The sequence below is a fragment of the Miscanthus floridulus genome, chromosome 10, assembly GCF_019320115.1.
Source record: "Miscanthus floridulus cultivar M001 chromosome 10, ASM1932011v1, whole genome shotgun sequence".
Taxonomy (NCBI): domain Eukaryota; kingdom Viridiplantae; phylum Streptophyta; class Magnoliopsida; order Poales; family Poaceae; genus Miscanthus; species Miscanthus floridulus.
The window spans coordinates 110,100,459-110,172,547 of NC_089589.1; the positions used below are offsets into that span (position 1 = coordinate 110,100,459).

Genomic DNA, 72,089 nt, shown 5'->3' on the forward strand with positions numbered 1-72,089 from the left:
CTGACTTTAGCTCAGTAATAGGACCCTTTTCTAGCTTGTTAGAGGTTACCTTTATGGCGCAAGAGGGGCTTGCCACGTTGGGTATAGGGCTGCCTCTGTTCCTATGTGTATAGCCACGATGGATATGTGCCATAGGAAAGGGGGGTTCCTACATCTGCCTGCCGAGGAAACCTAGCGGCCCTAACTTGTTAGAGAAACCTATGAAATGGCTTCATAGTGTACCCTGCCCGCTCACCTTGGCAGTGATATGTGAGTAATTAACCCGGGCATATGGGAATCACGACTCATGGTGAATGTGCACCACCTCAGCAAAGGGTTACAAACTGTTATAACAGCCGTGCTCACGATCACGAGCGGCCCGGAAAACTCACAGAATAATTGGTTACTCATTGTGGTTCATTTATGATGGTATACGATGATAATATGATGCAAATGATTATGATATCTGATTATGTGGATATAAATGGGATCTTAAGCATAACTTGATTAAACTTGATAATAAAATCTTGACTTACTAAAAGTGTTAACTGCAGTAGACCAGTGTCATCCTTTTTGAGCTACATAACCCCATGTTATCTTGTTAAGTACGGGAAGTACTTACGCTTGTTTACTTTCTATATTTGGATAAAAATCCCGGATGGGTAACAGATGACAACGGGTATGAGGAGTTTCCTGAGGATTATTAGGCTTGTGGTCAACTAGTTGACCTTCCCTATGATGGAGTTCCACGAGAGAGTTATCATTTTATCTTCCGCTGTGTTGTGTAAGACTATGTGTTGTTATTAATCGTGATGTAAGATACACTGTGATGATACCTTTTATGATTTGTCAACTTGTGTGTGTGACTGATCCCTGGGCACACATGAGCTTTATGCATTCAATTTTATCCTTAAAATTGGGTGTGACACAAGGGCACACAACGTGTAGAGCGAGTAGGCGATGCGGGCGAGGACGGGGTCCGTCCCACGTGCGGGGGCGCGCAGCATGCAAAGCAACTGGGTGACGCGGGTCCGTCCATCCAAACACCCTATATAAGCATTATCGACATTATGATGATATAGGGATAGAGTAGCTCCTCCATCCTTCGTCCCATAACCTATCCATACCTATACCTCTCTATATATACGCATAATATTGAAAGCCAAAATTTTAGCCTTTTTTTTGTCTATGTCCTATAACTAAGTCCGTGAATGTACAAACTATTTTGTATTTATCTATATACAGTCCTCTTGTTTTATCTATGTCTATATACCTAATTATAAATGAGCCAAAAATTCAGTCCTCTTTTTCGTCTAGCTCATTCATCCTAGCCCAAAAGTCAGCCCACTTGTTCGTGCTCGCTGGCCTTAGCCCAACTTAAGTCGCTAAGAGAGAATTTTTCTCCCCTATCCACACCGCCGCTAATCGATTCCTCTCTCGCTTGTCTTCCAGCGCCACCGCTGCATCGCCGAGTGGAGTGTTTCTTAAGGTAAATCTTTACAACTAAAATATTCATAAGAGCATCGTTGACAGGCGTGCGAAAACCGCGCGCTCCTTCACCTTCACCCAGCGTACGATCCCCCCCCGGCATGCAGAATTGCCTCCCATGCATGAATCTCGCCCACACTCCCTACGACCCTTTCTCCCTGCTCCCTCCAATCCCCTCAGATCCGCCGTTGCCTCCACCCCTGCTCTCGGAGGGTGTCCTCCGGCTCCGGCGCAGCGCGGAGACCGCCTCCACCCCCGCTCCCAGCCTCCCCCGGCAGACGTCCTCTGGCTCCGGCGTGGAGACCGCCTCGACATGCCCGCTCCCGGCCCTCCACCCACCGGTGGCGCTTGTGCCCTCCGCCGAACCCTAAAACCATGGTCAGGCTGCCGATCTGACAGGCTACCTAGCCGCCACCGCGACGCCGCCTCCACCCTCGCTCCCGGCCTCCCCCGGCGGGCGTCAGGTCATCGCCATCGACGCCAGCCTTAGCATCTACCAATTCCTCGTCGGTCCTAGCACCAGCCCGCCCTCTTTGTCTGTTCAGCCCGTTCGCTTCAGTGCGGCCGTTTACTCGTGAGTCGTCATTGCAATCTAGGTACAGTGCAGTCACTACCGGAAATAGTAAATATGCCGAGTGTTTACTTATTTGCCAAGTGCAATTAATCAGGCACTCGACAAAGAGCTAATTTGCCGAGTGTAGGACGTAAGACACTCGGCATACATATTACACTCGATAAAAAACAATATTTGCCAAGTGTAGACTATAAGACACTCGGTAACCTACAATACGACACTCGGCAAAATCGTATCACATGACCGGTATGTGCGACGGCCGTCTGACGGCGTGCCGGGCGTTAGCAAAAATGCAACTTTGCCGAGTGTTTTCATCCAGCACTCGGTAAAATTATAAGTTTGTCGAGTGTTTTTCCCCAACACTCGGCAAATACAAAACTTATTTTCCTCTCCTGCCCTCCAAACTTTTTCTACCATCCACATACAACATGTGTTACTACATGTTAAAATTTGGTATATTTCTGAATCCGTTTGATATATTTAATTAATTTATTACGTTTAGAGGAATTTTTTGGTATAAGTCAAATTTGAACTGCAAGTGATTCAAATAATGGAATAAAATGAGTGGAAAAATTATATTCATGTTATTGAGTCCATTTTGAGGCCTTGCCCAAGAAATGAAAAGAATGTTTGAACATCTTGTTCACGAAACCCGACCACGAACGTGTGGCTGAATGATTTTTAAATTCTAAAAAAAGCAAACGAAGTCTGAAAACATGAGATTTATCAAAGTCTCATGATATCATACGTGGAGGCTATGGTAAAAAATTGAGAAGGTTTCGGACAATCTGTCACATACGATGTTTACAATCCGAAGTATCTTAGAAGAAGAATCGTAGCGTAGAGAATGATCCGGTAAGATTTGGATTCAAAGTGACGGTCGAATTGGGGTTTGACTTCAGAACTTTTTGTATAGGCAATAGAGAACATAGATTGATCCATGTGTAATTTTGGTAAATTTTTGGATCCGTTCGATAATTTTAATTTGTTAAATGCAATTATAGAATTTTAATTGTTATGCATTGAATTTGAGCTACAACTGCATGAAGTAATAAGTTTTTTTTCATTCCTGACCTTGAAACTTTTTCTACTCTCCACATACAACATGTGGTACTCCATGTTAAGAATTGATATAATTCTGGATCCATTTGGCTCGTACTTAGTTTGACATTACAAGTTGCTTGTATGTGCGACTAATATAACGAACTACCCTGCTTGAACTTGTAGGGACAAACTGATGCGTCTATGAGTGCCGAGTTCAGACAGGTTGCCGATGGTTGTGCCTATAGGGTCAAGTCATTTACCAGAGTTTTTATGCAAGGCTTAGATGGGGTTGAGTATTATGGAAGAATTGAAGAAATATACGAACTCATGTTTCATGGTTGCAAACCTCTTAATCCCGTTATATTCAAATGCCATTGGTTTGATCCTGAAGTAGTGAGGCAGACCCCTAATCTTGGGCTAGTCAAAATTCGACAATCATCCGTCTTACTAGGAGACGATGTCTATATTGTGGCTCAATAGGCAACGCAAGTTTATTATCTCTCATACCTGTGCCAAACTGTAGATTGTCTTAAGGGTTGGGATGTTGTGTACAAGGTATCGCCACACGATAAACTACATGTCCCCAACAATCAAGATTACAACATGGACCCAACACATATGACGGAGAGTTCTTTCAAGAAGATGGGCTCGAAGGGAGTTTTGAGATAGACTTAACCGAAGCTCAGGGAATGGAAGTAGACAATGAAAGTGGTGCTAACGAGGACGCCGGTGACGAGGTTCAGAATGTGAAGGACTTAGAATTACTTCAGCGATTACATCTAAGCAACGACATTCCTCCTTCGGAGCACGGGGATGATTATATCGACATGTGTGATAGTGATGATGAGACCTATGATCTAGCTAATCCCGATGATGATGATTATTTCTAATACATATATGATCCGTGCTAATTGATTTATTATTTTCTAAGTATGTTTTGTTTATTTTGCATCTATTTTGATGTATTATCTATGCTAATTGGTTTACTCTTTTTAATTGCAGGTGATTGAACAATGGTGGGCGGTATGAGGAGGGTAACGTCGCTTTATTCAAAAGCGACAGCGGCGAGTAAAGGGTCCGATGCAGCTGAGGGGTCCGGGAAGAGACCTTGGGGTAGACCCAAGGGTCGAGCGAAGGGTGGAGGTAATATGAGGCCACCATCGCCTGCACCTTCGTCGCCGTTTGAGTTACCTTCCGCTCACTCATCCTCTGAGGAGGAGGTACAGGTGGAGGAGGAGGTAGGGGTGCAGGAGGAGGCAGGGATGGAGGAGGAGACAGGGGGTACCTCTTCCTCTAGTACAGGTGTGTGGTTGCGAGGTACCTCGACCCTCTCGAAGCGACCAATACCTCTTGACAGACGTCCGCTGATTCGACCTGATGGAGAGAAGTAAGTAACTTTATATGTTATCACTAATTTTTCATTTGATATGTTCAAAATTATAATAGAAACTAATAATTTATCTTAATCACTTGGACAGGGGTTGGAGAAAGGTCGGTGGGGGTGATCACGCACGCCATGTGAATGGCATCCTTGGTCTTTTGATCAAGGACAAGTTCCCTAGCCTGGTGCAGTTCGGCGGAACTATCGAGCCGGCCTACACTTGGGCCCACTATGCCGCCGTCTCTGACACCACTGATCAAGTGGGTAGGTGTTTCGCCAATAAGGCACAACGTGTCAAGGCCGAGCTTTGGGTAAGTCTTTCTCGCATTACATTGCTCAATACATCGTATTGATTGGACATTAATGACTAGATACATCGCATTACATATGTAGGATTTCTTTAGATGCGAGGAGGGATACGAGGCTAAGGCGGATGCTGTGGCTGACAAAGCCACCAAGAAACTCATCAAGGACATGCACTACGAGGCGCGCATCCAGGCCGTGATCCAATACCACGTGGAATTTCTTGCCGAGAGGATCACTAAAAGGGCGGCAAGAACCATGAGCCTGACCTCGGAACAATACATGAAGGTAAATATAGAACATTAATACTTATTTTTTCTGAGATTATTTGTGCTTAATTTCATCTTCTTATATGTCATATACTTGATGACGTAGGTGCCTCCGTGTTGGTGCGCCTACGATATGCAGTGCTGGGCCCGGATGGTGGAAAGGTGGTGTGACCCTGCGTGGCAGGAGAATCACAACGCTTGCCGGGAGCGGTGTTTGCTGACGCCAGGTCCAACACACCATCAAGGTGACCTCAACCTCTCAGAATACATGGCTAGATGGGTACACAAATTTATTTCTTTATTCTAAGGCTCAATTATGCATAATTTCTAATCATATTGCTTTTTTTTGCAGTCGGCGTCACATGGTGGTCAGTCCTCACCCGGTTCGTGGCATATGCTTTGGTCCACAAGGGGAAGGTGACGTCCGACATCGCCTACAACCTAGAGGACCCGCCCTCGGCGTATAGCAATGAGTCCGTCCACAGCCGTCTCGAAGGATACACATCGATGGCAAGGGAGGTCCGTGGCCTAGAGTATGATCCGAGCGCCCATGACCTTGATGGAGAAGTGGTCATGAGGACAGGAGGAGGCAAGAAGCATGGCCGGTTCTGGATTGGCGACGGCACCATCGACACGGCCAGTACTCCCACTCTCTCTCAGATTTGAGCACGGAGCACGGGTTCCAGTCCAGCGATACGCCCACGGCCAGACTCTACACGGTTCCAAATGAACGCACTCCAGGTTATTTCTGTTTTATTTATCGTTCATTGATTTTTACATACTTTTGCATTGCATTGTAACCATTGGGATGAAATATTGTAGGCTCAGCTAGAACAAGAAACGAGGCGCCAGGAGGATCTAGAGGCGAAGATGGAGTCAGAGCGCCAGAGGATGGAGGCAGAGCGGTAGAGGATGCAGCTACAGATGTTTGAATATATGAGGGGTGTTTATGCTACAATCGGTCAACCTCCACCACCGTTTCCAGCCCCTCCTCCTACTCCAAATACTGTTTCAGGCACTGTGAGTCGCTTTACAACCTTATAATCTAGTTTATGCAGAATCAATCTTACTTTGTATCCTTTGAAAGAGAGTAAAGTTATTTAAAATATGTGTTTACCTTGATATTAATCCTGCCGATGTTGACCTTCATGCCAATCCCTTCTCCTTTGTGCAGCATCAATCGGTGGAATCGAATGAGCCTCATGCCCTAGCCCCATCGCAGTGGAACTCGTGGCCCAAGTGAAGCCCTATCGCAGTGAACTAGTGGCCTACACTACGCCAGATTTGCACATCACTGCCGGCATCATCACTGCCGGCATCATCACTGCCAGATTTATGAGAACCGGCAGTGATGTACTTTCACTGCCGGTTATGAGCTTGAAAATGAAAAAATGATTGGGGCTGGGCTAAAACTGGTAGTGAAGGACCACATCACTGCCGGTTTGTGGTTTGAACCGGTAGTTTTTTGGCGGGCACTCATCACTGCCGGTTCAAGCACAAACCGACAGTGATTGTGCTCTATCACTGTCGGTTCTAGCCAAGAGCTGATGGTGATAAGCCTACTGCATAAAAAGGCTACAACCGTCCTCTTCTTCCTCCCCTCTTCCATCCCGAGAACAAGAGGCACGCTTTTGGGCCCTTCCCTCCATTGTTGCGACTGCTCTTCACCATGAAGCTAGTGCTTGGATTTTGAAGAATGGCTTGATCTTTTTGCTTTAAGGTTAGAAACAAACATCCACTCCTTTGATTTTGTTGCTTAATTAGCTTCGTTTTGATGGCTACATTGCTTGATTCTCATTCTAGTTCTTTCTCCATTCTAGAGAGCACTTTTCCAATTGGACATTTGTGCAAGGCTCAAATTGTGGTGAATCCATCATCCAAAAAGTTGGTGTCTATGAACACATTTAAATTCCTAGCTAATTATTCCATAGTGGTCAAGATCATCATTGTTAGTATGTGATACTATATTTAGTTCCTAGCAGCAACCATTTCGTCTTCATTTGTGTTAATCTTGCCAAAAATCTGGTCAAGGTGTGGGACACGAAGAAAAAACCATTTCATCATCTGGATGCACTGGTGTCGGTGCTAAATTAGTAAGCGATCCTAATAACATATTATTTTCTAATCACACATACCCGCTTTCTATTGTTTCTCCTTTTAATGTTGCTCAGTGTTCGAAGAAGTCATATCGGTGGGAAGCCGTTCCCATTCAAGGTTGTCGAAATGGAGGGGAAGTACCTATCACAGCCGACGGGAAACAATGAATGCGAGTTTTATGTAATGTGGGCAATGCTTCACTACATCGACGGGAAATCGGAAGAAGCCGATAAGTTGGTGTGTATAATCCCCATTTCATTTATGTCTGTTAATAATTCAACAAAATGATTTACTGTTCCTCTTTGGATATCATCTTTTTTTGAACGACAGCGCAAGAAATTTAAGCACGAAAGGCTACTAGAGATGGAGATCGTCGCACTACAATCGGAGCTGACAAAATTCATCTTAGCCGAGGTATTGGAAAAAGATGGAGTATTTTCCATTGCACAATCCGTGAAGTACAAGGACCAGTATGGCCCAGAGTGGCTCGCCAGATTATCGTAAGAAGTCCGAGAACATTTCTTTTTTATTTTGAGGGATCGAGATCTGGATAAGAACATTTGAATTGTAACCGTAATATTTGTAATGTTTAATATTGATGGACCTGTCGTCTATGTAGCGTATATAAAGCGAAACCCGATCCCACGAAAAAATATAAATTAAAATAAATTATAAAACAATAATATACGAACGGGCCATCACCGCCGGTTAGCAACAAACCGGCAGTGTTGTTGTAACCATCACTGCCGGTTAGAAACAAACCGACAGTGTTGGCTTGCCCAACACTACCGGATTGAACCATGAACCGACACTGATGATTAGGACAACACTGCCGGTTTGATCCATCAACCGACAGTGTAGGCTTCCTCAACACTGCTGGCTTGAGCCAAGAACCGACACTGATATTTACAACAACACTGCCGGTTTGATTCATGAACCGACACTGATATTTACAACGACACTGCCGGTTCGATCCACCAACCGACACTGATATTTACGACAACACTGCCAGTTTGATCCATGAACCGACAGTGTAGGCTTGCTCAACACTGCTGGCTTGAGCCAAGAACCGACACTCTTGAAGCAACCGTCACTGTCAGTTGGAACTACAAACCGGCAGTGTTGTTCAACTAGACAATGCCGGGTGGATCCAGCAACCGACACTGTTTCCTGTAGATCATTGTCGGTTTTTAAGGACCGACAGTGATGTCAACCCAACATCACTGCCGGTATGCCACTGTCGGTTCAAAATCCGGCAGTGAAGTGGGTTTTTGAACCGGCAGTGATGTCCAGATCTGGGGTAGTGCTAAGTACTTGTGATTTTATTTGTATTTGCATTTATGGATTACCTGTGACTACTTGTGGTTGTGAATGAGCTATGACTACTATTTGTGAATTCTGAAGTTTATTTGCATCTATGTGTTGTCGATATATCTATATGAATTGCCTGTGATGCCTATTGTGAACTATTGATGGATGTGATGTTTATTTGAATGTGGTACGTGGCTGTGACTGAACTAGTTAAAATGATTATTTGTGGCAGCTTTGCCGAGTGTTAGACTCGGCAAAGACCCCTTTTGCCGAGTGCCAGCGGTAAAACACTCAGCAAAGTGGACACGCGGCATCATTCTGTGCATTCTGGACTTAAAAATGGCATGTTTGCCGAGTGTTAGCCCTTTGACACTCGGCAAAGAAGTTAAATTCTGACGATTTTGGAATGGGCTTTGCCGAGTGCTCATACTGTGGCACACGGCAAAAGCAGTAAGTTTGCCGAGTGCCACTATTTGACACACGGCAAACTGGACAGCTTTGCCGAGGGCCCCAAGTTTGACACACGGCAAAAAGGAAATCTTTGCCGAGTGCCTCACCGTTGACACTCGGCAAACGTGCCGTGACCGTTTCCCCTCCGTCACGTACTTTTTTTCGCCGAGTGTCGTTTTCAGCTCTCGGCAAAGTCTTTGCCGAGTGCCCGACAGAAAACACTCGGCAAAGCTACTGTTTGCCGGTACTGTAGATGCCGTGTGCTCTTTGCCGAGTGTTACACTCGGCAAATGCTTTGCCGAGTGTTTTGTGGCCTTTGCCGAGTGCCTGTGGCACACGGCAAACCTACTGTTTCCGGTAGTGAGTGCTGAGGATTGTGTATTGCGGTTGGGTTGGATTTCTTCGATGATGTGGTCATGTGTCCTGGGGAGTTCCCCGTTTCAAATTTGGTGCTATAGCATGTGTGTGTGGGTAGCACAATCAGTTCAGTGCTGAACCTAGATACTCCTCTATAAGGATGTTTTTTTTTTCAGAAAAGTGAACCATGCTAAACATTGTTGGTTCTAGGCATCCGCGGCGCTGCTGTTGGCCTACATACCATCGGAGATATTGATGGAATGCTCCATCCGTTTGTGCAATCTAGGTATTGTGAGAGAAACTCTCCTAATAGATTTATTTGTTTATTTATCTATAATCCTAATGTCCTCGCAGCAGCTCCCAGAACGGTAGATGGTATCACTACCGCTTCCACCAAATAGTCTAATTTGGAGACTCTTCTTCCGTCAATTAAATCCCATCAATCGAGTGAACAGGTGACTAAATCTGATATTTATTCGGTTACGCATTGGATCATGACAGTATATGCGTATGACTATGCATCTGATCCGAATTAGTGTTCTTTATTTTTCCGATGAAATTAAAGGCACTCTAGATCCATCAGGTATATATATGCTGTAATCTCAAATTTTCATCCAAAGTGAGCGTGCATGCATGGATGTAACCATGGTATGATTTTTTCTACACTAATATCTCAAACTCTGATCTAATCATTCTCTAGGTAGACTGCAGCGTCCTATGCCCATTTGGTTCAAAACGTAGGGCGTCTTTCTCTTCTCGAATTGTTTAACCACGGTTTAATAATTTGTTTTCTTATAAATTTATGTTTCCCTTGTGCAAAGAGTTCCATCTTGCAATTTTTCCTTTTACTGCAAGCTGTCATAGTATAGTTCCATCTTTATTTAGATAAATGAAGATTGGCATCTATCTCATACAATTCGAACAATATGATCCAATCCTCCAAGAATAGTTGCGGCCTCTAAACAACTAGGGTACGGTGTCACTACTAGATAATCCAGTTTAGAAGGTACTGGAATTTATTTACAGATGCAGATGTATGAATCATGCTGGGCCAAACAACTTATGCCCGTCTAGGATACAGAAGATTTACGAGATAGCGTGGTTCTTGATACCTCCTAATCCCACTTCCCATCTCCATGCGCAAGTAGCCAGTTCAATTCACTTGCAGACTTCCCATCTGCATGTGCAGGTAGCCTGTTCAAGATAACATGGTTCTTAATCCCACCCACTGGCAGACTTCCCATCTGCATGTGCAGGTAGCCTGTTCAATTCACTGGCGACTCCATTCACTAGTGTTTTGCCTATTTATGTACATTTCTGCAAACTAAGTTGACAAGAGATAACTCGGACTAAGGTAGGAGTTGGTTGCTGAAGGAAGACTACCACTGGCTGGCTTCTATCTATATATTGCATTTTGTTGGAGACAAGTGATAAATATGAGGAATGGTGAGGGGAGGTGGATAGGGTACACTGTTGCACTTTGTCTAAAGTTGCTGTTGGTCGCATAGATGATCTAATCTTATACCAGTACAAACCATCAATTGAAACTACGAGCTTCGGCAGTCTTGTTCATGTCTTGAAATCAGGTATTGCAATACAAAATAGTTTAGCGTCCATGTGCTTCAACCAATGGTCTCTGTTGTTATCTTTCTTTCTTCTTTTTTTATTTTTGCGACGGTCTCTATTGTTATCTGCGAAAGAGCACTAGAGAGTCTTGGTATAGGAAGACAAACCAATGAATGAAATGATAAGCACTTTTTTTTGACGAAGCTGGAGGGGTTTGCACCCCTACAGAATTTTATTAAAAAGTCAAGGGAAAAAGAATTACAAGAAAGTTACAAGGTACGAGAAAGCTACAAATGACATAAGAGACAAAGAAGGTCAGGAAAATAAGAGAAAACACAAATATTACAGTAGATTCTGAATCCATAAATCAAAGGAGGTGGTATCTTTGCTTCTTGCTCTAACTGTCAACAAGTTGAGCTCTCTAAGGAAGAGGCCACTAGTAGCATCAACCAAAGGAGGTATGTTTTTGAAGATGACATCATGTCTAGCAGTCCAAATGATAAGCACTTAAAAGAATGCTTTTTTTTTGGCAATTTGATGACTTCATTGTCCATGCTTAGGTTGAACAGAAGATGGACTTCGAAAGTATTTGTTTTCACTTTGCCTCAACAAAGAATTTGAGTTGTATGTATACTTCCCTCCTGTTACGTCAAAAGAGATGTATGTATATACTTCATTCCTGGAAATACTAGCCTCTCTGAAACCAGGTGAAGGTGAATTCAGAAAGAACATGTGTCTTCAGGGCTTGAGTTCTATTGATTTAAGTGTCTCCTAGATTGGAAAACTGTAATTTAGCTCACCCAGTGGTACTCTGCTATAAAATCTACCATTACTACAAGCTGTTATAGTTTATATAGTCATCTTTATTTAGATAAAAATTGTATTGATTTCATACAATTCAAGCAATATGATAAAATTCCTGCGAGATTACTTTCGTCCTCTACACACAACTATGATACAGTGTCACTACTTCAAAAATAGATTTCTGCCAAATGGAGACAACCTTGTTAACCCAATAAGAAACTCTATTTTACCTAATTAAATGTCCACTCTCTCTCCTTATCTCTTTGCCACTTCTTAGCTGCTGCCCATCTTTCTCTTTCTTTCACCTATTTCCACCACTCTTTGTTTCAGCCACCGCCCACCTCGCTCAACATCCCTCCCCTCCGTGTCTGTTCCCACTCTCTTCTCCATCCCAGCAATCTCATCACTTATGCACTGCTAATCAATCCCCGGCCCACTGAAAAAAACCAATATCAACAACGCCCTAGCAAGCCCACCTTGGCAAGTCAAAATTCTCCAATTTTGAGCAGCACTACTAGTGGATCATCATTGTTGTGTCTGTATGAGTCTGCAGTGATCTAGTTTCACTGCTAGGTCGAAAGCCTTGGATGCGGACAAATGGTTAGGATCTGAATGACCCAGCAATGAAGCACCCACTAGTAGAGAAACGACTTTTGATCCACTTCAAAATTTGATTTTAGTCCCGGTAATTTTCGCGCCCTGGACTAGAGAAACCTTTAGTCCCGGTTGGTAGCTCCAACCGGGACTAAGGTCCCTGCCCAACGGCTACCGAGGTGTGTCAGAGGCACCTCAGTGCGAGAATCTTTAGTCCCGGTTTGAGACATGAACCCGGACTAAAAGTGTGACTTTTAGTCCCGGTTTGAGACACGAACCGGGACTAAAGGTACCTTTAGTCCCGGTTTATGTCTTAAACCCGGACTAAAGGTGTCTCCAAACTGAATTTAAAAGGAAAACATATCTTATCTAAGTAAGATGTGTGGTGGTAGGTGAGATGGTAACGCGTGCAAGAGCTGAAGTGGGAGGTCGTAGTTTCGAATCTCCACAGCTGCAACTTTTTTTCACCCAATAAACACCTCTACTCCCGGTTGGAGGAACCGGGACTAAAAATCAAGACCTTTAGTCCCGATTTCATAGTTCCGGTTCCAAAACCGGGATTAAAGGGGGTTGGAAACCGGGACTAGAGCCAGTTTCTCTACTAGTGACCTTATCACTACTGAGTTAATCCAAGACCCTACAGCAGTATATGGGCATCGCTATATGACTACCGTTTATAGCCACCACCTGACAGTAATGCCAATTCATGGCTTGACCTAGTAGCAGCATAAGGCCACCACTATCGGCTGGTAGATTCACATGGTGGTTTTAGGGAATGTTGGATCCACTTAACCAAGGATTACTTGGTTGTCGGTTCTCCACCATGGGATCCAGCTATCACCATTCCTTCAGGGTATAAATTTTTGGACCAAAGGCTTTAGACCCTGCTTATATTGAAAGCATCCTTCTGGGTATAAATCAGCCACTTACAGTGTTTTCCTCTCACAACAAATCAGCGAACAATACTTTTAGCCTGGCTTTTCAGCGAAACGAACAGGGTGCTTTCGGACACACATAGATAGCCCCACAAGTAGAACTAAGGCTCCCTTATTGTTTTCCCACGTAGATCCTGTAACACTACTCATTACTTCACAATTTAGTCTGAATATTTGCTTTCTGTGGGTGGAAACCTTTTTCTAGGAAAAAAAATTCACACAAGCATTCCCTTCATAGTCAAGATAGTTCACGAGAGGTACTAAAATGTTTGTAAAGATGGAACCACGTTGGATCTCAAGTGGAGTAGGATCATGCTCCAATTGGTTGTTGGGTTTGTGTGACGTCTGAGCAATATGCAATGCCCATTGCTGCTCGTAGGCCTACTGACAATTTAGCCCCCACTACACCACAGCCTCACAACAACATCGGACGGTCTATCGGTATAAGTCCTTTTACTGTCAGGAGTCCGTTGATTTAGAGATATACCGTCAGACCAAGTTAGTAGTTGTAAGCCCTGTCGGTAAAAAGTTTTACCGACAGACTACCCTTTTACCGACAGACAATCCGATGGAGAAAAATCACCAACAGACAGTGTGTCACCATTTATGCCAACAGACCGTGCGATGTTATACAAATATTTACCGACAGATTCTCCAGGAATTTTAAAACTAATTAAAAAAATAAAATCCAACGTAGCAGAATCATTACATATTAAATATGTATTTGACTAATCGAAGATCCATCATATCACATTCATCTCCACAAATTTAGTCCCCAAATACATGGATCTTCATATGACATGCATATTCTTGCCCATTTGCACCAAGTTGCACAATTACATACATGGCAGCATATCCAATTTGCACCAAGTCATAAAACATAAATGGGAGCATACTAGATTGTTTGCAGTACACAATCACTTTGATAGACTTAGCAACCAAAAAGAGATGCATGGATCCAACAGCAGGTTCTTGCACTGCCAATAAGTCAAGTCCACAAGTTCTTCTAGAAACTCACAAAACAAAAGAAATACTTGGATCCAAATGCAGTAGTTGCGCAAAAGTTGGCATCCCATTCATTTGTAAGCAGCTAGTGGCGCCCAACGCTACCTGAAAAATAAAATTAACATCAATTTGATCATTAACTAGAAGAACTGCAGGGGATGTCCCAACCTAAATTGATTGAAAGTAGTACAATAATTAGGAACTGTAGGTCTATGTCTCAGCTATTTGCAATCTAAGGTAGCCGTGCAATGAAATTTGCTAATACTTTTAGGCATGTTGGCAGTACTGGCTTGCAGTGACGAAGCTAGAAAAAATTTTAGGAGGGGCTGAACAAAAGAATAGAGGTTTTTTTATCTTCTTTTAATCTTAGCCCCTCCTACCTAATACATGTATGCATAAAATTTTAAGAGAGGACTTAGGAAAACTCCACATGCTCAGGATGGGTAGGGGGGGCTGAAGCACCCCTAGCCCCACTGCTGGCTACGTCCCTGCTGGCTTGTGCTCTTAAAAAATTACTAGCATCTCAATCTCAGCTATTTGCAATCTCAGAAAATAGCAGCATATGTACACCCAAAATATGTACAACTATTTGCAATTTCAGCTAAAATATGTACAACTATTTGCAATCTCATCAGCAGCATATCTTAGAAAATAGCAGCATATGTACCACTATGTCAGAATAGAACTTCACTGCCAGTTCAAAACACGCCATCACTGCCGGATTTTGAACCGGCACAACCATACCGGCAGTGATGAGGGTAAGATATCACTGTCGGTTCCTACAAGCCGGCAGTGTTCTTCAACTTCACTGCCGGTTCTTTACACAACCGGTAGAGTTCAGTTCCACCAACACTGCCGGTTCATAAGACCACTCGGTAGAGTTCGATTCCACAAACACTATCGGTTTGTGTTTCAATCGGCAGTGTTCTCGTAAGAATCACAGCCGGTTTGTGACAAGAACCGGCAGTGCAACACTGTCGGTTTGTGTTTCAACCGACAATGTTCTCGTAAGAATCTCTGTCGGTTTGTGACAAAAACTGGCAGTGATGTATAAGCCAACGTTGCCGGTTTGTGGCTCCAGCCGGCAGTGCCATCTTGGCCATCACTGCCGGTTTGTTTCTAACCAGCAGTGATGTTTACAACAACACTGCCGGTTTGCTGCTAACCGGCAGTGATGATGGCACGTTCATATTTTATTGTTTTATAATTTATTTTAATTTATATTTTTTCGTGGAATCGGGTTAGGTCCATCAATATGAAACATTACAAATGTTACGGTTACAGTTCAAATGTTCTTATCAAGATCTCGATCCCTCAAAATAAAAAAGAAATGTTCTCGGACTTCACATATTGTGCAATGCTTCTCGGACTTCTTACAATAATCTGGCGAGCCGCTCTGGGCCATACTGGTCCTTGTTCTTCACGGATTGTGCAATGGAAAATACTCCATCTTTTTCCAATACCTCAGCTAAGATGAATTTTGCCAGCTCCGATTGCAGTGCGACGATCTCCATGTCTAACAGCCTTTCGTGGTTATATTTCTTGCGCTGTCGTTCAAAAAAGATGATATCCAAAGAGGAATTAGTAAATTATTTTGTTGAATTATTAACAGACATAAATGAAATAGGGATTATACACACCAACTTATCGGCTTCTTCCGATTTCCTGCCGATGTAGAAAAGCATTGCCCACATTACATAAAACTCGCATTCATTGTTTCCCGCCAGCTGTTTTAGGTACTTCCCCTCCATTTTGATAACATTGAATGGGACCCGCGTCCCACCGATATGTCTTCTTCGGATACTGAGCAACATTAAAAGGAGAAACGTTAGAAAGCGGTATGTGTGATTAGAAAATAATATGTTATTAGGATCGTTTACTAATTCAGCACTGCCACCAGTGCATCCAGATGATGAAATGGTTTTTTCTTCGATCAAATTTTTGGCAAGATTAACACAAATGAAGACGAAATGGTTGCTGCAATCACAGAATCATAATTATCAAATAATCTTAACAATAAAAGAAGCATAAAATTAAAAGCCGAGAACACATACTCGTAGTTGTAGGCTAGAAGTATGTGGGTTTTGTTCTTCATCTTGAATTCGTCAAAAATAGCAATCAATCTCTGTTTTAGGTCTTCCACGTCACATCCATGGAGGCCTAGACATGTCTTCTCATTGACTCGTAAGGGGTCCAAGAAGCCTATGTTATCCCATTTACTTTTTAGAATGCAAAATTTTGCTATACACCTATATAAAATCATGGGAAGTGCTCAAAAGTTAACAATTTATGTCTTGAGAGAGTAGTTAATTGTAATATCGTGCTTGTAGGGTACTTACATAGTCCACAGCGTCAACATTTGTGTATCGAGAGGGCGTTTCTAGTATAGCTGGAACAAGCACTCCCACTTGACATTGAACTTCTCTTCTTCAGGATAATGAAAAACATGTGGTGAACAGATAATAACCTCAAAACCAAAGTCCTCCATCTCTGTTGCTTGAGCCATGTAATATTCATGCAACTGGCGCATATATATTGTCAAATTTTTATACTCGTCATCGGGAACCAAAAGATTGCCCCTTTCATACTTCATTGCCAGTGTTCCCGTCCCTTGTACATCATAATAGATGTTCGCGGCCTCTTCCATGGTTAATTCAGGGTTGTCTTCTATGTACTTCTGTATCTTCCTTAAATCTTCATTGTGTATTTCATCGGCTCTTATTGTAGCGTACTGATTCTATGTTTGCCTTTCGAATTCGGACTTCAACAAACACGAAGGCAGTGAGGCACAAAGATTGAAGAAACTAACACAATCTTCCTTCAAGATGTGTGCTGTAAATTTTCCTTCCATCAAGTTTGTAACGCTGCCACTGAAAAGCCTTTTTCTTTTTTGTTGGTCCACTTTGGGAGCATTAGCGACCGAATCCAAGGACCTTTTCTGTGACTGCGAGGATGCCCTTGATCTTGTTTTGGGCTGAGGTGGAAGAGGAGGAGGAGGATAACGACGAGAATTCTATTTTCCTAGGGCTGATGAAGACGGAGGAGGAGGAGGAGTCTTCTCTTGTCTCGAGGCTGATGAAGATGGAGTCGGACGAAGAGGAATAGAAGGAGACCTCTGTCTCCTCGGGGGTGATGGCAAGGGACGAGGAGGGGAGTGATCTCTGTTGGGAGATGGTGAGTGATCATCGTGGTTGGGCGAAGACTCGCAGTCGTCCTCATCATCATAGGACAATTGGTGGTCAAGCTTAATGAAGCGCTTGCGCCAGGCCACTTGAGAGCCCTTGTTATGACCAAGTTTTGGCATGTCTTCCACTATGGGGTACTCAATGTGTATCTTGTTATACTTCTTATCAAGTATTCTATCAATGGTGACGCGAGCGTACCCCTGTGGAATTGGGCGGCCATTAATGGTCCCGTCTCCCGCAGGCCAGGCCTCGCCGAGTGCCAACTTGCCTTTTGTCCATTCCTGATGGATGTACAACTTGACATTGATGGGTTCAGTGATGGCGTCCACCGGATGAGGCACATTCGCATCTTCTTCGTCGAGCGGGGTCGATCCGTAGCTGCTGCGACCCCTAAACTGTGGGCTAAAGGCAGTAGGAGTAGGGTTTTGTGGTACTCCTGATCCCTTGGACAGCAAAATTTGCTGGACTCATGCTTCAACAGTCGCGTCAATCCGTGCGTCCATTCTGTCTTCCATCTCTTTTAGTCGCCTCAAATACTCTGCCTCCTGATCCGCTCTACCCCTTGAGCGGCTCCGGTAAGTGTTAGATTCTTGGGGGAATGCTAGTTTTCAAGGAACAACACCGGTTCCTCTAGTGCGACCATGGTGCTCCTTGGTTCTGAGTGCTTGGGTGAGCACATCTTTCTCCCTATTAGAAGTGTGAGTCCCTTGCCTCACCTCCTCAATTACCTAGGAGATCCTCTGGATGAGTTCGCTCATGGGTTGATTTGCGGAGCTAAAGCTCCCATCCTCGGTGTGACGTACATTCACACCGACCTTGCCATGCATAGTCCATATCGTATAGTTTGGCATGAACCCCCTAGTAATCAAGTGCAATCGTAGACTCAATTTGACAAAAGTTCCTTTGATTCTTGCAATCTTTGCATGGGCAGAAGATAGGGTTCCTATTCCCAGCATGGGCTTTGGCATCGGTGATAAACAAGGCTGACGCCATGCATGTACCGCTTGTCCGTTCAAGACAGATGCATCCACTATTGACCCATCTCTGCACAAAAAAATACTGAGACAGTCATTACAAAGAATTAATAAGAAATCGAGCTTCATGAACAATAATTGTAGCTCGAATGTACCATTTTTGGAAAACATTATTGTACACTAATTATTGGAAAATTGAAATTGGTAGCCCCGGCCCTATAAATTGAAAATTGTAGTAAAAACAATTATTGCACAATATTGAAGAACAACTATTCTACTCTACTTCTAAGAACTAATTATAGCATCACATACTAACAATGATCATCTTGAACACCATGGAATAATTAGCTAGGAATTTAAATGTGTTCATAGACACCAACCGTTTGGATGATGGATTCACCACAATTTGAGCCTTGCACAAATGTCCAATTGGAAAAGTGCTCTCTAGAATGGAGAAAGAACTAGAATGAGAATCAAGCAATGTAGCCATCAAAACGAAGCTAATTAAGCAAAGGAGTGGATATTTGTTACTAACCTTAAAGCAAAAAGATCAAGCCATTCTTAAAATACAATCGCTAGCTTCATGGTGAAGAGCAGTCGCAACAATGGAGGGAAGGGCCCAAAAGCGTGCCTCTTGTTCTCGGGATGGAAGAGGGGAGGAAGAAGAGGACGGTTGTAGCCTTTTTGAGCTGTAGGCTTATCACCGTCGATTCTTGGCTAGAACCGACAGTGATAGAGCACAATCACTGTCGGTTTGTGCTTGAACCGGCAGTGATGAGTGCCCGCCAAAAAACTACCGGTTCAAACCACAAACCGGCAGTGATGTGGTCCTTCACTGCCAATTTTAGCCCAGCCCCAATCATTTTTTCATTTTCAAGCTCATAACCGGCAGTGAAAGTACATCACTGCCGGTTCTCATAAATCCGGCAATGATGTCCAAATCTGGCGTAGTGTACAGCTATTTGCATCTCAATCTTAGCTATTTGCAATCTCAGAGAACATTTTAGCTAGCCACAATATACCATTCCAACTGTGGCTAGCAGCAGCAGCAGCATATGTTCAGCTATATGTTGCAGCAGCATATGTACAGCTATATGTACTAACTATATACCACTCCAGATGTGGCTGCTAAAATAGCAGCAGCGAGCAGACATATGCATAGGTCAAAGGAAGAGTCATAAAGGGGCTCAAAATACCTGGTGTGCCCTTGGAAGATCCAGATGCATTGTTGCAAGGCTTCAGCTATATAAAGTACATCAATTAGGAACACTGGACACTCATCAAAAGCAAAAAAGAAATGACGTTAGGTGTAATTTCTTACTTGCTCGTATGGCCACGCAATTAACATCATATAAGCCCAGCCATACTCTCCATATGACCATAAGGGGTGAGGTAGAACTGCATCCTTTCTTATCACATGTTCCACCATAACTTCACAAAACTGCTTTCCAAGAGGCTGACGTCCTGCCATGGTCTTCGGATTAACAGAAAGGACAGTTCCCTTAGCTACAGGGAGATCAAGCCTCAGCATAGCAAATAGTATCACTTCCTTTCCAACCAGAAGTAGATGACACATCCATGGGAATTACAGAAATGTGAGGAGCAAATATTAAATCGCAAATATAAACTTAACAAGAGGATGGAGAACATTACAAGCCCATCATGTGTAAACTGAGAGGCATTTTTATTCTTGCTGTGTTTATAGCGTTCATGCCAGCAGACACTGGTGGGGCTTCAATGTCTTGACCACAATCCTCATTATCTGCAATATTGTCATATTCTTCGCGCCGAGCATCATAATGTGCATCAACATGTTCTTCAGACCTTGGGCTCTACATCATGCAATGAAATAATAGATATCAAGAGTATGAAGATATATTTTGATTACATAAACATGGAGCCTTAAGATGTTGTATAAGAGACAAAGATATTGAAAGTACTTTACCATGTGTTGTCTTGAATTAGAACCATGTTGTGACAAAGTTTCAGCATTTTGCCTTTCTTGTGCCATCATTTGCTCTTCCAGTTCCTCTTCCAGTTCAGCGATACATTGTTCCAAGTTGCTTGCGCAATTTCAGAGTTTTTACGAGCCAAGACTCCCAGTTGAAGCCTTGTTGACATGTATGACTTCAACCCTGGGGGTGCGAATCTCTTGGGTGTTGGTCCTAAACCCAAAACAACGGACACGGCCTTTTGGTTCCTTTTCTCCACAAACAGCAACATATGCATCTCCTTCTTGAATTGATCTGTCCTTCAACTCTAGATGAGCTTCAACATCTGCTTTAAGTTCATTCTACAAAAAAAGGAATAAGTATGTTTATATATAACATTACATGTTGCTATTACTTTCCTGGAGGAAACTTACAATTGTTGACGATGCCTGCATTAAAGGTACTCATTTTTCCTTGTATGAGTTTTGATGTAAACTTCATCTCTTCGAGGGGTGCGGCCAAGTTCTTTACCCTACAAGTTTTTTTCCAAACATCGAAGTAATAAAAATTCCTCAAAACAATGTATTTTGAATTAGTAATGTGAGGGAAATGTTTATCTACCAGATCATGCCTATGACAAGCATGGCTCACACTGCCTCATGTATGAAGCTGCTGCAACTTGGCACGATTTGCCTTTCCTCTTGCTGTACGAGCCTAAGATTCAAAGAATTTGGTACTTACTTCAGATTCAAGAGTCTCCCAAAAGTTCTAAAAACATATTCATATAAGTTGGTACTTACTTCAGATTCAGGAGTCCTCCAAAAGCGAATAAGGTAATCCCAATCAGCAGCATTTACTGTATTACCAACTCTTGCCTTGAGTTCATCATCCATCAATGATTCATCAAAAAACTTCTCTTTTAAGTCTGCCTTGTAATCCTTCCATTTCCTTGCAGCTGTATCCATGAACCATTTCATGACATCCTCATCCATGTCATAGAATGCCTAATTTGCAGGGTAACATGGGTCAGATCATGTTGTATTTGGTACAGATCATGTGCACAAAAACAAACACAAAGAAATAAACATAGCAACTTCCATAAGTACAAGAAGTAAAAATCTGTTACAAATTAACAGATCATGTGCACGGAAATAAACATACAGATCATGGTGTATTTGGCTCAGTTGAGAAAGACACAATAGCTGTTATCAATTCGATATGCCACTCAGTTCAAAAAAAAAATCAGTGCTAAATAATTGTATTTTGCTCAGTTGAGAAAGACACAATAGCTGTTATCAATTCGATATGCCACTCAGTTCAGAAAAAAAATCAGTGCTAAATAATAGGTGCTGTACCTTTATGTCATTCCAAACTGCTAACTTCTTTTTTGGATCAACAAGCCTCCAGTCCTTACAACCAATTGATAATTTCTTTCTCACTTGACACCCAATGACACTAGCAAGCTTCCTAGCAGTTTCTCCAACAGGCTGTCCATATTCATTTAGTGTTACTTTGATTTTAGGCATGTCGGCAGTCCTTGCAAATATGTCATTCACCTGTGTGATGCCGCTTCCATCCCTCTTCTGTTGCGTACCACTGAGCAAATCTGTAGAAATTAATTTGGAATGTGAGAAACATAACCAATCATAATATAACACTTATGCTTCTACAAAAAGCTTCACTTTACTATAGCATCAAGCACATGGAACAACACGTGTAGCGAGTATTACTTTTGAAAAATAGATATATTGAGGACTGCAGTGCTAAATTTTTACCTTCGTTGTCACATAAGAAGTCTCCGGTTGGTATATAGTCAGGAGCATCAACAATCTGCTCATTTACAGTATCAACAATACTTTTTTGTGGTCTTGGTCGCAGATTATGTAGCACCCCGTTTCAAGAACAAAACCAGATACACACCATATGTGAGCCCAGGAAGTCAAATCTCACATATAGCTACAATTAAGGGTAATATCAAATGACAATGCTTAATATATAAAGTACTTAGTATAAAGAAGAGATAACCTTAGGCACAAACAGCGGATAGACAACTCCGATCTTTGGGTGAAGACTCCACTCCACAGGGACAACTGACTGGTTGATCACAAGCCTAGCTCCTCCAACCCCTAGCAAACTGGTACCCATCCGGGATTTTTCCAAAGTATTGAAAAGTAAAGCAAACGTGACTACATCCTGTACTCAACAAGCATAACATGGGGTTCATGAGGCTCAAAAAGGTAGACACGGTTTACCGCGTTTAGCATTTTTAGTAAGTCAAGATTTTAGCATTAGGTAGTATCAAATTTATGCTTAAGCCCCAGTTAACCCACATGATCATATATCAGAACACTAGTAGAGAACAGACCTTTGATCCTCGGCCAAAATGGGCTCTAGTCTCGGAATTTTTTGCGCCCGGGACTAGAGATACCTTTAGTCCCGGTTGGTGGCTCCAACCGGGACTAAAGGTCCCTGCCCAACGGCTACTGCGCCAGACAGAGGTGGCAGGGACCATTAGTCCCGGTTGGAGCCACCAACCAGGACTAAAGGTATACTTTTACTCCCGGTTGGTCGCTCCAACCGGGAGTAAAGGTCTACTCCCGGGCCGTGGCTTCGCCCGGGGTTGGAAAGTTACCTTTAGTCCCGGTTGGAGCCACCAACCAGGACTAAAGGTCCCTCCTTTATATCCCGGCAGTCTCCTTCCTCCCCGAGCTCGAGCTCAGCACATTTTGAAGCTCACTGCAGTAGTGTTCTTGCTTCCTCCCTCCCTCCATTGTTCATCCATTCTTCGATTCCTCCGTCGATTTCTTCGATTTCTCCGTTGGTTCTTCAGTTGTAAAGGTTACCAATCTCATACTCTCATTTTTTCACCATTGTCTTATCTCATTTTGTTCACTATATATATATGGTTCTTTATTGTGGTTTTTTTCATTTGTAAGCAATTTGAGCTCAAAATCACTTCAAGCTTGCATATTTACATGAAAGAAGGTTAAAGTAGCTAGTTGAACTTACGGACCGTGTTCATCTCGGCGACCATGTTCTCTGCCGAGCGGTAACGGACGTCAAGGAGGAGCTTTGATTCTACGAGGGAGAGCGGCAACGGTCGTGGAAGACCGTGTTCCCTTCCTCGTAGAATCGGAGCTCTTCCGTGGCAAGTACGGTGCCGTCCGGTGGAGAAATGCTCGCCGAGATGATCACGTAAGCAAGTTCAACTAGTACGGATGGTTATTTATTCACATGTCCCGATATCGTTGCAGTAGTCTGTCAATCACCGTACTTTTTATTTTAACTTTTTATGAAATGAAAATCTTAGAAAATAGTTAGAAAATTATAGAAAATCCGTACTAGTTGAACTTGCGGACCGTGTTCAGCTCGGCGAGCATGTTCTCTATCGAGCGGTAACGGACATCAAGGAGGAGCTTTGATTCTACGAGGGAGAGCGACAACGGTCGTGGAAGACCGTGTTCCCTTCCTCGTAGAATCGGAGCTCTTCCTTGACCAAGTACGGTGCCGTCCGGTGGAGAAATGCTCGCTGAGATGATCACGTAAGCAAGTTCAACTAGTACGGATGGTTATTTATTCACATGTCCTGATATTGTCGCAGTAGTCTGTCAATCACCGTACTTTTTATTTTAACTTTTTATGAAATGAAAAACTTAGAAAATAGTTAGAAAATTATAGAAAATCCGTACTAGTTGAACTTGCGGACCGTGTTCAGCTCGGTGAGCATGTTCTCTGTCGAGCGGTAACGGACATCAAGGAGGAGCTTTGATTCTATGAGGGAGAGCGACAACGGTCGTGGAAGACCGTGTTCCCTTCCTCGTAGAATCGGAGCTCTTCCTTGACCAAGTACGGTGCCGTCCGGTGGAGAAATGCTCGCCGAGATGATCATGTAAGCAAGTTCAACTAGTACGGATAGTTATTTATTCACATGTCCCGATATCGTCGCAGTAGTCTGTCAATCACTGTACTTTTTATTTTAACTTTTTATGAAATAAAAAACTTAGAAAATAGTTAGAAAATTATAGAAAATCCGTACTAGTTGAACTTGCGGACCGTGTTCAGCTCAGCGAGCATGTTCTCTATCGAGCGGTAACGGACATCAAGGAGGAGCTTTGATTCTATGAGGGAGAGCGACAACGGTCGTGGAAGGCCGTGTTCCTTCCTCGTAGAATCGGAGCTCTTCCCTAACCAAGTACGGTGCCGTCCGGTGGAGAAATGCTCGCCGAGATGATCACGTAAGCAAGTTCAACTAGTACGGATGGTTATTTATTCACATGTCCCGATATCGTCGCAGTAGTCTGTCAATCACCATACTTTTTATTTTTACTTTTTATGAAATGAAAAACTTAGAAAATAGTTAGAAAATTATAGAAAATCCGTCCTAGTTGAACTAGCAGACCGTGTTCATTTCGGCGAGCATGTTCTCTGCCGAGCGGTAACGGACGTCAAGGAGGAGCTTTGATTCTACGAGGGAGAGCGGCAACAGTCGTGGAAGACCATGTTTCCTTCCTCGTAGAATTGGAGCTCTTCCATGGCCAAGTACGGTGCCGTCCGGTGGAGAAATGCTCACTGAGATGATCACGTAAGCAAGGTCAACTAGTACGGATGGTTATTTATTCACATGTCCTGATATCGTCGCAGTAGTCTATCAATCACCGTACCCAAACGTAGTATATATATAAATATAAACGATAATCGATTGTTATGTGTGTACACTCTCATTCTTCTGTTAATTTGCGGAAATATCATGTGAATTACTTACCTGCCGCAGTAAAAGACGAGAACACAATGACCATTAAAAATATCATTGTTTAGAGATATAGATAATTTTATAGTTTCTTAATTTTATTTGTTTATAAAATGAGAAATTTATAGTGTATTAAAAAATGAGTTTAGAGAGTAGATGGCAACTGCTTCCGTGTCCTTGGCCTCTCATGGGTTTCCAAAGCGACTTAGGCCGGGCCTCCCTCTCATTCCATGCGGCAAGTGTCGTGATGAGACGAAGATTGTGATGGAGTACCGAGTGAAGAAGGAGGGTCCCAACAAGGATCGTATCTTCTACAAGTGTCCGGATCGCAATGTGAGTTATTTTATCGTATTTAATGATTATGGTTAGTTTATACCTATTTTCATGATGGTTGTGATTAAAGTTCTAATTTTTTGTTTTAATTTCAGTGGGATGGCAGTGGACGATATTCAGGCTTCTACTGGGAGGAAGAGTATGTTGAACTTGTGCAAAAATGTCTTGCACAACAGGCAGATACAGCGGCTAATGAGGAAGTGATCCAGCCGAAGAAGCCCAAAGATGTTGCACAATCCGGGGATCTGTCTGTTTTAGTTGAGATTGGTCGCGAAATCCTTGTGCTCCTGAAATGTATTTTAGCTTTAGTTCTTTTAGTGGTAGTTGGGATTGTCTACATTGCAGCGATGCTTTCATAAATTTGTACCTTTTGTGGTGGCACGCATGTTGTATAAATAATTAATTATAATCTAGGTTTTAATATGGTATTTATGTCATGTAATGCAGATGAGCCGGCATTGGATGTACAATGCTGATCGCCGCTCCCAAGAGTTCATTGACGGCGTGCATTCTTTGTTACGTGCGGCCGAGGCAAACAAATGCGATGGTTTTATATGCTGCCCATGTGCCATATGTAAGAATACGGTGGAATATCCTTGTTCAAAGACTCTTCATTCACACTTGTTCAAGTCGGGTTTCATGTCAAACTATATTTGTTGGACAAAGCATGGAGAAACCGGTGTTGTAATGGAAGAAGGTGAAGAAGAACAATGGGACAACAATGATATTATTCCCGATGGTGCGTGCTTCAATGATACTGCAATGGGAGAAGCTGAAGAAGAGGTAGCCGCAGAAGATGATCCGGCTGATGATCTTTGTCAGCTCATTCGTGACGCACAAAGAGAATGTGAAAGTGAAAAGGAGAAGATCAAGTTTGAGCGGATGCTAGAAGATCACAAGAAATTGTTGTACCCAACTTGTGATGCAGGGCAGAAAAAGTTGGGAACCACACTAGAATTGCTGCAATGGAAGGCAAAGAATGGTGTATCTGACAAGGGATTTGGAGAGTTACTAAAAATCCAAAAGAAGATGTTTCCGAAGGACAATGAATTGCCCGCCACTACCTACAAAGCAAAACAAGTTGTCTGTCCTATGGGGCTAGAAATCGGGAAGATACATGCATGTCCTAATGATTGCATCCTGTACCGTGGCAAAGAGTACGAGAAATTGGATGCATGGCCAGTATGACATGCATCGCGGTATAAGATTAGGCGAGATGACCCTGGTGATGTTGAGGGCGAACGTCCGTGGAAGAAAATCCCTGCCAAGAAAATCCGCGGAGTTTGCAAATGACGCAAGAAACTTAAGGTTTGTTTTAAGTACAGATGGTATCAATCCTTTTGGAGAGCAGAACATTAGTCATAGCACTTGGCCTGTTACTCTAAGTATCTACAACATTCCTCCTTGGTTATGCATGAAGCGAAAGTTTATTATGATGCCTGTGCTCATCCAAGGCCCGAAGCAACCTGGCAATGACATCGATGTGTACCTAAGACCACTTATTGATGAACTTCTCATTTTGTGGAATAAAGAAGGTGTACGTGTGTGGGATGAGTACAAATAGGAACACTTTGATCTGCGAGAATTGTTGTTCGTAACAATCAATGATTGGCTTGCTCTAAGTAATCTTTCAGGACAGTCAAACAAGGGATATAATGCATGCACACACTGCTTCGGTGATATTAGAGGTGTATTCTTGAAAAAATGTCGAAAGGTCGTGTACCTTGGCCATCGTCGATTTCTTCCTGCAAATCACCCCGTAAGAAAGAAAGGCAAGCATTTTAAAGGAAAGGCAGACCACCTGACCAAGCCTCGCAACCGAACCGGTGAGGATGTACTCGATATGGTGAATGATGTGAAAGTCGTCTTTGGAAAAGGACATGGCAGCCAACCTGTTCCGAACGACGCTAATGGTCACGCACCCATGTGGAAGAAGAAGTCCATATTTTGGGACCTACCCTATTGGCAAGTCCTAGAGGTCCATAGCTCGATTGACGTGATGCACCTGACAAAGAATCTTTGTGTGAACCTGCTAGGCTTCATGGGTGTGTATGGAAAGCCTAAGGACACATTTGAAGCACGACAGGACCTGTGTTATTTGAGAGAAAGAGACAACCTGCATCCAGAGAAGACAGATGATGGACGCCATTACTTACGTCCTGCCAGCTACACTCTAAGCAAAGAGGAGAAGGAAATCATGTTTGAATGCTTAAACAACATCAAGGTACCATATGGATTTTCCTCGAATATAAAGGGTATTATAAATGTGCCAGAGAAGAAATTTTGTAACTTAAAGTCCCATGACTGTCACGTTCTCATGACGCAATTACTTCTAGTTACATTAAGAGGAATTCTACCTCCAAATGTACGTCTAGCCACCGTGAAGCTATGTACATTCCTCAATGCAATTTCTCAGAAGGCAATTGATCCAACTGATCTAGCTAAACTACAGAATGATGTGGTTCAATGTCTCATCAGCTTTGAGTTGGTGTTCCCTCCTTCCTTCTTTGATATCATGACACACCTCCTAGTTCACCTAGTCAAGGAGATTTTCATTCTCGGTCCTGTGTTCCTACACAACATGTTCCCCTTAGAGAGATTCATGGGAGTCCTGAAGAAATATGTTCACAACCGTGCTCGCCCAGAAGGAAGCATCGCCAAGGGCTATGGAATAGAAGAGGTCATTGAGTTCTGTGTTGACTTTATTCCCGACCTTGACTCGATTGGTGTTCCTGAATCGAGACATGAGGGGAGACTAAGCGGAAAGGGGACACTAGGGAGGAAAACATATATTGGTACGGATGATGATTATTTCAATAAAGCGCACTACACAGTTCTACAGAACTCCTCTTTGGTAGATCCGTATATTGAGACACACAAGGATCTCTTACGATCCGAGTTTCTAGGGAAGACTGAAGCTTGGATTACGCGTAAGCACATGGAAACTTTCGGCGGTTGGTTGCAAAAAATGTCAAGGTGATGAGAGCATCCATGAGCAACTGTATTTATTGGCTATGCAACCATCATGGCATATCGTCACATACAAAGGGTACGAGATAAATGGGAACATATTCTATACAGTAGCCCAAGATAAAAGGAGTACCAACCAAAACAGTGGTGTCCGCATAGATGCCACAGACCCGAATGGGAATAAGCAGACATATTATGGACGCATAGATGAAATATGGGAACTAGAATATGCACCTACTTTGAAGATCCCATTGTTCAAGTGCCAATGGGTCAAGGTGACCGGAGGCGGGGGTAATAGTAGATAACGAGTATGGAATGACGACAGCAGACCTTAGTAATATTGGGTACAAAGACGAACCATTCGTCCTTGCCAAGGATGTGAATCAGGTGTTCTATGTCAATGATATGTCTACCAAACCAAAAAGAGGGAAAAACGATAATGACTCAACCAAAGAGCCAAAGCGCCACATAGTTCTTTCAGGGAAAAGAGTCATCGTGGGAATTGAGGACAAGTCGGACATGTCAGAAGATTATGAAAAGGATGACCGAATTCCGCCATTCAAAGTGAACAAAGACCCTAGCATCTTGGTAAATGATGAGGACACTCTATGGTTACGACGCGATCATAACCAAGGGACATACGTAAAGAAGAAGTTCACTGCTGTGCCCACTTGATGATATAGTGATTTAATGTAGTGTGTGTTTGAGATATTATGTAATAATTGTGAATTCAGATGTTTATTATGTCATGTTTCAAATTAAATCAATGTTTGATTTGGTGGGATTTCTCTCTCAAAAGGTAAATTAGGATATTGAGTGATGAAAACTTAAAATATTAACGTTAAAATGATGTGAAAACAAATTTCCTGTCCAAAACCAATAGTTTTAATAATTTTAATTAAACACTACATTTTTGCATTAACGAAATAATAAATATTAGTTACATTATGTTTTATAATTGTAACAAAAAATAAAAAAAGTTAGGTTATAGATTTTTCCTATGTGCAATAAAGAAAAAGAAAATCCATTTTTTTAACAAAATAATTTTATGCCTTTTATTTAATTTACTATGTATTTAACAAAAACTATTGCATTTCTATTGTATTTAACAAGACTATTGCTTAAAACATGCGGGAAACGAAACTGCAGCCCACCTTTACTCCCGGGTTAGAAGCCCACCCGGGAGTAAAGGTGGACTGCAGTTTCGTGGCCCGCCAAAAAAACCTTTACTCCCAGTGCTTATTACCAACCGGAGCCCGGTGCGTGTTACCAACCGGGAGTAAAGGTATACCTTTACTCCCGGTTGGTAACACGCACCGGGAGTAAAGGACCTTTACTCCCGGTGGGGGGATGGCACCGGGAGTAAAGGGGCATGGCATATATATACCAGTGCCATCTTCTTCCTTGCGTTCTTCGCCGATTCCTCTCCCCCTGCGCCCACGCCACTCGGCCCGCCACACCGAGGACGCCGCGCCGCCACCCCGCCCGACGTCGGTCGTCGCCACTGCCTCGCGCGTGTCCGCGTTCCCCACGCCATAGCGCGCCGACGACCTCACGGCGCCAGCTGCTGCCCGGCCGCCCCGGCCAGACGCAAGGCGCCACACCGCCGGTACTCTCGCCCCGGCCACACCGCACCGTTACGCTCGCCCCGGCTAGACGCGCGGCCACACCGCCGGCCGCCCCGAGGTACGCTAGCTGGGCTTGCTCCGATCCTATTCCATCGATCTCCATGCATGAAACACTACGTACATATGTTTTAGGCAACGATCATGGTAACCGTACGTACATGTTGTTCACGTTTTCTTTTATTCCTACGTGCATGCTTTGATACAGTAGCGAAACTTTGTTGGTTGTCACTTGCATACGTACGTACGTCAACAAATGTGTGTATCGATCACAAACCCAAACATATACTTAGCTAATTTTCATGGCACATCGCACATGGTGTTCAGACGGGCATTATTCTCTGTCGTGCTAACTATTATAAGAAAGAAAGCACCAAAGGAACAGATCAAAAAAAATTCCAGTGTATACACGCCATCTATAAGCGCCATGCGTTTCTATGTATAAGCGCCATGCGTTTCTATGTATACGGCGGAGCACCGTTGCCCTCGTTCGCCCTAGGGTTTATACGGTGGAGCACCGCCGCCCTCATTCGCCCTAGGGTTTAGGGTTACGCCACCCTCGTTCGATCATTTTTGGTGGGTGAAGGTTGGTTTGCAGGTGGTTGTGGATGATATAGCTGAGTCTATGAAGGGTGTAGCAGATGAAGTGGTTGAGAGTGTGCTTGAAAATACAGTTATGGAGATGGCGAGGGATATGGCATGCGAGGTGTGTTTTGAAGAGGATGCTCCCAATGTTTAGGAGTTCCAACACCAAGGGTCGACTTGATGTCTATTTTTTATCGATGTAACGTGTGTTGTTGTATTTGTTGTAAATTTGGCGTGTTGTTGTGAACCTCTTCGAGGGTTCCAATCATTGTAAACATTATTTGGAGTTGTTTACTCAACGAGTCAGGATGCAGTGCGATTTTGTTGTCACTTTGGTTTGCAGCAACGCCCCCCCTTTTCTTTTAGGCGAGGCTCATCGTTTATTGTTCTCAGAAACTTGACGCGCAACGATGCCCCCTTTCTTTCAGGCGAGGCTCGCTATTTTCCGTTTAATAAAACCTAATGCGTAGCGACGCCCCCCTTTTGTTTCAGGCGAGATCGCCGCCAAAACCTACTCGCTTCCTGATTCTTCTTATCATACAAACCAACCTTCACCCGTCAAAACCTACTCGTTTAGGGTTTAGGGTTTATACGGCGGAAGATTTTACGCATGTAAGCAAAGATTTGACGTATTATATATTGGTTTTGTTTTTTGAAGCTAGATGGCCGACCCGAGAAACATGGATGAGGAGGAGTTGATGATGAATTTGATCAACACTGGCACTCAAGTTGCCGACGATGATGGTGCTAAAAATAATGTGCAAGAGGATGCAGGTGACGGGAGTCAGTACTTAGCTATTGAACAAAATGAGCAACAACATATTGGCCAAGTATATATTTTTTTATTATTAGCTATATATATTATCATATGTCTTATGTGTGCTCATGACATTAAAAATAATGTTTATGTTTTGTAGCCCTCTGGATCGACATCAACAACTACAACGAAGAGTAAAAATGTTCGAGGTCCCAAAAAGCCATTGGAGGGCCGCTTCATCATCTCGGAGTTCAATGTGGATACAGGAGAACCGGGGGGCCGAATAAAATGAAATTCGCGCACCACTATGGTTACCTTGTATGGGACCGGCTCCCGATCAGTACCCGCGAATGGAAGAAGAAGACCAATGCTCCTCATATCAGTTTTGTCTCCGATCATGACAAGGCGTTAATTTGGAAAGATGTCTTGGTACATTTCACGCTCCAAACAGATGGTTATGATGATATAATAGATGGTGATGAATTGAAGGAGCGAGTTAGGGATTGGGCAATGAAGAAGATGGCCACCCAGTTTCAGACTTGGAAGAAACACCTATACACGACGTATGTCAAGAAGAACATAGCACCAGATTTTACTGTCCTAGGCCCGATCTCAAAGCAGAGGCCCTATTGGGATGAGTTTGTACAGTACAAGACTTCGGAAGAGGGTGTGAGTCAGGTGATAAAGAACCAACGTAATGCCCAACAGAAGACATACCACCATAACTTGGGATCAGGTGGCTACCCGACTGCCATTAAGAAGTGGAACAAAATGAAAGCAGACCTTCTTGCCAAGGGTATCACACCAGAATCACACGAGTGGGGAGAACGTGCAAAGAATTGGTTTTTCGCTCATGGGGGAACACTAGACCAGGAGACAGGGAAGTGCGTTTATGGCGCAAGACTACAAGAAGCAGTAGAAAGATTGTTTCATGCTCAGAGAGCTACTGCTAGTGGTGCGTTCTGGCCCAACAGAGAGAAGGATGAGCTGACATACGCCATCGGGACTATTGAACATGGTGGCCGAACTAGAGGCAAAGGAAGTGTCTCGTGGGAGCATGGATTCCCTCAGGACAGACCTTCCTACAGAAGCCGCCAGAGAAAGAAGGAAGAAGAGGCACAGCGGCTCCAGAGGTTGGAGGAAGCGGTGCATGAAGCACAGGAGCGGGAAAAAAACCTTGAAGCGAGAATGCAGGAGGAAATCAGAAGGCAAGTGCAAATAGCAGTGAGTGCAAGCAAGCAGGCATCAGAGCTAGGAATCAACATTAGCCAATCTGTTCAGTTGAAAAGCAGCTGCGCTTCCACGGAGATACCAAATCAAGGGGACACAGGACTGTGCTTCCCTGTGGATGACGTCACTGAACCCTGTACATCGTGTGAGCTACACATTCCGAAGGGGAATTCCACAATCAAGGTGGCTATCGGTCTTGTTAATCCTATCGACCGAACCAAGACACCAAGGATTCATGGGAATATAATCCAAGAAGGATATGCTACCATCTCGGTAGATAAAACTGAAAAAGGTTTTAGTGATTTGCCTCTTGGCATTCCTGGAGGTGATGGCGAGAAGACTCTAGGAAAAGCAGAGAAGACATTCATTCTATGGCGCAAACGCTACATCATCATTCCCGGGATGTCGGCTCCACCTCCTCCTAAACTACCTCACCATAGGTACATGCGGATGAAAACACTACATCATTAATTTGTATTGGCTTACATAATTAACAATCTGCTCATAATAATATGTCATTCCCTTTTTTGTAGCAGATCCTCCCCCAACCTAAACCCAATTGTTCAATCGCCAGATCATCATAGTGCTCTGTACGATGACATTGTGTTGGAAGGCGAGGCTGCATCCACACCATCTCCAAGGAGGTCTCCAACGCCACAGCCGCCACCTCCAAGGAGGTCTCCAACGCCGCTACCAACACCTCCAAGGAGGTCTCCAACGCCTCCCCCGCCCCCACCTACCAAGAAGCCTAGCAAGAGGCCAGCCCCGCAAACGAAGAACCAGTCCCCGCCGGCAAAGAATGCCACCGTGAAACCAAGGGCTATTCCCAAAATAATATCTGAAGAGAAGGAAGAAGGAACTGATGCATATAAAAAGATATGTCTAGATTCTATGACAAACTTAAAAAGAATCAAGAAGCAAGGAGAAACCCGGAGAAACCGTACTTCTTCGTAGCTCCAGATATTCTAAGAAAAAGGGTGGCTTCTTACCAGCAACAACAGCGGGAATCTCGTAAGCCGTCCAAATCAACGTTAATGGACTATGACCGCACTCTCACCAAGTCAATTGAGGCGGCACAGAAAAAGAAGCGGGTAGGGAAAGGAGTTGCCCAACTCGGACAACAAGCGCACCAATCAGTCCCCCCGCTAGTTGTTGGTAATGAATATGGTTCGAATTTAGGATTAATGCATCAGGCAAACATACCTCCGGATGTCGATTTGGATCACCTTGGTGAATTTATTGATGAGACTGGTCTCGACCTTTACCAGATGTTTGGTGATGGAAACATTGAGAGTGCGGCAGAGGTTGATATTTGGAAGAAAAAATTTGTACTAGACCAGAGTCTATACAACCCTCAAGCCTTATCTGATCTGGGGACGCAAATGTACCTGCTAAACAAGTGGTACATGCAGGCGTCTACCGGTGGAGACTTCTGCGTTGGTGTCAGAATTAGAGACGAACATTGGTTCCGTGGCGATGATGTTATGTATGTTGACTTTGCAGAATTTCATCAACTATGCCACCTGACCTCTCTGGACAAAGTTATCATTAGCTGCTATTGCCTGTAAGTAATAATTCTTTCGATCTATTATTAAACTCATCATATGTGTGTATATGCATATAAATTATCCTAACAAGTACTATATATATGTAGATTTACAATGACAGAGCTCAGAAAGGAAGGCTGCAATGAAATTGATTTTGTTGATCCCCATATAGTATTCAAAGACCCAGTTACTCCAAAGACTAATTGGAAGTCTGAGTCAGAGAGTAACCTCATGAACTTCTTAGTGAACCAACGCCACAAGAAGGATATACTCTTTCCCTACAACTTCAAGTGAGTGTTAATAATGTCGATCATCCTTAATGGCTCATATGTTGATTCTAGTTAATTAATGAGTGTTATGCATTATATCCTATAAACACATGCAGCAATCACTGGATATTGATGGACATCGATCTGGTGAAAAGTCACTTGATAATCTATGACTCAATGAGAAAACCACAACAAGACTACCAAGATATGATAGATATTATCCAGAGGTAATTTCGGTATCTCTAGCAACTATATATACACACAAACATGATTTTTAACTATATCTGATGACGTGGTAAATTTTTTATTGGGAAGTGTTTGGAAAACCTTTATTGAGAAGCAACACATGGGAAAATGCAAAGCGCCACTGAATGTAATCCCTTTGAAAGTAAGTCCCCTAAATCGCATCATCTTTATTAATTAAACGTATAGCTTTCACCGGATTACCAGATTGGATGACAAATCTTTTTCTCGTAAAGTGGTGTCTGAGGCAGGAACAGGGGAACAACTACTGTGGTTACTATGTTTGCAAGTTTATCAAGGTGGTCTCCCAAAGAACTCCTACAGAGAGACTAAAAGTACGTTAAAAATACACTATATATTCATTTAAATATTATTATTGATTGTGTTACTATGTCTTTATATATATATTTATGTACATATATTAATTTATTTTCCTTTAATTCAAACCTGTAGACTCAATGGTTGGAGGAAAAGGTCATACGGCAAGACCAAATCAAAGCAATTCAAGAGTCTATAGCCGGATTTTTTAATGAGCAGGTCATCGATTCCAAGGGCAAGTTCTACTTCGACCCAACACTGCCATGGAAGCCAAGCTAGAGGATGAGAGAAAACTTGTTATATCACAACAACTGTAATGCAATCTTTTTGTAATATATGCACATGAAATAATATAATGTAAAATACACATATGCATGCATGCATGTAAATATATATATGATGCGTGCGTGCATATATATATATATATATATATATATATATATATATATATATATATATATATATATATATATATATATATATATATTTCTATGCTTGAATTGTGTGATTTAATACGTTCATTGTGCTTGAACCGAAACATACTATACGCATGTATAAATGTATAATTAGCAGCATACAATACGACTTCAAAAACTTATTTTGAAAAGAAAACAAAAAAATGAAAAGAAAAGAAAAAAGAAAAAAGAAAAAAACCTTTAGTCCCGGTTCGTATTACCAACCGGGACTAAAGGTGCCGGCCATCGTGGCATGTCAGGAGGCACCTTTAGTCCCGGTTGGTGTTACCCACCAGGACTAAAGGTCCGCCTTTAGTCCCGGTTCCTAACCCGGGACTAAAGAACCCCCCTTTAGTCCCGGATGCTTGCTCCCGGGTGGGGAACCGGGACTAGAGGGGGTTCCCCACCGGAAGTAAAGCTCTGTTCTCTACCAGTGGAGCCAATTGAGTCATGAAACATCATCATAGTCATCATGTATAAACAACATTATAAGTAGCCATTTATTCTGTGAGTTTTCCGGGCTGCTCGTGACCGTGAGCACGGCTGTTATAACAATTTTGACTCTGCAGAGGTTGTGCACTTTCACTGCGAGTCGTGTTGCCCAAATACCCAGGGCCCATCGACCCCCTAACACTCCCAAGGTGAGCAGGCAGGGTACACTACGAAGCCTTCCATAGGTCTCTCTAACATGTTAGGGCCGCTAGGTTTCCTCGGCAGGCAGATGTAGGAACCCCCCTTTCCTATGGCACAAATCCTTTGTGGCTATACACATAAGAACAGGGGCAGTCCTATACCCAATGTGGCAAGCCCCTTTTGCGCCACAAAGGTAACCTCTAACAAGCTAGAAAAGGTCCTACTACTGAGCTAAAGTCAGAGCCATGTGACCCTCACGGTTGCACTGTCAGTCCCAGCTTTTGCCGACAGATAAGTCTTTATGGAGGGCCGAGAGCATCATGATCGAAAGTCATTTGCTCCTTCGCCCTATAATTCAGTTGTTTAAAAGTCAATTTTACCTTTTCGTTCCATAGAACCATTATTTCATTATGTAGATCATGTATAGTTACAGTGACCGGCAGCGAGGAGGAGCTCGCCGGCGCACATGTCTAAGGCCCTAGAGGCCATGGTTCGACAAATTGATGTCACCGAGAGAGAGAGGGGAACAAGGCGAATCTCACCACGACTTCAATTGGGGCGGGGATGAACCGGAGATGATGAATGATGAACAATGGCGGCTCGCGAGCTCGCGGTCTTCCCTGCTGCTGTGGTTTGGTGCTACGGTCTCCAAAGAAGAAGAAAACTGCAGCGAGGGGCATGATGGGGTCTGGCCCTCTTTTGTAGAGGCCGAGGACGTGGACGAGGAGCCCACAACGCGAAGTGGAGCGGCGGTTCCGCCCTGACAGCGCGCAACGCGGAATGGCTGGAGGGGAGAGGCAGCGCTGACGGTTGGGCCCAGGCTGTCAGTGGCAGGGAGAGGGAAGGGGCGCGGCAACGGCCGCCTGGCCGAGCTGGGCCAGCCCAGGAAGGGAAGATGGGAGGGCGAGCGGCCGCGGGAAAGGAAAAAGGCCAATCGGGCCAAAAGTGAGAAAGGGAGAGAGAAAAGAAAGAAATTCCTTTTCTTTTTCCAAATAAATTTTCCAAACTCATTTTCAAAAGGTTTTTAAAACCTTTTAGCATTTGAAACAAAACCACCCATCACAGAAATAAATATGCAACAGCATGAATGCATCAACATGTTTCTATCCTTATATTTACTTTTAATTTCATAAAAAATATTATTTCCTAAATTTGAAATGCACATATAATTGCATAAATAAATCAAATTTAACTATTTTAAAATAATGCAAATTTTAGGGTATTACAATTCTACCCCCTAAAGAAGAATCTCGTCCTCGAGATTAGTTGATCGCTTACTCGAACAGTTGCGGATAAGATTTTCTCAGATCCTCTTCTCTTTCCCAAGTAGCCTCATCCTTCAATCAAAACTTATCTGCCATGCTTGGTATAACATCGAGGTCTCTTGAGTTATCATAGAACCAATTGTAGATATGTTTAGCACCTCCTTCCTATGTCATCAACACCAACTTATCTTCGGTATGTTGAAGATTGAACTCCCAATTGATGATAGCTCAAAATGAAGATCAATCTTGACGATTACCTGAGCTTGTTGTAGATCATCCACCAAGTCACCAATCCTAGGCAAGGGATACTCGTGTTTGGTAGTGACTTCTCAACAATAAGGATAACTGAGTCTTCCAAGTGAAGTGATAGAATGTATCTGATCTTCATCTTGCAACTTCTTCAATTTGGCTACCCCCCTTAATAAAGATCAACTAGGGAAAACCAGAGGGTAACTTGCATCTTCTTCTAAGTGAGGTAACTATCATCATGTTCTTCGGGTACCCCAGAGCACTACAACTTTCTTATGGAACACTTGTCCAGATTCTGCAGTTAACTTGGTTGAAAACAGTGCACAACAGAAACTGTCCTAGATCTTAGACAGCACAGCTGCATCATCTTGTGATTTTCATTACTCCTAGACCATAAAAAATATCAAGGTGATTCTTGCAGTCACAGAAAGATATTAAAGTCTACTGTTGTCTAGAATTTTCCTATGATTTTTTTTGCTCATCCAAGGACAGAGGTACAAGCCGAAGAAGACAGACTGCTCTGAAAAGACAGGATAAGATAGAAACGAGGAAAACCAACCCGACCATCTATTCATTACTCCTTATGACTTATGACTACAAACTAAATGAAATCATGGACAAAACCCACAATATCATTACAAACATTACAAAGATCCAAAACAAGCAAAATCATAGTGACAATTCAACAAGGCATTAAAGCTGCACAAAGCAAGGATTAACTCAACTTACGATACTATCGTCTTCATAATGTTATGGGTAAAGATCCTAGAGCTTAACTTTAGATTACGCAAGAGGTGGTAAGAGAAGATTCCAAAAGCATAACAAAGCAAGAAGTAAATGTGGGAACAAGACTTTAGAACAAGCAACAAGGTGGAGATCAATAGCAAGGATAAGATATAGTATAGGGAAAATATCAAGGTCTATAGAGCAAGGATTTTTACAACAATTTCTAAACCTTAGAACGACCAGTTTCTAAGTAGGCTTGCGTCTTACAGTCAGCATTGCTCTGATACTACTTTGTAGCACCCGGTTTCAAGAACAAAACCAGATACACATCATATGTGAGGCTAGGAAGTCAAATCTCACATATAGCTACAATTAAGGGTAATATCAAATGACAATGCTTAATATATAAAGTACTTAGTATAAAGAAGAGATAACCTTAGGCACAAATAGTGGATAGACAACTCCGATCTTTGGGTGAAGACTCCACTCCACAGGGACAACTGACTGGTTGATCACAATCCTAGCTCCTCCAACCCCTAGCAAACTGGTACCCATCTGGGATTTTTCCAAAGTATTGAAAAGTAAAGCAAACGTGAGTACATCCTATACTCAACAAGCATAACATGTGGTTCATGAGGCTCAAAAAGGTAGACACGGTTTACCGCGTTTAGCATTTTTAGTAAGTCAAGAATTTAGCATTAGGTAGTATCAAATTTATGCTTAAGCCCCAGTTAACCCACATGATCATATATCATAACCAATTGAGTCATGAAACATCATCATAGTCATCATGTATAAACAACATTATAAGTAGCCATTTATTCTATGAGTTTTCCGGGCCGCTCATGACCATGAGCACGGCTGTTATAACAGTTTTCACTCTACAGAGGTTGTGCACTTTCACCGCGAGTCGTGTTGCCCAAATACCCGAGGCCCGTCGACCCCCTAACACTCCCAAGGTGAGCAGGCAGGGTACAATATGAAGCCTTCCATAGGTCTCTCTAACATGTTAGGGCCGCTAGGTTTCCTCTGCAGGCAGATGTAGGAACCCCCCTTCCTATGGCACAAATCCTTCACGGCTATACATATAAGAACAGGGGCAGTCCTATACCCAACGTGGCAAGCCCCTTTTGTGCCATAAAGGTAACCTCTAACAAGCTAGAAAAGGTCCTACTACTGAGCTAAAGTCAGAGCCATGTGACCCTCACGGTTGCACTGTCAGTCCCAGCTTTTGCCGACAGATAAGTCCTGATGGAGGGCCGAGAGCATCATGATCGAAAGTCATTTGCTCCTTCGCCCTATAATTCAGTTGTTTAAAAGTCAATTTTACCTTTTCGTTCCATGGAACCATTATTTCATTATGTAGATCATGTATAGTTACATTGAGCGCTAGCAAACTACCCATATGCATATAACCCATAGGAGAACAAGGAACAGGATAATCAAACACTAGGATGTCCTTACGGGTATCAAAATTAGACACATGCAAATGAGTAATTAATAAATGTGAATAGGCATCAAGGTAGATTCCATGCTATACTTGCCTTGGTTAACGAGCTCCTGTTGGTCCTGCTGGTCATCAAAGAACTCTTGGTCTCCAATGTTCTCCTCACCGTCTGAACGCGACCAACAAGGCAACATACAACATTCCAAAGGCATTCATGCAAAGCAAACAATCCTATAGTTAGAACAGTACACCAGCAGTATAGAAAACAAGATAAAATATTTATGAAAAGAATCTATGTCTTGCTACGATCACGTCAACGCGAAGTTCACGAAAATCGGAGCTAAAACACGAAAGTTATGAATTAAACAGGGTTTCCTATAGCAATTTATTTAATTAAACCTAACCATGAAATTTAAAAGTTGCAAACATGATTAATAGTGGTACTAACACGTAGATTATGCAATTACGAAACTAACACAATTTGAACAGGTCGATTCGGAGCTAAAACGAAGTTTTTATGAGCAAAACAAATCCAGTGGCATTTCTGTAATTAGTATGAACTATTTTTGAATTTAAATAAAATCAATTTCGGAATAATTAAACTGGCCGAGGACTGCGGGTATTGGCCATCCTGGGCCTTTGATCTAGGGGTCTCTTAAGCAAAATGACCCGTGAAGGGGTATTGGCCATCCTGGGCCTTTGATCACGTGATGGACGGCTAGGATCAAATCAGGGAGGGGAGAGGGGAGGCGACTCGCCGGAGACGAAGCCGACGCGGCGGCGCTGCCAAGGTTGGTGGCGAGGAGCTCACCGGCGTGAATGGATCAGGACCTACGGGCCATGGTTCTCCAATCTGAGACCACGGGGAAGATGGCGAGTTCACCCCGGGACAAAACACGGTCGGGTGATGGCTTGAGCGGTGCTCGCCATGACCGGCAGCGAGGAGGAGCTCGCCAGCGCACTTGTCTAAGGCCCTAGAGGCCACGGTTCGACAAATTGAAGTCACTGAGAGAGAGGGGAACAAGGCGAAGCTCACCACGACTTCAATCGGGGCGGGGATGAACCGGAGATGATGAATGACGAATAATGGCGGCTCGCGAGCTCGTGGTCTTCCCTGCTGCTGTGGTTTGGTGCTACGGTCTCCAAAGAAGAAGAAAACTGCAGCGGGGGGGGGCATGATGGGGTCTGGCCCTCTTTTGTAGAGGCCGAGGACGTGGACGAGGCGCCCACAACGCGAAGTGGAGCGGCGGTTCCGCCATGACGGCGCGCAACGCGGAACGGCTGGAGGGGAGAGGCAGCGCTGACGGCTGGGCCCAGGCTGTCAGTGGCAGGGAGAGGGAAGGGGCGTGCCAACGGCCACCTGGCCGAGCTGGGCCGGCCCAGGAAGGGAAGATGGGAGGGCGGGCGGCCGCGGGAAAGGAAAAAGGCCAATCGGGCCGAAAGTGAGGAAGGGAGAGAGAAAAGAAAGAAATTCCTTTTCTTTTTCCAAATAAATTTTCCAAACTCATTTTCAAAAGGTTTTAAAAACCTTTTAGCATTTGAAACAAAACCACCCATCATGGAAATAAATTTGCAACAGCATGAATGCATCAACATGTTTCTATCCTTATATTTACTTTTAATTTCATAAAAAATATTATTTCCTAAATTTGAAATGCACATATAATTGCATAAATAAATCAAATTTAACTATTTTAAAATAATGCAAATTTTAGGGTATTACAGATTACGACCATCAGTGGGTGCAGGATAAGTTTTCTATAAAAGATAACACAACAGCAGCCATTAGTGTTTCAAAAAAAGCATGCTTCTGATGTATCATGGTGCTCACAGGAGGAGATTAGGATGACTAGGGCTGACCTTTGTTCTTTTCTTAGCTGGTGGTGGCTGCACCGCGTTGCTCAGAGTAGGAATGTTCAAAGATTCTAGGTGCTGCTTGTTTCTTGCAATCTGTGCTTGCTGCTGCAGCTCATACTCATTAACGAGGCCATCCATATTCTTCCTTCTTAGGGGCATTTTTTCCTCCTGAAAAGTACAAAAAGTAAGCACACTTTGTTTTTATAAGCACTAATACAAAAAGGGAAATACTTCCAAGAAATCAGTAGCAACCAAATTATGCAAAGGACACTTACTTCTTAGATTTTTTTGGATTTTTTTGGAACAATTATACCATCTATTTCTGTTCTAACAACAGGGAAAGACCGATTAATAACATCGACAGTCACATTGGCATTTAGATCAGGCAATGGCACAACTAGTCCATTGCCATTATCTATGTGCTCACTCTCCAAATTATCCATGTCATAGAAATCTCTCGGCTTTGACTGATGAACAGAAACCCACTCAGTATCAACTGGGTCAGGAACATAGAAGACTTGAACGGCCTGTGATGCTTGTATGAAAGGCTCATCAGATTCCTTTTCACCTGTATTGAACAAATGCTTTAAGTTCACATTAGTGACCCCCAACTGATCAGTTTTTACCCATTTGTCCTGCACACAATTGTCAACCCAAGCACACTTGAAAAGAACCACATTTCCTTTGTGTCCATAGTTCAATTCAACAATCTCCTTTATAATACCATAATAAGTCTTGTTTCCTATTATGCTTCTATCATTATTTCCCCTTTCAAAGCATGCCGATTATGCAACTAGAGCAACCCCACTATTCTGGACACACCTACCCACATCATAGGATTCTGTGTGAAAATCAAATCCATTCATCGTGTAGCTACTGTACTTTTGTGCAATCATCATTGGTGCCTTAGCTAAAATTTGGATCTCTTTTGGTGTATCCCCACACAATCCTTCCACCTGTGATTAGTATGCAACACTAACTTTAAGATAAATGTCAAGTTAATGTAGAAAAATATGTTTTTACGTTCTCTTCCTACTTACATGTGACCGAAACCACTCATGGAAGGATTCATGCTGCATGTTGTTGATATCTCGTTGGTTTCAAACACCAAGTGACGATAGATAGTGAGCGTGCTTGCTGAAAAAAGCAATTCATCAATTTATCATGCAATGGAAACAATAGATGTGATGTGAAGTGCAATAGATAACTTACTCCAAGTAAGGCCCTGTATCGGCATAGTTGAATAAAACATATCTATGTGCTTGAAGCCAAGTCCTGTGGTCTAAAGTCACTGAGCACTTCCCGACTAAACCTCGACCATTGTTATCAAAGAAAGAAGTTGAGCTGCAAATTTCTGTTTGCTGCCCTTCATCACTTCTAAGTCGCCGGCTAAATTGAGTCTCATCATGTAAGTAGCAGGCACACAACTTAAGGCTATCATAAAATAAAGAACCCTCCACAATTGATACCTCCGGATGGCTTTTTGTACGAACATCACCCTTACATCTCATCAAAAACCTATACACATATATAATTAGCTCATAATGGTATTAAAACAGTAGGTATTTATTTTGTTCTCTTAAGTTGAACTGTGCCTACCTCTCAACAGGCCACATGCTACGAAAATGTACTGGACCAGCTATTCTTGCTTGGGCAGGAAGGTGAACCATCAAGTGTACCATCATGTCAAAAAATGAAGGAAGGAATATAGTCTCTAGGAGGCTTAAAGTTTCAGCAATATCAACCTCTAGACTATCCATATCACTTGTCCGAAAAGCAGGTGCACAAATTTTCTTGAAGAAATAACTAACACGAATAACTGCAGCACTAACTACTTCTGGCAATATTTTCCTCACAGCAAGTGGTAGTAAATGTTGTAGAACAATGTGGCACTCATGACTCTTAAGACCAATCACCTTTCTCTCATTGACATGAACATTGGGTCGTATATCAGATGCATAACCAGCAGGAAACTTTACCCCTTTTAGCACTTGACAAAATAACTTTTTCTCATCAGGACTCATTGAATATGGTGCAGGTGGTAAATACAATTGGTCTTCAAGTTCAACAGGGTGGAGATCATTTCTAATACCTAGAGCTTGAAGGTCTAAGCGAGAATTCAGATTATCCTTAGATTTCCCATCAGTACCCAAGAATGTATTCACAAAGTTCTCATACACATTTTTCCCTATATGCATGACATCAAAATTATGCCGCAACATAATATTTCCAATATGGAAGTTTGAACCAAATAGATCTCCTTTTGAAAATGACTAATGGCTCCCCTGCCTTAGGTCTCTTGGTTGCTCGTTTCTTTCTAGATGGATCCTTTCCAAAAACTATAACAATATCTTTAGTACACTCCAAAATTTATTCCCCAGAAAGAGGAGTAGGTGTTGTCCTAAGTTCAGTTGAACCAAATTTATGGACATTGAGCCTAAATGGGTGATTCTCGGGCAGAAACCTACGATGACCCATATAACACGTCTTGCTACCATTGCCTAGTCTAAGTGAACATGTATAGGAGTGGCAATGTGGACATGCTGCTTTACCAGATGTGACATGTCTAGATGCATAGCCTAGACCAGGGAAATCAGTAATTGTCCACAATATTGCTGCACGCAATTGGAAGTGCTCACCCTTCAAAGCATCATATGACTCCTTTTTCAAACATGTCTTTCAAGCCATCAACAAGTGGCTCAAAATAAATATCCATATCACTACCAGGAGCATGCCACCCAGGAATCAATAGAGAAAGGATGAAATTTGATTGCTTCATGCACATTGAAGGTGGAAAATTATAGGGAATACATATACTAGGCCAAATGCTATAGATAATATTTTGGGATCTATATGGGTTGAAACCATCGGTGGCAAATGCAAGTCGGATATTGCGGCTATTCGCAACAAACTCTGGATGATTTACATCAAGTCTTTCCATAGAGGAGAATCTGCTGGATGCCTAAGAACACCATCTCTTGTTCTTTCCTCATCATGCCATCTTGTTAGACTTGCTGTTTTAGAAGATAGAAACAATCTTTGGAGGCATTTCTTTATTGGAAAGTAGCGAAGAACTTTCTTAGGGATCTTATATACATGTTTTCCATCTAGACTCTTTCTAAATGATTTCCACCTAGAAACCTTACATTTTGGACATGACTCAGATTTTTCATGCTCCTTCAGATAGAGGATGCAGTCATTTTCACAAGCATGAATACTAACGTAACCAAGTCCTATGGATTTGATCAATTTCTTAGCTTCATAGAAGTTTCTAGGCAGTGCAGAACCCTTAGGTAATGCATCATTTAATAGATCAAGTAGAAGGTCAAAACTTCTATCAGTCCATCCTCCAAGGAGTTTGATGTGAAGTAACCTAATTAGGAAGCGCAGTTTTGTATACTTCTTGCAACTAGGGTACAACTCTTGATATTGGCTTCTACCAACCTTTGAAGGGCAAGTAGTTCATCACAAGGCTGAACAAAACTGTTGTCTTCAAAATCCCCTCTATCATCTAAACCACAAGCTAGATCTTTAAGCAATTCAGATATGTCATCTTCTTCAGTAGACTCTTCCATACGATCAACATCATCATTATTTCCATGATTCTCATAAGAGGTACTTTCTTCTCCATGTAAGTTCCATGTTGTGTACCCTTGTACACATATTAGGTGCTCACGTACATCACTAGCCTCTCTCCAAAATGAGTTAACACATTTTTGCAAGGACATAATATCTTGTCCCCTACTGCTGAATTTCTAAATGCATAAGCCAGGAAACCGTTCACCCCTTGTAAATATTTCTTTGTGTGCCTACATGGAATGTATTATGTAAAATCTCATGTTCACTACAAAACACTTTTAACATCTGTAAAGTAGTTGTGTTGTACCTAGGCTCATTATTGATCCATGTTTTATCCATACACCTTTACAGGAAGGTCAGACCGCACTCAGATTATATCTTTTCAGAGAGAATACAACCACACAACACAAGCTTTAAAGAAAAGCAATGTGACATCAAGCAATTGGAACTTGAGAAACAGAATCATACCGTTGCGCAAAGCTCCGACACCTAGCAACTATGAATATTGTAGTTCTATAGAAAAGTTCAAACTGCTTGCAGCTACAGGTTCTGCTCCTACGAAGGTAGTATGCATCAGATATAAATTATCAAGAAATGGAGACAACAGCCCAACAATCCTAGTGTTGTAGTGTTTGTTTAATAAATACAGCCTGAGATTAGTTTCTTCCTATATGGCCATCAAACTGAACATATACAGCGAGCTTACTTCAAACAGTTTTGCTCAAAAAAAGAGCTCACTTAAATCAGAATTTACAAACCACAATTTTTTTAAAGGAGACAAGATACAGTATACAATATACACATCAGTTTTTGGCTGAAAATTGTCATCATCAGTTTTTAAAACTGCATACATGTCTGCTTCTTGAAGTTCTCTGTAAGGTTTTGTAGGTAACTGAACCATCAGAAGATAGAATGGAAAAGTTTTTGTTTAGTCCTCCATTATATAAGCAAAGAGTTGATTTGTCATGCACATGAAGGGGCTGTACGCTACATAGCTAGCAGTACCGTAAACTCCCCCTGCATTCTCTTGTTCCTTACTATTTATGAAAAATAACACATAAAAATCAATGTAAATGGTCACCAGTACATATACCCATGTACCCTATGTGTAACAGGTACCAAGAGATAACATAAAGAATTTTCCTAATACCATGAAAATTCAGAAATAAAAGGAAAATACATAAGGAGGGAAGGAATATAATAGAATCGCAAACAAGAAAAATGGATAGACTACAGACCTGAAGAACCCAGATGCTCACAAGTGTCTCCAAGCAAAACAAGGCAAATCTGATCCAACAATGTAAAGATCTGAAGGGGAAAATGATTTACATGTTAGATTTTTCACTTTTTACCTTCTAAATTGAAATGAAAACCCTTTGCATACTAAAAGCAACAAATCAGTGGCTTACAATATAACTGGCTTCCGTGAGTCGGCAGGTCCAATCAACAAATCAATGGATGAGGAAGCAAGGATGTCGCTGTGTAGACACAAACGTCAAGCAAGCATCTCAAATATATTTTTAACAAGATGCAAACTCAAATTAAATGAAGCAGAAACGGACATACCGTGGCCGTGCATTGAGGAGTCGAGGGAGGGGGTGGTCTGAAGCTGTAGGTGGCGTCCTAGTGCCGGTGGCTGGCCTAGCGGGTCCGGGTGCCCCACGACCTGGTCGTGCGGCCGTGGAGAGGCTACAGCCTGTGGGCCGCCCGTGCCCCGCACCCCCCTGCTGTGCCCCTTCGCGGCTTCGACGCTGACCCTCTCGCTGCTGGCGGGCTTGCTTCTGACTTCGCATGGCGTGGAGGGGACTAGCTGAGGAGGTCGGCTGTGGAGGGGAGTGGCTGGGGCGTGTGGACGAGACCGGCTGAGGGTCCAGATCCACACTCGTGGAGGGAACTGGCTGGGGCAGCAGGACGGCAATCCGCCTTGGGCCGGGCGGTGGTCTAAGGCGCACCGGCCTGAGGTACAGAGTGGCGGCGCTCAGCAGGGCAGTGGCTCAGGAGCTCAGAAGAGGATAGGGAGCCCTGCTCGTGGGATTTGGGGGCAATTTGTGAGGGAGGGAGCGAGGCTGTGTGGCGCGCGACTTGGCGAGAGGAGGGAATCCGCGGTGAATTTGTGATTCGGTGGAGACGACGGCGCGGGAAGCAAGGAGGGAAAGAGAGACCGGTGGCGGCTAAAGGGAAATTTTTGGTCTCTTAGGGTCTTGATGCCACAGGTGGGCTGGGCCTTAGCGCGCCGGATGTCTAAGGCTCTACACCGACAGACCGCCCGATCTTATAGCTCGAAACACCGACAGACTGCCCAACGCTAATTATAAATAGGTATACCGACAGACAGTCAATCGTGAGAGTTTTATTTACCGTCAGATGGTTTGTCACATACTTTTATCATCAGACTGCCCATTGGTAAATATACACTTTTAGCATTAGATGTCTGACGCTATATTGGTGTTGTGGTGTAGTGCCCTTCACCAAGGTTTGGTACCTCACAGACCCAATTCAGGATACAAGAAGAAGGTTTGTGAGGTGTTTCTTCGAATGTTGCTTCAACCATAAATGACCTATATTCTGCCGGTATATGTTATAACTTGTTTCTAGGTTTCGATGGGAACATTGGCCTAGTTGGGAAAAGGATGTACCTCTTTCCCAAAATTATGTTTGTTAGATGTCACTAGTGAAAATGCACGTGCGACACGCACATGTCGACATAAAAGATTTTGTATATACCACAAATATTTTGTTACAAAATTATGCAGAAACTCAATGGAAACAAGTGTATCAAAAATAATTGATAGAAAAGCACGGCATAAGTACACAATGCCATTTCTTATTGCTGATGTCTAAATCTATAAGCAGAATTAGACTGGTTGTCATGTCAGCAAAAAGGAAAATTACAAGAAGACAACTTCAGCCATGGTGATATATTGCCATAATTACACGGTCGATGGATTTATTCAAATCAAACAACTATAATGGGCTGCATTTAAACAGAAAATCCATCAGTACACAGGCAATAGAACAGTATATTGTAATCTCAAGCTTGCCGTGTTGTGTTCTCTAAAAAAGCAATGCAACTCCAAATTCACTTCTATCATTTTCATCTACATCATCCACTATTCTGTGTGCAGATTCATGTGCATTTGCTCGTTGAAGGGAAACGAGCTTCTGAGCTAACTGAGCTAGTTTTTTCAAGGAAAAAGTCCATATTACTTCCTCCAAGTTTGGCATATGTCCAAATAACCCCCAAACTAACATTTGGTTCAATTTACTCCCTCCAACTATTTAAGTTGGTCCAACTTACACCTTAAAGAGTTTTTTCTTTTTTTTGTTTCTCTATGTACAAATTATATTTTAGTTTTAAATTTTGTGAGGTGATAGAGGACATTGTATTTTGTATTAGAAAAATGCACTATGAATTTTTCATCATTATGTTTTATACGATATTGTACCTCCAGTGTCAATTTATTATTAAATTTCCTAAGCTATCAAAATAGTGGCAAAAAGTTGAGATATATTTTTCTAACATAACTTATGCTGTTCTCTATCATATTACAAAAGTTGATATTAAGAACCAACTAATACGTGGAAAAACAGAAATAACAAACCATGTTAAGGGCTAAACTAGACCAACTAATACGTGTATGAGAATGCCTGTACAAGAGCCTTTGGTACCGCTACTCACATATATGAACAGTAGCAAAAGATCCATCATCGCCAAATAAAAAGCCCTACATGTTGATGAGCTAATACAGCCTAATGATATACTACCTCCATTCCAAATAATAAGAAATTTTGGCTTTCCTAAACAAATTACTTGTACCATGTTTCTAGACAGTATATCTAAGTACATAGCAAAAACTATATATCTACAAAAGCCAAAACATCTTTTAATTTTGAATGAAGAGAGTATTTAATATCATGCTTCAAGGTCGGAATGCAAGCCGTGAAGCGAACAATGCTAGGTATAGATCTTTTGTGCTACCAAATATAAACTAGAGTGCAGTGGAATATCATAACGGATCAGAGAGCAAATACATCACTGACTAGCTGGATGTGCGTCCGTATTCAATCATGCAAATGGAGTCTCGCGGCCAGAGAGAAAAACAGAGCTTGCGATGCACCAATTTTGGAAATAGTAGGCATCTGGAAGAGAACATCCCTGCTGTTGTCTCCCTACAATGCAAATAAAACAAAACAATCATGGAACTGGATATGCAAATGGCAGCTGGACTTGGGTTGAACGCATGATGCATGCATCATTAGTGGTTCAGACTCATTAACTTTGTGAGGCATCTAGAACCGCATCATTATCTGGGGTCATCTCGCCGGGTCAACGTCTCACTTTACTCATGCTCAAAGCATCATTAATCTGCTGAGTTATTAATAAAATCAGAATTAAAGTTACAGGTAGAGTCAGTACTCGAGTTTGGAAGTAAATGATTCGCTCCAAACTTGCACTATATATACATTGTTCATCCAATGATGTTGGGAGAGCTGAAGGGATCACCTGGAGGTGGAACATGAACTGCATCTGCATGTTCCTTTGGTGGCAGTCAAGGCCGAGGAGCAACTTCGGTAGTAGCAGACTCCTTTTGTGCGAGTCCGAAGGAGGTACCCTTTGAGCGATGAGCTCTCCTCAATGAATGACCTTATCAGTCTATCACGATCAAGTTAGTTGCAAATACAAATTGAACTGAACTTGTTTATAATTAATTTAGTCACTACTACAAATTTAGTCACGTGCTAATGTAAACTACAAATCTTTGCAAACTCACGTCAATACTGATGATTTCCTCAAGATGATGTTGTGCGTGCTGGTTCTGTGGCACCTGAGAGGCGGAGACCGATGGTGCAGAAACATGGTGCAGAACACACTGCGTGGCTCTATGGACTATACCAAAAGTACTAGCTGAAGGATGCAGAAAAACCTGAAGTAATGCCTCCATGCCATCTTAGATTCCCAAAGATCCCAGATCAAGCAGGTTATGTTAAGTATACTACCAACGTTACGTATCCTTATGTATCTCAGATTGCACTAGCACTGGAAGCAAGAGCAGAACAAGATATCCAGTTCCCGATGCCTCTGAGTCCCAGCTCAACTATAGCGGCCATGTATATAAATGAACGAAGAAGCAAAGGAATGCCACGGCATGATGGACTTGTCGATTATTAACGCAGCTGGCATGGGAGGTGAAGGAATATATATATGCCCTTTTGTACGGCCAGGCATAGTGCCGGAGCTTCCATGATATATATAGTCCTTGAGTTCAAGTTGACGAGGTTACTGGAGAGTTTCTCGAAACCTGTATCTCTATGCAAACAAGAAAAAGATCTTGTTGCGTGTCTACTGCCACGTTGGCAAATAAGGCCTAATGTCCCCATGAATTTTTTTTTTGTATATTGTACTTGTCCTCAAGAGTGCACTAAATACTATCTAATTTATATGTAGTTGCAGTCATACAATTACACGTACAAACACTTTTATTATAGATAACTGCAAAATGGACCAGCTATGACTAGCAGACAGAGGCAGGCGAACGCCAAGACCATGACCATCCTGGTCCGGTTGGCAACATGTCAGTGCCTGGCTTGAGGCTGGATCATATATAAGAGCTAGACTCCCTCCCTCCGGCCTCAACCAAATAGTATGTTGCAGATGCACACCTTGCATTCGAAGCGACCTCAACCGAGACTGCACCGTGTAGTACTTGGTACCCAACGGATGAAAAAACAGGACGCGAGATGTAAGGAAAATCATTAGTAGACAGATGACATAGTGGTTGAGGACCTGTGAACCGAACGGGAGATATATAGGATGATTTTTAGAGGCTTCATACGAAGAAACCTTAAATTAGGGACAGATAGATATATAGTTATATCGAAACAGTTCATGGAAGCATTACATGCAAGAGCATTATAATTATAATGGCTTCATTCATGAAATGAAATTATTCGTCGTTGTTGCCCATTCTAACATCGCCAGTGATAAGGGTTGGATGTTGTTTTTGACGAAATACGCATCCGCAGATGGTAGGCGTGATACAGTTGTGGCTGACTAACACTTTGCCTTGAGAATCGGCCATCAAATAGCATTTGAGAAAGGAAACCATGGGAATGCATCCTGTTTCACAAGGGATAGATACCTTCTCATCTGCGGCCACAAATACAATCCGTACTCACTTAGCAAACTGTAAAACGAATTGTATTATGGCAAGCACATAAAAGGTTACACATACTCACCTTCCTCGCAAGATGACAGTGTTGAAGACATTATCACAAGCATAATGTAAAGTGCAGCATGCAGGGTCCTCATTCTACTGGACTTGATGGGTGCCATGCGACCAAGAACGATATTGGTATATCTAGTATGCTTATTCCTGGTTCGCTCATAGTTATATAGAGGCTGAGATACATCTTTGGTGTGAATATAAATGTCTAAGATATCTTTTTTTATGTGGTATTATATCATGTACCATCTATATCTATATCTATATTTTTCTATATCTAAATTTACATCTATACCTATATATCTTATATTTTTAATCCCCACTAGCATTCTGTCTCACCATGCAAGTTATCCACATCAGCATGCACTATCACATCCCGCTAGCACTTACAATTATGGCTTCATTTAAGCTGTTCACTTCAACAAACCCCATCGTTCACACATATTTAGTTGTCCACATCAGAGTGCAAAAATTATTCACTAACACGTATTATGATATTTATCGGCTCATATAAATAAATACAAGTAGTATATTTTCATTTGTGATTCCCGCGCGGGGTATTCTTTTAGTATTATAAATAGGTGACACACCTTGGAAGTAGACTATGTATCATGTAACATTAATGTTATGGTATCCTCATCACGATGACCACTACTAAATAAATTATGTTTGTACCCATGTCTCAGAGTTAGATTGCACTTAGATTTCATTTTGTATGAGTTGGTGCTTGTAACCACCCATAGAAATGGCCTTCATTTTTTGGGACAGTTGGTATTACAGACCGCTGATGAATTTCTCGATACCATTGGCACTGAAACTAAATTTTGAGCCACACACTACTACATAAATGATTTTGCCAAGAGATATGAAAAGTTGCGTCCGCTAGGTTCACTGTTCGCTAGCGGCCGAACATAGATGACGTGCAGTCGGACAGAGGAATGCTGAGCCCATGGAAGATCTCATGCATCTGCCCGTGTCTGTGTGGAGGCTTGGAGATGTACTTTTCCATTCATTGCCTCCTTGTTGGCTTGTTGTTTTTAGCCCAATACGTTCTGTACAACCCAATAACACCCACCGTCTACACCAATCCATACCCCTTCGATTCCATTTTCTCCAATTCCAATCACTCATACGCCCAAAAATGAAGCCACCACTGCGTTGTCAAGGTGCCAATCTCTGGTGGCAATCCTAGGAAGCGGTGTTCGCCCCGACCAACTGGCAAAAGGTGCTCTGCCCAGGAAGTGGTGTTCGCCCCGGCCAACGGCGAAACATGCTTCGCCCTGGTGCCTAAGGGTGCTCCCATAGGCTGAGCGAAGTACTCGTCATGCTCGCGGGAAGTCGAAATGCACCGTGAGCCTCCCCTGCATGGCTAAATCCCAGAGCTTCGTCTGTGTGGGGTTCTCGCTGGGGGAGCTTGTGAGGACGGCCAGCTCGGAGGACGCGATGCATCCATCCCCGTCCGTGTCGAACAGCGAGAAGGAAAGGATCGTTGTAGTTTGCGAAGTGACGTTGTCTTCTAAAAGGCGAAAAAGTCGAACTGTCCTAGCTCTAGATGCTCTCGGAAGACTCGCTCTCTTCGCATGCTCTGGTTTCGCTCACTGAAAAAAATTGAGCACGACCCACGGTGGGCGCCAGTGTTTATGCCAAACATCAACATGCCGATATGGGACCGGACACCAAGAGCAGAGACTGGAATAGAGAGATAAATGAGCCCATAGCCCAGCCCTCTCCCTCCCCCTCTCCCCCTTTTATTGGGAAGGTGGGAGGGGATGTTCTCTTTAGTCCACATGGTGGGGCTGGTATTTACAAAAATGCCACTAGGGGCTACAAATGGCTCCCAAACATTATTATGCGAACCTCTGGGCAATGCAATTGGGCCTTGAAGGGGGTCCCCAACATATAATGTACCCCCAACACACTCGATCTACTTTTGAAAGATGTAGACGCAACACTTGCAACATACGTCTGAAGGCAGATGAAACACTTGAAACATGCATATAAAACACTTGCAAAAACACATGAAAAACACTTGAAAATCATACGCAACATCGGGATAAAACACTTGTAACATGTGTGAAACATATGTAACATCCAAATAAACAACATGCAACATACGTCGTGGAAAAACAGATGAAACATTGGGAACAAAAGCTTGCAATGTACATGTACAACCATTGCAATATATGCAACATCCCGATCCACTTTTGCAACATCTGTATGAAACACTTGCAACGAAACTCTAAACCATCTGAAAACTTAAAACATATGCTTGCAACATGAGCTTTCAGTGCAACATCTCCTTTCTACTTGGGAGAATAGAGGCTTGTTGGCTTGTGTTCACCGGAGGCAGCAGCCCGGGGTGAGGAGCGGAGAAGATGGCTCCCACCTCGAGTTCAAGGAGGCGATAGACGGATCTTTGAAGAAGGGGCAGCCTATGGTCCTTGGCTCCCACCCCGAGTTCAAGGAATTAGCGGTCCGGGGCGCAGGGGAGCAAGCATGGCGGCGCGGCTGGTAGGCATGAAGGGCAGCGCGATACCGGGTCAAGGCAGCAAGGAGGCGATGGGGGCGTGCGGCTGCGCTAGTGGTCGGCAAGGCTGCAGGCGACGGCGCGGCGCACGAGCTGCGCGCTGGGTGCGACGCATTGGGGAAGGAAGAGGGCCGCAAGGTAGGAAGACCGATTTTTTTTGAGAAACACCGGAGCAGAAAGGACGGGGTAGTTGGGCCAGCATCGTGTCTCATCAACACAGCGTCCAGGGCGGATGGACGCCCGCTTCCTAGAATTACCGTTTGGTCTATGTACACTACGTCCATGTAGGGCCAATTTGGATCCAGTAGTACTAAAAATTAGCTAGCTATTAGCTAATAGCTACTATTGTTTAGCTAACTGATTTTTAGTAGATATGTTTGGATCAACATGCTAATTGCTGCTAATTGGTGATCAAATAGTGAGTTGATTGTACATATAAACTATTAGAACCTATTGGCAACTACAAACCTCCTAACGAAACTAATAGGTAGCAGCCTTCCAGCTAATAATTAGTAGGTTTGTTAGCAGGTGTGTTTGGATCCACTAGTACCAATTATAGCTGCCAATGTTTAATTCTAGTGGATCCAAACATGGCCTAAAAGGAGGGAGAGAGGAGGTGGGTTTGTTGTGGCTGCCGTGTCAGTCCCGCAAGGTGAGGTGTCGTGGCCTTGTTTGTCACGGTGACGTGGCTGTGCGGACGATGTTCACACGATGCAGCTTCGGCATTTCACGATTGGAGGAGGCGACGGTGGCAACAGCGTCATCGTCTCGTGCGTCCAACCGAGAGAGAGAGAGACAGAGAGCAGAACAGGTTCGGTGCTACGATACTCTGTGAGAACAGATATAAGGTCATATTAAGTCATTCGAGTCTGTTAGCTAGCTAGGCATTAATGATTACCACCTCTCTTGCTGCTCACATCTACCAATGCTGCTCGGTGACGTGGCTGTGCAGACGATGTTCACACGATGCAGCTTCGGCATTTGACGATTGGAGGAGGCGACGGTGGCAACAGCGTCATCGTCTTGTGCGTCCAACCGAGAGAGAGAGACAGAGAGCAGAACAGGTTCGGTGCTACGATACTCTGTGAGAACAGATATAAGGTCATATTAAGTCATTCGAGTCTGTTAGCTAGCTAGGCATTAATGATTACCACCTCTCTTGCTGCTCACATCTACCAATGCTGCTCGCATCTGGGACATGTAAATCGAAAGGTCTATGCACTTGGATATGACGCTGAGCAGACTCTGTGCCAAGCAACGCATCCAGTTCGAGTCTTGAGCGACGCAGAGCAGCCCATCTAGTATGAGTTGATCCCTCTCAGGCGGTCAAAACATGAATCGCCTGTTTCTCAGGTGGTCGCAAGTTGATGTTGGTAGAGCTACCATGGAAATATGAGGAGATGTGGTTCCTGAGGCCTTCTATTTCCATGTGCTCACTTAGATTATAGATTGGAATTGTTAGTATCCTGCTGCAGTCTCTGAGTCTCCCAACTTCTATTTATAAGTCATTCTTTAACAATAAGAGGCTGGCAGCTACCCAGCTGCAGTTTCCACTCACATTATGTTCATAAATGGATGTATGCATCTTACTGACAGGCGCACATAGGACCATTACACACAAGCGTCCATGATCACAGCCATATTTGCACCACTATGAACATTTACTACTAATTAAAAAGCTTTCCTCTTCACAAGAGATTAAATAGAAGAATGAATCATTCAGTTCCTGGTTGCCTGAGCTCAGATTACTTCAAACAAGTCTGTATCTCCTCCAACAAGAAATGCATAAACAGCTGGTGACTACGCTGCAGTAAATGGGTTCATGCTAACAGCTCTATCCACACACCTATAGGCATCTGCAACTAGAAGCTTTCGTCTGCATAAAACAAGGGACCCGAATTTGAATTTCAATAGGTGAAATCATTCTTCACTAATACAATGTGGTGCCTTCTGCAGATACTTATTGTTTCATGGTGCACAGTCATCATCTCTTGGAATGGTACATAGCTTATATTGATATGTTGGTGAGAGGAACAGATTAATGTTTGGTTGGTTGGCCTCAGTTTCCTTCAAACAAGCTTGTGTATCACAGTATTACAATTTTTATTCTTTTTCGTTTAGCTGGTATAATTAATTGATAAGAAACAAAATGCAAAATTGTTTTTTTTTCTGTAAGGACAAGCATCATGCTTTATTCATCAAGCAAATATGTGAAAATTAAACACGTTCTAATTAGCAAGCTACTAGCGTTGATGTATTTGAAATAGTAAGTCGACCATGCATGGGGATAAATTGCATACTTCTGTTGTTCTCAGTATTTCCATTCAAGCCACACATTTTTTTAGAGTTTAAGGGCTCATGCCCCGGCCTTTCAATTAACAACAAAAGACCATGAGTAACGTTTACAGTGCAGAAGAACCCACAGTTATAACACATCCTCCTGGACATTACAATTCAACCATCGGACAAAAGACAGCAGCATAAAACCTCAAAAGTAACTCCACAGAACACCTAATGAGACTAGATTAAAGCATCATCCAAGGCCTTCCACCAGGATCAATCAGTGGACTGGCAGGCTCTTTACTTCTCCGGTCACCGTCTTCAGGACCTCCCTTGTGAAACTTCATGTGATTTCTCGGGGCACATCTGGAAGCCAGAGATTGTGAGAAATTCACAGTGGACCTCTAGACCATAGATTCAGGGTAGAGCCTCTACTAGATGGGGAAAAACAGTTGGTGTACCTTCGTATGGGTCACCCTTTGGTACATGGCCACCGGTGTCGTGGCAGCTCCGGCGTAGACGCCGGTACTGCGGTGTTGTAGGCATCGTGGTGGCGATGCCGTCGATGTCCAGTGGCGACGGTGGTGACCCTGCAGAGGCGACGGCGGTGTGGTGGGGCATCCCGTCGCTGGCAGCACATTGTAGATCGGATTAGGGTTTCTATCGGTGGGATCATGGCGGCTCAGACCAACCTCGTGACTCGAGCCATGATCCCCACCTATCTTTATATGTGCTGTGCGACAGGGGCCCACCAACCTATTAGGGTTGGGCGCCCCCGATCAGGGCGCACACTACTACAGGATTGAATTTGCGCAGCGTTGCACTTTTCGCCTCCGTGGCGGGCACTGAGTTTGCCCGCCACGGTACATACAGCGATTTACCGAGGCGGGCATTTTTTATTTACCGTGACAAAGTTTTTTTGCCCGCCGCAGTAAATCAATTTACCGCGGCGAGCGCCTAAAGACGTCCGCCACGGAAAATACCCTATTTACCGTGGCGGACATCTTAAGGAGCCCGCCACGGTAAATCAATTTACCGCGGCGGGCGCGTAACGACGTCCGCCACGGAAAATACCCTATTTACCATGGCGGGCGTCTTAAGGCGCCCGCCACAGTAAATCGATTTACCGCGGCGGGCGCCTAAAGACGTCCGCCACGGAAAATCGGAGGCCCAATAGCAAAGCGAGGCCCACTATTTCCGTCGTCATATATATACACAGACTCGCACTCCCAGCAGCCGCGCCTCCCTCTCTCATCTCACTCTCTGCGCCGCGACTCCCTCCGCTCCCCGACTCCCTCTCTCTCTCCGCGTGGGGCAACGACGGCGCGATGGGCGATGGCGCGCGCGGGGCAACGGCGGCGCGCTGGGCGATGGCACGTGCGGCGCGTGGGGAGACGGCGCGCGCGGGACGACGGCATGCGGGTCGACGGCACAGGGCTAGGGTTTCGGATCCGGCAGGCTAGCGGCGCGGAGGACGTCGATCCGAGGTAGGTGAGTTCATCTCCCTCTTCCTCTCCATCTCCCTCTTCCTCTCTCCATCTCCCTCACTCCTCCCTCTTCCTCTCTCCAGATCCGACGGCGGCGACTTCCTCCTCCACGGATCGTGGGACGGCAACGACGAGCCCGTCCTGAGGCGGATTTGGCCGGTGGCGGCGCGCGGTGACCGGATCCGGCCGGTGACGGCGTCCCGAGGCGGATCCGGTCGGTGGCGGCGCGCGGTGGCTGGATCCGGAGGGCGAGGACGGTTCGGCGCGGCGGCCTCCTCTTCTCCCTCCCCGAGCAGCATGGATCTGCAGCCGTGGGAAGCCCGGATCCGTCGCCGGTGGGCTCGCCAGTGGGCTCGAGAACGGGCTCGCCGGCAGGCTCCTGGTTTTTTTTTGTTTTTTTTAAATGATTAACCGCAGCGGGCATCCTAACGTGCCCGCCGTGGTAAAAGTATATTTACCGTGGCGGGTGCGTTACACCGCCCGCCGCGGTAAATCGGTTAACCGCGGTGGGCAAGGCCGCCCGCCGCGCTTAAGCCACGATTTACCGTGGCCTCTAGGCCGCGGCGGACGGCTTTGCCCGCCGCGGAAAACCAAAAACGCCCGCCTCCAATAAAGTTTATGTAGTAGTGGCAGAGGCAAGGGCCCAATAGGCCGTTGGGCCTATTGGTGGAGATCAACTAACATTCTCCCCCTTGATCTCATTCCATCTTTCAATTTCATATCATTTACTTTTGTTCATTCCATTTCAGATTAGCGCATAGAGCATGTCTCATCGTCACGGTCCATTGCCGATAGATTTAACAGCTACAACACACTACTCTGTTCTAAAATAGATACTTATCTTTGGGCCTTCTTTTGTCCAGGAATTTTAGGCTTTCCCTTAAACCCATGCTAGCTACATGTTCTCTGAACACCATGTTCTCTGAACACGTTGGGTGGTAAGCCTTTTGTAAGCGGATCCGCGAGCATCTTTTCTGTACTTATATGCTCAAGACTTATGACTTGATCCCGGACTTTATCTATCACAACATAATACTCTATGTCAATGTGTTTGGCAGCACCACTTTACTTATGTTGTGAGCATACTGTACTGCCAGATTATAATCGCAGTATAACTTAAGTGGTCTATAGATGTCGTCAACCACCTTCAAACCGGGTATGAACTTCTTTAGTGAGTTCACCTACCCCGTTGCCTCATATCACGCTACAAACTGTCATACATTGTGGACGATGTAGTGACGGTTTGCATTTGAGCTTTTCCATGAAATAGCTCCCCTTTTTTTCGAGAGTGAATATTATCCCGTCGTGGATTTTCTATCATCTCTCGCATAATCAGAATCTGAATTTCCCACTATATGGAGTGAATCAGATCTTCTATACGTCATCATGAGGCCTTTCGTTCCTTGCAAATAATGCAAGACTTTTTTTATTAATTTCATTGTTCTATTCCAGAATTGCTCTGGAATCTGCCAAGTAACCCGGTAACAAATGCCAAGTCAGGGCGCGTACATACTTGAGCATATTGTAAGCTTCCGATAGCTGAAGCATATGGAACCACTTTCATTTGATTGAGCTCATATTGGTTCCTGGGGCATTGAAAATCCCCATATCTATCGCCCTTGACTATAGGAGCAGGTGAGGGACTACATTTATGCATACTGAATTTCTTTAAGATTCTTTCTATGTATGCCTTTTGTGATAGTCCTAATACCCCTTTTTGTCTATCTCAGTGAATCTCGATCCCTAGAACGAACGAGACTTCACTAAGATCTTTCATATCAAGTTTTGAGGACAAAACTTCTTTATCTCCTGTAGTAGACTGACATCACTACTAGCAAGTAAGATATCATCCACAACAGGACAAGGAAGATAAACTTCCCATTCTTAAACTTTGCATAGACACAATTGTCCTCTATGAAGGGACCGTGACGCCTAAGAGGGGGAGTGAATTAGGCAACTTAAAATTCTAACTCTAAACTATGGCCTCTTTTTCGAACCCTAGCAAAACCTATGCAAAAGATGAACTATCTAAATGTGCAACTACGGTTTTGCTAGTGTGTTGCTATCTCTACCGCAAAAGATGTAATACAATCAATGTAAATGCAGAAGGTAAAGAGCAAGGTAGAGATATGCAAACTCCCATCGATGACTCTGGTATTTTTACCGAGGTATCGAGAAGCACGCAAGCTTCCCCATAGTCCTCGTTGGAGCCCCTCTCAAGGAATCCCTCGCAAGGGCCAAGCTCCCGGTCGAGTAACTCAGTGGATAGCCTCGGGCCTTCCCCACGCGCAAGTGGGTCTCCGACGTGCCTCTCGGCAAGCCTCTCCTAGATGCTCCCCGCCGTCTTCACTATCAAGCTTCCGGCCGAATCGCCGCGGGCCTTGTTCCCTCCGGTACACGGTGGCGGCCACACCACAAACGCGGTTGGTGTGATCTCGCAAGACTTCAAGCCCCTCCAATGTACAACAATGGTGCGCGCAAGCACCGAGTGGTAAGAGGTATGCAAACCTCACTAAACACTAGGCCTAAACCTAGAGCAAGCGCATGAGCGATGGTCTAATCAACCTAAGCACTTGGCAAAGCACCTACGCTAATCACCTAGTGAATCACTAAGCTCTATGCAAGTGAAGATCACTAAAATGGTGTATCAACACCCTTGGTATGTTTCCTTAGTGCCACCCCTTCCAAATGGCTGGTTGGGGGTTGTATTTATAAGCCCCACTGAGAAAGTAGCCATTGGGGATGAAATCCCGCTTTTCTGCTACTGACCGGACGCTGAACTCGTCCTGACCGGACGCGTCCGGTTGTCCCGACCATTGGAGCCACGAACACTTGATCGGACGCTGCCAGCGTCCGGTCACCTGCCACCAGACGCGTCCGGTCGCAGTTTCGCCGCTCTGGAACCTCTCTGTACTCGATCGGACGCTGCTGCCCTGTGTCCGACCGGTTGCCGCCAGCGTCCGGTTCAGCGTCCGGTCGCTGCTGATGATGCCTGTCTGTCGCGCCTCCAGTCCAGCGTCCGGTCGCTTCTTCCAGTGTCCGGTCCAGCGTCTGGTCGCCTCTGTGAGCTCGTTTCTTTGCGATCTTGCGTACGGCTTGGTTCCTATGTTCATGCTTGGACTTTGCTTGATATCTTGGGTCTTCTCTTGTGTTTCTAAGGTCTTGCTTGAGGTGTTGATCATTGGATCATCACGTCGCCTTTGTCCAAGTCACGTCTTGCATCCTATTGAACTACAAAACAATCACTTGCAAATTCATTAGTCCAATTTGGTTGTGTTGATCATCAAACACCAAAATCCAAAGTAAATGGGCCAAGGGTCCATTTTCCTTACAATCTCCCCCTTTTTGGTGATTGATGACAACACGACCAAAGCAAGCAAATAATAGAATTTTGAAATTTAAAAACTACCTACTTGCTAGGATGCAATGCAAGGGGCAAGATTATATGATGCTAAAAGATACTACTTGTAAGACTATATAGAAACCTATCTTGCCCTTGCAAAAGTCCCCATGTGGTATTATGGATTTAAGCCTTGCTTCCTACAAGTTTTCCCATTACTTAGGCTAATCCATAATCCACTATCCTCCCTTTCTCGGACCATTACTACAAATCAATGCTTGCTTTTGGTCCTCTAAATTCTCCCCTTTGGAATCAAGCACCGAAAATGAAGACATTAGTAGCACAAGGGAGGGTCAAACTTTGTGATCCATTGTGTGTAGAGTGAAATAGATCACAAAATTTGACTCTCACATTATATAGACAAGGCTCCCCCTAAATATATGCATACATGTGATAGAGTGTTAAGCATATGCATAATTGGCAAATTTTTGCTCATGGGAATTTAATCTATATAATGCATGGAGAAAGCATATAAATATCAAAATGAAATCAACATGATGATATTGGTGTAGAAATACCACATGCGGAAACCAATTTGATTTCTACCACTTGCAACCGGTGGTGGATCTTTAAAGTATGATGCTTAACTCTGGGGACTCCATTTTCCTTCCAATGAGACTACTACACACATAATAAGCATGAAAAAGTGTTAGTCTCAAAGCATCCAACTTGTAGAGTAACCTCCCCCTAAATTTGTGCACACAAGTATGGAATACTTGTTGGAAACATGCACATTGATTTTAGAATATAAAAAATACCACTTGAAAGATGACATCTCATGAATGTGAGAATCAATTTCGAAGTTGATATTCGGGAGAAATTATCTACAATTTGGACTTCGGCACATATCAGATGAACAATTGAAGGACAAGCTATGTGCCGTGCTCCTAAGGAATTTTAAACCATGTAAGATTGCTCCATGGAATAAGAATGAAACCGAGCAAGCCTACCATATGAAATACCTAGTGTAAGCATGACAAAAGATATAAGCATGCAAATGCAAACCTAGGCATGAATAGTAACTAGATGCTTAAAAGATACCAATTGGGGGAAAATTTAAATCAAATACCAATTGAAGCAAATAGAATCTAATTACCTAACATGGGTAGGGGAATTTGGGTTCATAATATTCACTAACCCACTTGGCAATGATTTTGTCCATCATGATGCACCCCATGAAATGCATCCATACTTTGCCAAGTCTCCAAATTCCCCGAAGTCCTTTGGACTTCTTACTTCCCTTTTGGGATCCAAACCTTCTTGGTGCTCCTCATGTTGGAAATGATCTCCTTTGGCACCCAAAAGCCCCATTGTTGGCTTGCTTGTTCACCTTGATGGCCACCACCTTGTCATTTTTCTTCTTCTTCAAGAGATAAGGTGTGGAGGCCTTCTTGTCCACCTTGTTGGTGTAGGTGTTGGAGAGCTTGCTTGTTTGCTTCTTCTCTTTCTTCTTTGCTCCTCCCCCATTCTTCACCTTGCACTCATAGGACTTGTGACCTTCCTTGTGGCACACGTAACAAACCACGGTTTGTCCTTCATCAAGCTTCTTCACTCCCTTGACGGTGTTATCTTGATGAAGTTGGGTTTGCTTCGCCTTGCCTTTCACTTGAGTCAAGTCCTTGGTGAGGCGAGCTACTTCTTGCTTGAGTTGCTCATTCTCCTTTGCAACCTCTTGTGTGCATGTATCTACAACAACTTTCTCAACACAAACTTGGTTGCACAAAGGTGAGTCTAAACATAAATCATTACAAGAAGTAGAGGCATCCTTTTTAGACATGTTAAAGATAGAACTTTTCTTTTTAGATGCCTTGGTGGGGGTTGTACTAACGGCTTCAAGATTAACAACTTTATTAGTTAGCTCATCACAATGTTTGCACATGGTTTCCATTTTTGCAAGTAAACTTTTATAAACATCTTGTGAGCTAGCTAACTTTTCTTTTAATTTTTTATTTTTCTTTACAAGTTGCTCATCATTGATTGTGCATTCATTTGTTGTTGCACTAGCCTTAAGTTGCTCAATTTTAGTAGATAGTTCCACATTGAGATTAGCAAAGTTCTCATATTGTTCAAGCAAAGTTTTGCATGCTTCTTGTGAACTATCTAGCTTTTCTTTTAAACTTTTGAGCTTCTTTTGTTGACTAGTGCAAACTTTAGTATAATTAAGATTTTGTTGCACAATTTCATCATAAGAAGGCATATCATCATCACTATCACTCTCACTGGAGGATGAGCTTTCATTACCTCGTGCCATAAGGCACACACGAGAAGAGCTTGATGATGAGTGCTTGCGGCCTCGCCTCTTGTGATGGTGTTCTTCTTCACTTGAAGAATCATCCCATGATCTTATTGATGTGAGGGCTTGGTTCTTGCATGCCTTCTTCTTTGTCTTGGGTGTGGGCTTGTTTGGACAAACTTCCGCAAAGTGCCCCAACTCGCCGCATCCATAGCACTTCTCTTTCTTTGCTCATTTCTTTGATTGGTGAAAATGAGATCTTGAATTTGGATGGGCACACCCTTGACATTGAGCCTTTGGATCATCTTCTCCACCTTGTTGATTAATTTGATTGATTCTTCATCAAGGTCGGAGGTGGAGGAGGAAGATTGATCATCGTCACTTGAATCTTCATCATCATCATCGTCGTCCTCATCTTCTTCTTCATCTTCACTTGAGGAGCTTGAGCTTGAGCTTGTCTCAACTTACTTCCCCTTCATCTTCTTTTTCTCGCTACATGCGAGAGCTTTGCCTTTGCTTGATGAAGAGGCTTCTTCTTTACCCATCTTATGTGACATTTCAAATGCCACTAACTTGCCAATAACTATGCTCGGGGTCATGGTGCTCAAGTCCTCCATGTTGTGAAGGATGGTGATGATGCTTGCATATTTCTTTTGTGGTAGCACGGAGATGATCTTCCTCACGATGTCCGCATCATCTAGCTTTATTAATCCTATCGAATGGAGCTCATTGATAATTAGATTCAAACGAGAATACATATCACGAACAAGCTCATCATCATTCATTGTAAAGGAATCATAATTTTGTTTAGCTAGACAATGTTTTTGCTCACGGACATTACTTGTGCCGTCATGGAGCTCTTGGAGTTTTAACCAAATTTCATGTGCTGTATTTAAAGTAAATACTTGGTTAAACACATCCATGCAAAATGATTCAAACAAGCAATTCTTAGCTCTGGCATTGAAATGCATTTCTTTTTCATCACTCTTTGTGGGTTTTTCGGGATTCTTGATGGGTTTCAACCCGTCACGAGTGACTCTCCATACACCCAAATCAACCACCTCAAGGTGACAAGCTATTCTAGCCTTATAATAAGGGAAGTTAGTGCCATCAAAGTGCGAAGGCCTAGAGGTATCCATCCCAACCACTCTAAATAGCGTCGGCTCAACGGCGGTTAAGCGAAAGGTCCAAATTGATCCAACCGGCTTTGATACCAATTGAAGGGACCGTGACGCCTAAGAGGGAGGGGGGTGAATTAGGCAACTTAAAATTCTAACTCTAAACTATGGCCTCTTTTTCGAACCCTAGCAAAACCTATGCAAAAGATGAACTATCTAAATGTGCAACTACGGTTTTGCTAGTGTGTTGCTATCTCTACCGCAAAAGAAGTAATACAATCAATGTAAATGCGGAAGGTAAAGAGCAAGGTAGAGATATGCAAACTCCCATCGATGACTCCAGTATTTTTACCGAGGAATCAAGAAGCACGCAAGCTTCCCCCTAGTCCTCGCTGGAACCCCTAGCAAGGAATCCCTCGCAAGGGCCAAGCTCCCAGTCGGGTAACTCCGTGGATAGCCTCGAGCCTTCCCCACGCGTAAGTGGGTCTCCGACGTGCCTCTCGGAAAGCCTCTCCCGGATGCTCCCCGCCGTCTTCACTATCAAGCTTCCGGCCGAAACACCGCGGGCCTTGTTCCCTCCGGTACACGGTAGCGGCCACACCACAAACGCGGTTGGTGTGATCTCGCAAGACTTCAAGCCCCACTGATGTACAACAATGGTGCACGCAAGCACCGAGTGGTACGAGGTATGCAAACCTCACTAAACACTAGGCCTAAACCTAGAGCAAGCGCATGAGCGATGGTCTAATCAACCTAAGCACTTCGCAAAGCACCTACGCTAATCACCTAGTGAATCACTAAGCTCTATGCAAGTGGAGATCACTAAAATGGTGTATCAACACCCTTGGTATGTTTCCTTAGCTCCACCCCTTTCAAATGGCTGGTTGGGGGTTGTATTTATAAGCCCCACTGAGAAAGTAGTCGTTGGGGACGAAATCCCGCTTTTCTGACCAGACGCTGAACTCGTCCTGACCGGACGCGTCCGGTCGTCCCGACCATTGGAGCCGCGAATACTTAATTGGACGCTGCCAGCGTCCGGTCACCTGCCACCGGACGCGTCTGGTCGTAGTTTTGCCGCTCTGGAACCTCTCTGTACTCTATCGGACGTTGCTGCCCTATGTCCGGTCGGTTGCCACCAGCGTCCGGTTCAGCGTCCAGTCGCATCTGATGACGCCTGTCTGCCGAGCCTCCGGTCCTGCGTCCGGTCGCTTCTTCCAGCGTCCAATCCAGCGTCCGGTTGCCTCTATGAGCTTGTTTCTTTGCAATCTTGCATACGGCTTGGTTCCTATCTTCATGCTTGGACTTTGCTTGATATTTTGGGTCTTCCCTTGTGCTTCTAAGGTCTTGCTTGAGGTGTTGATCATTGGATCATCACGTCGCCTTTGTCCAAGTCACGTCTTGCATCCTATTGAACTACAAAACAATCACTTGCAAATTCATTAGTCGAATTTGGTTGTGTTGATCATCAAACACCAAAATCCAAAGTAAGTGGGCCAAGGGTCCATTTTCCTTACACTCTACATTCTCTTTAAAACCCAAAATTCTTGATTGTCTGATCAAACTTCAAGTACCACTGTCTTGAAGGTTGTTTTAATCCATAAATGGATTTCTTTAGGCGGCATCCCATTTGTTCTTTTCCTTCCATGACAAAACCTTTCGGTTGTGCCACGTAAACATTTTCCTCCAAGTTTCCGTTGAGAAATGCCATCTTTACATCCATCTGATGTAATTCTAAATCGTAATGTGCCATTAATGCCATTATGATTCTGAAGGAAACTTTATATGACACTGGAGAAAAGGTCTCATTGTAATCAATCCCTTCTCTTTGCATAAAGCCTTTTGCCACAAGTCGGGCTTTATATCTCTCTATATTCCCTTGAGAGTCAAGTTTTGTTTTGTAGACCCATTTACAGTCTACTATTTTGGCTCCTTTAGGAATTATATCCAAATCCCAAACTTTATTGACATTTATTGATTTCATTTCATCTTCCATGGCCTCAAGCCACTTTGATGAATGATCACTACTCATGGCTTCTTCAAACGAGGTGGGATCATCCTCCATTTGAAATTCTTTAGTGTTATACACTTCATAATCAGCAGGAATAGCTGATTTCCTAACTCTTTGAGACCTTCTAGGGGCCTTGACATTTGGCACATCTTCTATTTGAGGTTGCTGTTGCTCCCCCTCATGTGTGGCAATAGGTTCTATAGGATCCTGAAGAATAGGTTCCTCATCGTCATTCATTGTTGCTACAGATGGGATAACAACAGGTGCTGGCATCACAGTATCTAGCACTGTCGGTGCAGCGACAGCAGGTAGTGAGAAAAATGGCTCATAAATCATTAGAGTGGGCGCATACACCCGCTTCACTTCAAGGTCAATTTCTCGAGCTACCATGCTCCCCCTCATCAGTTCATCCTCTAGGAAGACATCGTGTCTCATTTTCACAAATGTTGTATGTCTCTCTGGACAGTAGAAAACGAATAAGTTTTGACTTTTCTGGGTAGCCAAACAAATGGCAACTTACTGTTTTGGGATCAAACTTCCTAATGTTTGGGTTAAATACTTTAGCCTCAGCAGGGCTCCCCCACACATGTAAGTGTTTAGTGAGGGTACTCTTCCTGTCCACAACTCATACGGCATTTTCGGCACCGACTTACTTGGTACTCTATTGAGAATACGAATGGCGGTTTTTAACGCCTCCATCCATAGGCTCATCTGTAAGGTGGAGTAACTTATCATACTGTGCACCATATCCATCAGGGTACGATTGCGTCTTTCAGTTATTCCATTCTGCTAAGGTTCGCCCGGTATAGAATACTGGGCCACTATGCCATTCTCCTGTAAAAACCATGCAAAAGGTCCAAGAATTTGGCCATATGGGGTATGCCGACCGTAGTACTCCCCCACGGTCGGACCTGACTATCTTAATCTTTAAATTACGTTGGATTTCAGCTTTTGCCTTAAATATCTACATTTATCCAATACTTCTATTCTTTCTTTGATTGGATAAATGTAGACATAACGGGAGTAATCATCTGTGAATGTTATGAATGAATCATTACCATCCACACTCTTTACAGGAAAATGATCACATATGTCTGTGTGAATAATCTATAAAATTCTTGGGCTTCGTTTGTCATCTTTCTTTACATACTTTCCTTTTATGCATTCTGAGAGCTCTAATGGAGGAAGAATATTATTTTTAACTAGTCTTTCTATTCTCCCCCTCGAAATATGGCCTAAACAACAGTGCCATAATTTCGACGACGCATCGTGAGCTCTCTTATGCCATCATTATCAGAGTAACACTGTCACCAGCTGCTTTATCAGCTGGATAGCATATGTCTTTATTCTATCGAGGTACTCGGTGGCCTAAACAACAGTACCATAATTCACAGTGGACCTCTAGACCATAGATTCGGGGTAGAGCCTCTACTAGATGGGGAAAAACAGTTGGTGTACCTTCGTATGGGTCACCCTTTGGTACATGGCCACCGGTGTCGTGGCAGCTCCGGCGTAGACGCCGGTACTGCGGTGTTGTAGGCGTCGTGGTGGCGATGTCGTGGATGTCCAGTGGCGACGGTGGTGACCCTGCAGAGGCGACGGCGGTGTGGTGGAGCATCCTGTCGCTGGCAGCACACTGTAGATCAGATTAGGGTTTCTATCGGTGGGATCATGGCGGCTCAGACCAACCTCGTGACTCGAGCCGTGATCCCCACCTATCTTTATATGTGCTGTGCGACAGGGGCCCACCAACCTATTAGGGTTGGGTGCCCCCGATCAGGGCGCAGAGGCAAGGGCCCAATAGACCGTTGGGCCTATTAGTGGAGATCAACTAACAGAGATTCCTTCCAGCTGAGGACTTGATCTTGCTGATGATTTCCATCACCATCTCCTTCTTGTCCGTTGAGCACAGAACTGTCCAGTTCTGTAGAAACCCAGTAACTCTGAAAAGCAGCATTTCCATGCTCTCGCAGCCAATGTTTTGAAAATAAAGATCATTTCTAAGCTTCCAAACAGACCACAAAACAACTGAACTGATCATGTACAAGAGACTAGTGTACTTGTTGCCGACATATCTTTGCCTACAGCGATAGCAATACCTGGAGATTTATTAAAATCTTAATTCCAATGCAGCATAGCAAGTGATGCGAGTACACCACGTACATTGTGCTTAAACTACATGATTACCCTATATCAGATATGCATGCTCTCCATATCTTTCTCAAACCGCACCAAGATGGAAACCCATATTGTAATGACACATCTTGCTCTCATCCGAACATGAGGCAACTCTGGTGCGTCTCCATACTGACACCATTCCACCATCCAGACAAATCAGGAGCTAGCGCGACCATGAAACAGCTGTAGATGAAGAAGGCGCACATGCTTGTGATCCCTACTGGGAGGCCAAAACACTAACATCGACAGTCGGCGAATATAGAGCCACTTGAACTGATGGGAAGATTACATCCCCACTAGTTCTGCTACATGCTTTTCAGCCAACGTTAACGAGATACAGTTCCTGACGATTTCTATTTACATATGATTTATTTTTGGTTAGTATCCATTTGCCATTTCTAGCTCTGTCTCCCGACTTCATATGTGTGCATGAAAATAATGCTGAAGGAAAGGAGGTTACTCAACACTTGAGGAAAGTGGATGACAATAGATACATCAAGTGGGAAGCCTATGTGTGTCTTTTATAGGAGTCACTGCTATGCATTTCCTCCCCATTAACTACCACCCCTACAGCATACGTTAGGTTTTTTTAGTGAATTCATAAGGCACGTCTTTTTTTGTTTTCTAGATGATAGTAAGGAGGCAGCAAGGTCCCTTGATAAATGTTATGGCCAAACAGTCAATTGAGTCTAGCAATCCACCTGTTCCTTGAATGTTGTGGCAGTGCATCAGTCGTGTAGCCAAGTAATGTGTAATGATCACCAAGAATTGTCATGGTGTGAAAAAATGGTAACATGTACGAACAAAAACATCAGAAGAAAGGCATGCCATGAGCTTCAACAAGTTTGGAAGCATCTGAGATCACAGGGTCATTGGTGGAAACTTGTTGCATAACAGCACAAAAATCCACACCTGAGTCCGTGTATGATTCCAAAAATTGTTGGAATAATAATCACACCATACTCGTGTCTTCAGTCTACATAAGTAATAGCAAATTTTTTGGACCCGAGCAATCTTACTAAGCTTAGATTCACTCTACAAACCTGTATCTTAACATTAAAATCTCTTTCAAATCCTCCATGTCTGATCAATCGGGCCAGTGAGAATGACAGTGGAGCTTGCTTACCAGGAGAATACAGACCTGGTCATCAGGGAGGCTGGAGACCTCGGCTATTCCATGAGGATTTTTATGGGCAGTTCGCAGCTGGCACACCAAAACACTGACCACTCACTACTGGAAAACTGTACTTTGCCGAGTGCTTTTTATCGGGGCACTCGGCAAAGCAATATTTTGCAGAGTGCCGCACTCGGCAAAATAAAGCACTCGGCAAATCTGGGCTTTGCCGAGTGCCGCGGCGCTCGGCAAAAGTCCCACTCGGCAAAAGGTGGCCGGCCCGTGACGGCGGCCACCTGCCGTCAGATTTTGCCGAGTGCCTAACGGATGGCACTCGGCAATTTTTTTTTTATTTTTAAAAAACATATTTTGCCGAGTGTAAGCCTTGGGCACTCGGCAAATTTTTTTTTTAATTTTTTAAAACTTATTTTGCCGAGTGCCATGGCACTCGGCAAATTTTTTTTTTATTTTTGAAAATCACCTTTGCCGAGTGCCCCCCATGGCACTCGGCAAAATTTTTTTTTTTATTTTGGGCCCAACTTTTTTTCTGTGGCCTTGTGACAGTATTTCAAACTCTATTTTAAAATTCGGGGCAATTTTGACTTTTTTTTATATATTTCATTAGTTTATTTCGTTTCGTCGAATTTTTTGGGATATTTCAAATTTGAATTGCAGGTACATGGAATAATGGACTTTGGTCATCCAAAAATTGATACTCATGATATTTAGGGTATGTTTAGGCCGTATCCAGGAACTCACATGAAATCTCGAGCATCTCGTTGACGTAACATGTCGAGGTACTTGCCGGAAATGTGATTTTAAATTATATAAAATGCAAACGAAGTCTGAAAATCACGAAACTTGTCGAGGCGTCGTGTTATCGCATGTGGAGGCGGTGGTAAAAAATTGTGAAGGTTTCGAGCAAGTTGTGACATCAGATGCCAAAAACCCATCCGACGTCACAACTTGCTCGAAACCTTCACAATTTTTTACCACAGCCTCCACATGCAATAACACGACGCCTCGACAAGTTTCGTGATTTTCGGACTTCGTTTGCATTTTATATAATTTAAAATCACATTTCCGGCAAGTACCTCGACATGTTACGTCAACGAGATACTCGAGATTTCATGTGAGTTCCTGGATACGGCCTAAACATACGCTAAATATCATGAGTATCATTTTTTGGATGACCAAAGTTCATTATTCCATGTACCTGCAGTTCAAATTTGAAATATCCCAAAAAATTCGACGAAACGAAATAAACTAATGAAATATATCAAAAAAGTCAAAATTGCCCCAAATTTTAAAATAGAGTTTGAAATACTGTCACAAGGCCACAGAAAAAAAGTTGGGCCCAAAATCGAAAAAAAAATATTTTGCCGAGTGCCATGGGGGGCACTCGGCAAAGTGGGCTTTGCCAAGTGCCGACCCAGAGGGCACTCGGCAAAGTTGATTTTCAAAAAAAAAATTTGCCGAGTGCCTGGCGCTGACACTCGGCAAAATAAGTTTTAAAAAATAAAAAAAAATTGCCGAGTGCCCCTTTCTGGAGCACTCGGCAAAGGCTAAAAATAGAAAATGGGCCGTTGGCCCAAAATCCCGCCCCACCCCAGAACCCTATCTGACCGCCCGCTCTGCTCGGTCCCGGCGCGCGCATCCCCGGCCCGCCAGCGCCGCCACCCCCGCTCCGCGCGCCGGCGCGCCCACGTTGGCGAGCCCCCGACACCTGCATCGCCCGCCCAGAGCACCCCCAGCCCGGCTGCGCTGCCCGCCCGCTCTGCTCGGTCCCGGTGCGCGCATCCCCGGCCCGCCAGCGCCGCCACCCCCGCTCCGCCGCGCCGGCGAGCCCCCGCCACCGCGCGCCCCCGCCCCTGCATCACCCGCCCCCGAGCACCCCCCTAGCCTGCCGCGCCGCCTGGTCACGCGTGCTCCTAGGCGCGCGCCGCCGCCGTCGTCCGCGCGTTGCTGCCACCGCCGGCGCGCGCGGCCGTCCTCCCCTGCACGCCCCGGCCCCGCGCGCCCCTGTGCTCCCCTGGTCTTGCCGCCGGCTTGGAAGAAGGAGGAGGAAGCAGCAGTAAGAAGAAGAAGGGAGGAGAAGAAGGAAGAAGGAAGAAAAAGAGGAGAAAAGAAAGAGAAGGAAAAGGAAAAAGAAGGAGAAGGAAAAAAGAGAAGAAAAAGGAAGAAGAAGGAGGAGGAGAGGAAGGAGGAGGAGAAGGGGAGAGGGGGAGAGGGGGAGGAAGCCGAGGTGGAGGGGAGGAGGAGGTGCCTCGGCCGTCTTCTCCGCGTGCTCGTCTCGCCGACGCCCCTACTGTCACCGAACCACCTACGAGCGTGGGCAAGGTATATCCACCCTTTCTCCGCTCAGCCTTCGTGCCGCTGTGCTTATCGGCTTTCGTGCTGTTTGTGATTATCGGCCTTCATGCCGTTGTGACGTCGGC

The 72,089-nt window shown here is 43.7% G+C and overlaps 1 pseudogene; it reads right to left on the reverse strand.

Moving 5' to 3' along the window:
• Positions 1-19,965: 19,965 nt before the first annotated feature.
• Positions 19,966-56,734, reverse strand: LOC136489281 (uncharacterized; annotated as a pseudogene).
• Positions 56,735-72,089: the final 15,355 nt, after the last annotated feature.